Source organism: Microcaecilia unicolor, chromosome 2, assembly GCF_901765095.1.
Source record: "Microcaecilia unicolor chromosome 2, aMicUni1.1, whole genome shotgun sequence".
Taxonomy (NCBI): Eukaryota; Metazoa; Chordata; class Amphibia; order Gymnophiona; family Siphonopidae; genus Microcaecilia; species Microcaecilia unicolor.
This window is the reverse complement of record NC_044032.1, coordinates 173240341-173312429: the sequence shown is the minus strand read 5'-3', so window position 1 is coordinate 173312429 and position 72089 is coordinate 173240341. Positions and strand designations below refer to the sequence as shown.

The 72089-nt window shown below is 43.5% G+C and overlaps 1 protein-coding gene across 1 annotated transcript; it reads left to right on the top strand.

Annotated features, from left to right (window-relative positions):
- The first annotated feature begins 14122 nt into the window (after positions 1 to 14122).
- FEM1C (fem-1 homolog C) lies at positions 14123 to 46425 on the top strand. The gene is made up of 3 exons (XM_030193501.1): positions 14123 to 14278; positions 14576 to 15264; positions 43754 to 46425. Exons 2-3 carry the CDS (start codon positions 14721 to 14723, stop codon positions 45061 to 45063), a joined length of 1854 nt encoding a protein of 617 aa, XP_030049361.1. The 5' UTR covers positions 14123 to 14278; positions 14576 to 14720; the 3' UTR covers positions 45064 to 46425.
- Positions 46426 to 72089: the final 25664 nt, after the last annotated feature.

Sequence of the window (72089 nt, the reverse complement as noted above, 5' to 3'; positions counted from 1 at the left end):
TATGCCTCCTAGACTGTGACATGAGGGACTAAAACTTGGTATATCCAATACAATACAACTGCTTACATTCTGCAATTACCAATAATTATCGGTTCATTGCGGATTTCAGTGAGAAAGCCAGATATTTCTGGGATGTCACAATATAAGAAAACCTAATGATAAAACAATAATAATTATAATTATTGATAATTGCAGGGCATACAGGACAGGGCTAGACTGAGTCATCCTAAATACCAGAATACATAATTTGAAAATTGTATGTGCCTTTATCAGCAGCCAGTGCACTTACTGAGAAGAGGAGTCACATGAACAAATTTACAGGCACCACATAGCAATCTAGCTGTCATATTTTTGCAGTCGCTTTTTGTAGTATTTCAGAGCACACAACATAGAGACTGCTACAGTAATCTAGTTGAGAGAAAACATAAGCCTGATTAATAATGTTAAAGTAATTGAATAAGATATATATTTTTTAATCTGACATAATTGTTGAATTCTAGAAGTTACTTTGGTAACAGTTTAACGTAAGTATCAAAAGACACAGCTGGATCTATAGTTAAACCAAAGACTTTTAAGGAAGAAGCAAATGTATATTTATTTATTTATTTATTTATTGGTGCTTATATCCCACATAATCCGAATGTTAAGTATTCAGTTCTATTTGGCTTACAATAATTAAGACTAGAAATGCATACAATATATTTTTACAAGTATGAAGAAAACATTAACAGTGAGATTTTGAAATGAGCAAGCAAAGACATCATAACATTTGCGCTGTTTAGTACATTGTCTAACAATGCAGAAATTGTTAAAAAGGAATGCCTTGAGAAATTTGCAAAATATTAGATAATTGGTAATCCTTTTTATCTCGCTATGGATGGTGTTCTACCATTTTGAACATATATGTGAGAAATCTTTTTTCAATACGAATTTATATCTGATGTTTTTATAGCTAGGAAAATGCAATATGAAATAGTTTCTTGATCTAATAGATATATTGAAGGTAGGCAAATCTAGATAATTTTGTAGATGAATATACATGTTTTAAAGATTATGGCTTTGATTGGTAGCCAATGTAATTTAGATAGTAGTGAGGATGCCCTATCAAATTTTGAAGCTTTGCATACTAATCTAGCAGCAGTATTTAGGGCATGGGCGTAGCCAGAAAACAGATTTTGGGTGGGCCTAGGCAAGAAGTGGGTGGGCACCAAGTGTTCTTTTCCCCCCCCCCCCCTCACCCCCACCAAAATAAAATCTCAGCCGGCAGGAAAACGCTTCTTTCCACCTTGGCAGTCTGCAGCACGCATGCGCTGAAAACTAATATGCAAGTGCTAGTATCGTGGAGAGTAGCATTTTCATTTCCATCAGGTGGAAGTCTTCAGCTGGTGAAGCTTGGGATCCCCATCAGCTACCGCTAAATGTGTGCTACTGTTGAGTGCGCCCTGGCCCATCCAGGCCCACCTGTGGCTACGCCACTGATTTAGGGTAATTTGAAGTTTTTTTTGATGAGGGATTCCTTATTTCCTAAATAGACTGAGTTGCAGTAAGCCAATTGTGAAATGACTAATGTTTGTACAAGGGAATGAAAATTAGAACACTGGAAGAAAGATCTGATTATTTTCAGCTTCTAAAGTTCTAAAGGTTTTGGTTACTATGGAATTAACTTGATCTTCACATGACAGGAATTGGTTGATGATGAGCCCAAGAATTTTCAAACTATGTTCCAATGGATAGTTCGTCTGATTGATGGTAAAACTGGTCTGATTGTGGAAGTTGTTAGGACTAGAAATTTTGTTTTTTCCATGTTTAATTTTACATAGAAGGATGTTGCCCAATTCTCTACGAGATCTAAGATTGATTGAATGTTGTAGAGGATATCCTGAATTTGAGTGTCAAAGGGAAAATAGATAGTCTTTTATATACACCGACAACATGACTACAAACCTTTAGCCTCTAGGAGGTGATCTGGGGATTCCATCATGATGTTAAAGAGAATGGAAGATATTGGAAATCCCTGTGGAACTCCACAATCTGGGGACCAGGCTGGAGAGGTGGATCCTCCCATTTTGACTTTCTATGTTCTGGATTTGAGGAAACCCATGAACTACTTATGAACATCTCCGCAGTTGCCTATTGCATCAAGAACTGTAGATAAGATATATATGTTCTGTCTCTAAGAGCTAGGCCACTATCCAGTAAATGATTAGGCGAAGAGCCTAGTCACAGTTTAGTTTTTTTCTACATTCAGCTCAAAAAGTGATCAGAGCTCAGTTCTCTACCATACTGATACAATCACCAACAGTAGCCATCATAAAACTTTTTGATAAAACAGAACTAAGCAGAGTAATATTGTCTGCATAACTGTAGAAACTAACTTCTAAGGGGGTCAAGATTTCTTCCAAAGGAATTTATCAGAATGTTAAAAAGAATCAGAAACAGCAGAGAGCCCCGTGGTACCCCAAAATTGACTGACTAATCACATAGAAGGATTTTGATTTTTATGGTCACTTTGGGAGAATCTTCTGAATACTTTTTAGAAACTCCACAGAGAGTTTATAATATTTTGAGAGAGTATATTCTATTTAAAGTGTGTTTTTTTCCAGAGTGAAATGAGAAGCGGCTGTTAAGCTAGGGGCTCAGAGAAAGAGAAGAGTTAAGAATATAAAAAATTGTCCTACTAGGTTAGACCAAAAGTCCCTGTAGCCCAATTTTCTAACCAGGGCCGTGCCTAGGGTCTCTGGCGCCCCCTGCAGACTATCAGTTGGTGCCCCCCCCCCCCCCCCCCCCCCGTGTGGCACAAGATGCAAAGGAAATAGGAGCTGAAAGATGGAGTGCATCTTTGTGGGATTGCTCAACAAATAAATCACAAATAATTTTTTATGATTTTTAGCCGTGAAAATGATCACTCACCACTTGCCACACTGACAGGAATTGTCAGCAATATTCTTAGAAACAAATTGCTATACATTGCAAAATAAGATAGCAGATGTAAATTCTCAAAGTAGACATATTCCAAACGCTAAAATGAAAATAAAATGATTTTTTTTCTACCTTTGTTGTCTGGTGACTTTCTTTTTCCGATCATGCTGGCCCAGTATCTGATTCTACTGCTATCTGTCCTCTTAACTCCATTTCCAGGGCTTCCTTTCCATTTATTTCTTTACTTTCCTCCTTTCTTCTTCATTTCTTGCTCTATATCCATTTCCAGCTATTTCTCCTCTCTCCCTGGGTCCTGCCCTTCCATGTCCCTCTCTGCCCTTCCCTCCTCCATCCATAGCCAGCAATTCTCCTCTCTCCCCTCCCCTCCATTTCCAGCAATTTCTTCTCTCCCTGGGCCCTGCCTCCCATCCCATCCATGTCCCTCTCTGCCCTTCCATACTGAAATTAGCAAAAAAGGACCTGCATTCATGGGTGTACAAAAGGCTTGCAAACATAACCCAGCCTTTCATGGACAGCAACAACTTGCTTTCCTAGTTTTATTTGCTAAAAAATGTGATTCAAGCAATAAAGATTATTATTATTGTTATTATTTAGAATTGCAGCTCACAGTTACCAAAACCTGGAAGATTGTTGAATGCACTTTATTTGTGTGTGCAGGGTTTGTGTGTGTGTGTGTGTTCATTTTTATTGGTTATTGTCCTTCCCCATAAAGTTTTAAACAATTCTCTGGACTGTCAACAACAAAGCAATAATACATAGCTCTAGAGAACTATTCCTTTTTTTCATGATTAAAGAAATCTTAATAATGCAACCTCAGTGCATTTTTCTTTCTTCTTATTTTAACTGCTTCAGACATACAGGTCTCATTTTAAACTTTCTGTGCAAAACTACAATAGATAAAACACAGCATACCTTTAAAACAAATCTTTAAGTCTAATGTTGTTGTTTTTTTATTCAATAATCTAGCAGTTTGTGCAAAGTGGACAGACCCAAGTCTTCTTCCTCTTCCCTAACTAAAGGTATTTTTACAAGCCAATTGCTTAAGCGAACTGGACTTTTACCTCCGGTTGCAGCAGCGTCAGTGAAAGCGCTGCCGACGTCTCCCTTCCCTTCGCGCTCGTTGGTTCCCTCAGTGTCCCGCCTTCTTCTGACATCAGAAGAAGGCGGGACACTGAGGGAACCAACGAGCGCGAAGGGAAGGGAGACGTCGGCAGCGCTTTCACTGACGCTGCTGCGACCATAGCCTCGAAGGTAAAAGGTTTAAAGGCCTCGGTGGCGCGGAGCGAGGGTAAGCACCGTGGCAGCGCCCTAAAGAGGTCGGTGCCCCCTGCGGTGCTTACCCCGCTTACCGTATCGGCACGGCCCTGATTCTAACAGTGGTTAATCCAGGTCACAAATACCTGGTAATAGAGGCATAGCTGGGGGGAGGGGAGGGGGAAGGAAATTCAAGGGGAGCAGTTGCTTCCCAAACAGATTTTGAATGAAACAGCGCCTATGTGGACTGGGCCTGCAGCCTCACACCAACGCCTATTTTACAAAAGGTCTGCTCCCCCTGACATTAAAACCTGGCTACACTTCTGCCTAGCAGAATCCCAAAGAGTAGCAAGAGTCCATGCCACTGACTCCAGGGATAAGTAGCGGCTTTCCCCATTTCTGTCTTAATAGCAGATTATGGACACTTCCTCAAGGAACTTGTCCAAACCTTTTTTAAGCACAGCAACGCTTTTACCACATATTCCAGCAACGAGTTTCAGGTTATTTTAAATGTACTACATAGTAACCTCATGCCATGTCCCCTATTATTTGTACTTTTTGAAAGAGTAAGCAATAGCTGTACATTTACCCGTTCCACTCCATTCAAGATTTTATAGAACTCTATCCTATCCTCCCCCCCCCCACCTCAGCTGTCTCTTTCCAAGCTAAAGAGCCGTAACCTCTTTAGTTTTAACTTACACGAGAGTTGTTCCGTCTTCCTAATCATTTTGGTTGCCCTTTTCTGTACCTTTTCTAACTCTGCTATATCTTTTTTCAGATGTGGCAACCAGAATTGCATACAGTACTGAAGGTGCAACTGCATAATGGAGTGATACAAGCATTATGAAATTATTTGTTTTATTCTCTATTCCTTTCCTAATAATTCATAATTTTCCGTTTGCTTTTTTAGTTGATACTGCACAGTGAGCAGAAGATTTCAACGTGTTACCCATGATACTACTACTACTTATCATTTCTATAGCGCTACTAGACGTACGCAGCCCTGCATATTTGAACATGATGACACCTAGATCCTTTTCCTGGGTTATGACTCCTAAGGTGCTGGGGCCAATTCTGTTTAATATATTTATGAGCGATATTGCTGACGAGTTCAAAGGAAAGGTTTGCCTTTTTGCGGATGACACGAAGATAGTCAATACAATGGATACCCTGGAGGGAGTAGAAACAATGAGAAGGGATTTCCAAATATTATAAGAATGTTCAAGGGTCTGGCAGTTAAAATTTAATGTCAACACATAGAGTACCTTCAGTGTAGGTACCACCAGGGCACACCTGATGCTGCTTTAGAGACATTCAAAATTTGGTGTTACGAGATTTAGGGATAATGAAATCTTCTTTGCAATACTTGCCTAATAATTAATCTAGAGACCAATGTGTAGTAGTTAAGGAGCTACAAACTGATACTACAATTGTAATTTCATGAGCAGACAAGGGAGGGGGAGTGGTAATCCAGAATAAAGAAGACTATTTAAAGGAAGTGTATAGACAATTAGCAGATGTAGCCTTTTATGAAAGGCTAACAAATGATCCTACACAAGTATTTGAGGAAGAAATTAAAGAAGTATTAGTAGATGCAATTCGAAAAGGGATCACTTCAGTAAGAGAATTTCAATATTTATATTTTCAGTATCCTGTAATCCCCTGTATATACTTTGTACCCAAGATACATAAGTCATTGGTAAGGCCCCCTGGGAGACCGATAGTATCAGGTAAAAATTCACCCTTTTATCTAAATATTTGGATTACCATCTCCAGCCTCTGTTGCTCCAAATTCCCTCTTATTTGAGGGATTCATCACATTTGATTCAGATATTGAATGATATAGAAGTGACGGAAGGACAACCCATAATATTAGCAACAATGGATGTGGTGGCATTATATACTAATGGGCCACAACAACAAGATCTCATGCTGGTAGATCAACATTGGCAAGGTCTAGATATTTCAATGGATAAAATCAATCTGTTAAAAATTTTGGCTAAATATGTGATTTGCCAAAAAGGTTTTTTAATTTGAAGACTCTTACTATCTGCAAACCAAGGGAGTAGCGATGGGAGCTACAGTGGCTCCTATCATACCAGGCCTATGTATGGCAGCTTTTGAAAATCAAATTTTGAATCAGTCAAATCATGGGAAGCACCTCCAATTATGAAAATGGTTTATAGATGATGTTATAGTTGTATGGACAGATGAGATATCCTTAAAACATTTTTTTTAATATTTGAATAGATGTGATCCTAATATCAAGTTTCAAATTCAAATATAATTTTTTTGGATATACATATAACTCAGAAGAGGGGTAAAGAGTTTGAGATATCTGTATTTAGAAAATCTACCGACAGACAGAACCCCCTTATAGTGACATACAACCCAGAGCTGGAAAAATTAAGAAAAATCATAAGAGATCTGCAGCTTCTACTCCAGGAGGATGAATTACTGAAAGAGATATTCCCATCCTCACCAGTGCTGGCCTTCTGACAGCCACCCACCTTAAAACACAAGCTAATTAGAAGTAAGCTCCCAACACAGACTCAAAAAGAAAAGAATGGCACACATCCTTGCAATATATCCAGCTGCAAACTATGTGAAAATATCTCACAGGACCCCACGGTCATTCACAAAGGAAAAATATTCAACATTAAGGAATCTTTCACATGCTCATCTTCCAATGTGGTATATATCATTCAGTGTAAAAAATGCTATGAAGGCTGCTACATTGGAGAAACAAGTCAGATGCTAAAGAAGAGATTTAATTTACATAGACAACATATGAAAAATGCCAGTACCAACAAATATGTCACGCCTGTGGGACAGCAGTTTACAAAACCAGAACACTGTACCAGTGATTTTACGGTAAGGATCCTGAAAGGGAACTTTAAAACAATACAGGAATGTAAGACCTTTGAAGTCAGAATGATCAAATATTTTGACACCCACCAGACAGGACCTAACAAAGATCTGGGTTTTCTAGCCATTTATAAAGCATAAAATTGTATTGCTTTGTAACTTGTATTGCTCTGTCACCTTCCTGTCTCCCTGACTCTCACCTATCCACCCCCATCCTGTTAGACTGTCACTGAAATGCTTTGATGTTTCACTCCTGTCTCCATTCATATAGACTGTCACTGAAATGCTTTGATGTTTCACTTATATATACTGTCATCTACCAACATTTGCTTATTTCCGATCTGACAAAGAAGGGCAACCTTCGAAAGCTAATCAAGAAATGTATTAAGTTATGTCCAATAAAAAAGGTATCATCTTATTTTCTTTTCCATGTTTTATTTCTATTGATTACCTTTAAAACTGGACTAACACAACTACTACACGTCTCTGCTCTATTATTATTATTAGCATTTGTATAGCGCTACCAGATGCACGCAGCGCTGAACACTTGACACAGAGAGACAGTCCCTGCTCAATAGAGCTTACAATCTAAAATAATACAGTCAAAACAACTTTTTTCCTTTTTGACTGGCCTTTTCAGAAGTGATCTTCTACAAAATGGCCACCGACATAGGAGCCAACTTTTCAAAATTATTGGGGGTGCTAAGCCCAATGGAAATGACCCCTCCCTGGACACATACAAGGAATTTTCTCAATATTGGGGGTGCTCAAGCACCCACAGCACCCACAGAGTCGGCTCCAATGGCCACCGAGACTTCAAGCAGCTATCTCGTGAGACTACTGCTTGAAGTCTCGATGGCCACTTGGAAAAAGCACAGCACTAGCGAGAGAGCAGCAGCAGCGAGGCAGGAAAGAGTGGGGTTCTTTCCTGCCCTGAAGAGTTTCTTCCTGTGCAGCTCCTCCTACATCATGGGTAAGGGGGTGGCTGGGGGGAGGGGCTGTTTAAAAAAGGGGAATGCAATGTGTGGGGGAGAGAGGGACTGTAAAAAAAAAGGGGGGGACGCTTCAAAAAAGGGGGTATGCAGTGAGGGAAGGAGGGGGCTGTAAAAAGGGGAATGCTATGTGTGGGGGAGGGAGGGGCTGTAGAAAAGGAGGAATGCTGGGGTGGCTGTTAAAAAAAGGGATGCTGTGGGAGAGGGCTGAAAAATATTGATAATATTGGTTAAATTATGCCAAATAAACGTGCAGAATTTGCAATTTTTGTGCACAGAACTTTGCAGAATTTGAAAACGTTGTGCACAGAATTTTTTAATTTTTTTTACACAGAATTTTGATTTTTTTTTGGCACTGAATTCCAGCAAGAGTCCCTTTCCTAATAATACTTAACATTCTATTTGCTTTCTTAGCCACCACTCTATATGGAGCAGAGGGTTTCAGCGTATCATCAATGACACCTAGATCCTTTTCTGGAGCTGTGATTCTTAATGTGGAACCTTACATTATGTAGCTATAGTTTGGACTCCTCTTTCTACATGCATCATCATAGGGATTCCAAGGTACATTTTCAGGCTTATTTTCACCCAGCTCTGAGCTACTTCTACCTGTTCGACTATTCTCTCATCTCTGCAATAAAGCTGCCTCTCCTCAGATTTCTACCTCCAACCACTGATACAGCTCTCAGAATTACAGAGTCTCTGTGCCCTGGGGCAACACTTCTGAACATCTGACTGTGAGTAAATTATCTGTATCTATTCAATAAAGGAAACGTCAGAAAAGAAAGAGACTTCAGGTGTGTTCTGGTGTGCCAAGGTTATACTTAAAGATATTGAGACTTTACAGTTAACAAGTCTTAACTTATTTTCTTTTCCATATTTTATTTTGTTGTATTTCTGTTGATTACCTTTAAAAGTGAACTAACACGGCTACCACACCTCTCTACTCAGGCTTATTGTCGAAAGAGAAGGGCGCCCATCTTTCGACACAAATCGGGAGATGGGCATCCTTCTCTCAGGGTCACCCAAATTGGCATAGTCAAAAGCCGATTTTGGGCATCCCCAACTGCTTCCCATCATGGGGACGACCAAAGTTCCCGGGGGTGTGTCGGAGGCGTAGTGAAGGCGGGACTGGGGCGTGCCTAACAGATGGGCGTCCTCGAGAGATAATGGAAAAAAGAAGGGCGTCCCTGACGAGCACTTGGGCGACTTTATTTGGCCCATTTTTTCTTACGACCAAGCCTCAAAAACGTGCCCGAACTGACAAGATGACCACCGGAGGGAATCGGGGATGACCTCCCCTGACTCCCCCAGTGGTCACTAACCTCCTCCCACCCTGCAAAAAAACAACTTTATAAACTTCTTTTGACAGCCTGAAATGTGTGTGTCAGCGGAGGCATAGCGAAGGCGTGGACGTCCTTCTTTCAAACATTTTGGACGTCCTGAACTGCCCCCCCCCCCCACAGGGATGGCCAAATTTCAAGGGAGTGGAGGAGTGGCCTAGTGGTTAGAGCATTGGTCTTGCAATCCAGAGGTGGCTGGTTCAAATCCCACTGCTGCTACTTGTGATCCAAATTCCAAATAAATAAAGGGGGTGTTGGAGGCATAGCAAAGGCATGGACGTCCTTCTCACAGACACATCCACATTTTGGATGGTGAGCACTTGGATGTTTTCACCTGGACTTGTGTTTTTCTAAGGTTGTAGACAGCAATTTATTTAAGGTTGTAGATGGCTATTATACATGCTTGTCTGCATGTATGAAGCCGTCTTTGGCATGCGCAGAGCAGCCATGCATAATGCTTGGCTGCTCTGCACTGGCTTCCCCTCCTTAGGAAGGAAATCGTGTGCAAATGAGCTAACAGCGAGCAGCTCATTTGCATGCGATTTCCTTTCTGCATACCCGTTCCTTTCCGAATCGGTAAGGGAAGGGCTTTTTCCATTCAGTTAGTGCATCTGGCTGAAGGTAAGGGAGCTGTGTACCTGGGAGCAATTTATGAAGTATACTGCAGTGCCCCCTAGGGTGCCCGGTTGGTGTCCTGGCATGTCAGGGGGACCAGTGCACTATGAATGCTGGCTCCTCCCACAACCAAATGGCGTTTGAGATGGGCGTCCTCGCTTTCCATTATTGCTGAAAATCAGAAACGACCAAGTCCTTGGGACAACCATCTCTGCTGGGGACGACCATCTCTAAGGTCGACCTAAATTTGCTGATTTGGGCGTCCCCGACCGTATTATCGAAATGAAAGATGGACGCCCATCATGTTTCAATAATATGGGTTTCCCCGCCCCTTGCTGGAGCCGTCCTGTGAGGACGTCCTCAGGAAAACTTGGGCGTCCCTTTCGATTATGCCCCTCCATATGTCCTGCAGAATTTTTAGTCTATTCAATTCAAGGTCCTCTTTAACACGATACCCCTCCACCAATTTGGTCTACCCTATTACTGCGCTGAATGAGACTTTTTCTCCCTACACGAGGGACATCTCTTAATACCTGGTTTGATCTGTGACTAACTACTAAGCAAAAGAAACAAAAGAACTAAAAGAATCAAACTGCACATTGGGTACCTGACTGCATTGAACCATGGATAAAAAAAAAGACTGGTGATTGTACGTTTATTTGCAATATTAGGAAGGAGGCTTGCAGGGATGTAGCATTCTTTAAAAGGCAGCTATGGTAGACATTCCCAACGTGTTTGCATTGTGCGGTGATGTCACCACCAATGTGGCTGAGGATCCTAGCTGTCCATGGAGAACTCAAAGTTCTGTTTAGCATAGTTGCATAGAAGACTAGCTAGGAAGTTCATACCTCTGTTCTACTGTGCTGCATCTCTACTACTACTACTTATCATTTCTATAGCGCTACTAGACGAACGCAGCGCTGTACACTTTAACATGAAGAGACAGTCCCTGCTCAACAGAGCTTACAATCTAATTAGGACAGACAAACAGGACAAATAAGAGATAAGGGAATTACTAAGGTGGGGATACAGGGCAAAGGGTTGAGGGAGAGAAAAAAGCAGTACTGCAGGACAGCCACACATCCACTGTTCCAGGACTAGGTGTCTGTCCCTAGCAATTGAAAACACAATACTGAAGCACCCCCCCCACCCACCCACCCACTAGAAGTAATACAGTTGGAGGACTTCTGCTCAGCTTAGAAGGTACAGTGCATACATCCTGCTTTCTGAACTGCCCTGGTGAATTGTTGCTAAGAGGCACATCAGTAGGGTTACCATATGTCCGGATTTACCTGGACATGTCCTCTTTTTGAGGACATGTCTGGGCAACCGGGCGGGTTTTGCCAATCTGCCCGTTTGTCCAGAAATCCAGACAAATGGGCAGATTGCTAGCCTCCCCTCCCCTTACTTTCTACTGCCCTGGTGGTCTAGTGACCTCTTCCGCCTTTGGGGCAGGAAAGAGCCCCCTCTTTCCTGCCCGGAGCGCTGCCCTGCATTCTTCCTTCCTGTTGCTGATCTCGGTGCCGATTCAAAATGGCCGCCGAGAGTTGAAATGACCTCGTGAGACTTCAACTCTCGGCGGCCATTTTGAATCGGCGCCACGATCAGCAACAGGAAGGATGCATGCAGGGCAGCGCTCCGGGCAGGAAAGAGGGGGCTCTTTCCTGCCCCGAAGAGGTCACTAGACCACCAGGGCAGTAGTAAGGTAAGAGGGGGGGGGGGGGTGACATGGAGGAGGGGAAAATGTGACAGGGGGCGGAGTGAGGGCATGAAGGGGAGGTGGGGTATGTGTCCTTTTTGGGGGACAAAATATGGTAACCCTACACATCAGCAACAGAGAAACCATTAGTCCCATGTCCAAGGCATCTCTTTCTTCCACACCACAGGCAAGTGGAATGGGGTGAGCCACAGGGGGCAATGACCCTACCAAGTTTTTGCTCCACACAGCATCAGCAACCAGGGAAATAGGGGAGCAATGCTCAATTTATTTGGCTCTCCCAAGCAAAACGATTTCCACTGCCCCTGTTCCACATTCTCTTAGGTATTCATGAATTTTCCTTCACACACATACGTGGAGCAGATGACCTGGTACTGTTGCAGCTGATGACATCCAGACACTGAAAATATAGTAAAAGCTCTGGTGCCAATGCAGCTGACTGAATAGGCTGAACTGAGAATGCAGTTATTATTGGTCTAGTGAAGGAATGGCCCTGACCATCTCTATAATATTCCTCTTCCTCTGTACCTTCTGTGTGTACTCTAGTTTAGGAAGAAAGTATGGAAATGGCAGAGATGCGAAACTGGAGAAAGAGAAAGTCTGGACTACTACTTGCTACTGGGCACAGGGTCAAAAGACACCAGGAGAAGAGCTAAGAGAAAGGAGGAAGGCTAAGACTGAATGCTTGGCAATTATGGCTATCAAGCAATTCATCCTCTTTAATTTTCTGTACTTTCTAATCCTTTCTTTTTACCACTTAGAAAAAATGTGTAGCATGTAACCCTCATATATTCACAAAGTGGGAGACCTTAAATCCAGCTGATCTTTACTGTAATATTTTGCCAAAAACATGTACAGTGTCATCACACTAAGGGCCCTGTTTACTAAGCAGCGTTGTAGGTGCATTAAAATGTTTAACGTGCGGTAACTATGTACACACGTTAAACATGTACGTGCCTATAATATCCCTATAGGCGCCTATATGGTTAGCACGTGCGCTAAGTGTAGGCGCGCTAAAACACTAATGCCTATTTGTAAACAGGGCCCTAAAGTTTATTGAATCTTGTGTGAGCCAGAGAACATCGGAATTCCTTACCCATTCATCAAATAAGATCAGCAGTGAAATTCCAGGAAACCAGAATAGAAACAGAAATTTATTTCCTCCTGTACGGTGAGAAAAAAAACCCAACTCAGTAGTGAAAAAAATCCTTCAGGTCCCTTTGGAAGCTGAGGAGAATCAGATAATATTTCTCGCCTGACATCTTTAGACTACTAGTTCAATCCTTGGGTTTAACTCAGTTCGATTACTGTAATTCCATCAATGCTGGATGTAAGAAGTGTGTCCTAAAAAGGCTACAAACGACCCAAAATACTGCAGCTAGGCTTGTCCTCAAGGTATCTTGTTTTGATAGAGCCACTCCATTATTATGCAAGCTGCACTGGTTGCCCATTAAAGCTAGGATTATTTTTAAATTATGTGTTTTTGTCTTTCAAATATTATATGGCAAGACACCGGATTTATATGCAGCCCTTAATAACTATTCCCCTATTCAATATAACCTCTGGTTCTATGGGCTATCTTAGACTTAATTTTCCAGATTGCAAGAGATTGCGTTATAAGTCAGTTCCTTCTGCCAACTTTAGATACCAGGGTGCTGTGGTGGAATTCAATGCCAATGATTATTTGGTATTTCGTAAAAGACTGAAAACTCTCCTCTTTGAGAGGTTTCTATCTTGGGGCCCTGTTAACTAAGGTGTGCTAGTGTTTTTAGCGAATGCTAAAAATTAGCATGCGGTAACGCTAGAGACACCCATATATTCCTATGGGTGTCTTTAGCATTACCGCGTGCTAATTTTTAGCATGCACTAAAAATGCTAGCATGCCTATAGCGTTAACCACATTATAGAACTCGAGTATGTTCGGGTAATGTGGGATATTTATGTGACAAAAGACTTCCTACAAAATAATAAAGTAAAAGGAATAATCCCAGGGCACAACAGAGGAAAGGATACTATTATCAGCTCATAAATGTTACATGAAAAGAGAAAACACTGAATATCGCCAGTATTTTTATAGATCGTTTTATTGTTGTTTTCTTCTTTTAAAACACATTTGAGCATTTCTTTTGAAACAGTTTCACAAACTGTTGTGCTAATAAAGTTTCTTGTATTGTGACGGGGGAAAAAAAAGAACAGACCTAGTTTCTCCTCAACCTACCTTGCTGAGCTGGTATCTCCCAACAGCTAGGAAACCTCCGTGCTTTATGCAACCTCCTTGTTCTGAGCCTTAACAAGATAGCGTCACAATGGCGGGCGGAGTCGGGCCGGTTGAGCCTCTGCTGTGAGTGGTTGCGCTACGGAAACAGGTTAGGTTGAGATAGTCTTCTCTTCTTTTCCTCTCTGCCCTATCGCGCGTTGCTGTCATTCGGCTTGAGGGAGGGGGAGCGCGGGGGCTGCTGCAAACCGGTGGTTGCGCAGTGGGAGGCGGCAGTGGGGTTGGGCCCCGTTTCTACTGTCACCTTAGCCGCCGTCAGTTGCGGTAATAGGAGGTGAGAGTTCAGATCCAGGTCTCGAGACGTTCAGGTGTTTTGAGCTTGCGGTTTGTGCTGGAGATAGCTGGTAGAGCTAGGGACAAGACGCAGTGCACGACGTGGCCGGGAGCGGGCAGTACTGTTCTGGGGGCAGGATTTGGCGTGGGAAGGAGGGTTTATTTTTATTTTTAGGTAGGGGGAGGAGTAGAGGATCTTGGCTAGCGGCGGCGCCTCTCGCCCTCTCTGAGGGATACAGTGGGTGGATCCCGTCTTGGCTGCTTCCTAGCACTTAACTCTTCCTGTCTTCTTCCGCAGGTGTCTGACGAGGACCAGGAGAGAGCTCGCATGCTCTTCTCCCCCTACCTTGGGTGTGCCCGCCGGTGACGCGGAGGCGGCAGATCCCTTTCCTCCACCCCTTCCCGGTCCCCCAGCCTCAGTCCGAGCCGCCGTCCGGGCAGCCATGGATCTGAAGACGGCTGTGTTCAACGCGGCCCGTGACGGTAAGCTGCGGCTGCTCACCAAGCTGCTGGGCAACAAGGGCCACGGCGAGGTGGCCTTGCTGGTGGCGGAGAAGACGAACGGCGCCACGCCGTTGCTGATGGCGGCTCGCTACGGCCACCTGGACACGGTGGAGTACCTGCTGGAACAGTGCTGCGCCGGCGTGGAGTCGGGCGGCTCGGTTAGTTTCGACGGCGAGACGATCGAGGGCGCGCCGCCCCTCTGGGCCGCCTCGGCCGCCGGCCACCTGCGCGTGGTGCGCTCGCTGCTCCGCCACGGCGCCGCCGTCAACAACACGACCCTGACCAACTCGACGCCGCTCCGCGCTGCCTGCTTCGACGGCCACCTGGAGATTGTGCGCTACCTCGTGGAGCACCGCGCCGACCTGGAGGTGGCCAACCGGCACGGCCACACCTGCCTGATGATCTCCTGCTACAAGGGCCACCGCGAGATAGCGCAGTTCTTGCTGGAGAAGGGCGCCGATGTGAATCGCAAGAGCGTGAAAGGTGAGGTGGTTTCCAACAAAACTAACTAAAAAGCCCGCTCCCCCACCCCGGTGGACTGAAAGAGCATCATCATTCTGCCCTGCTTTTGTCTGTTTGAATCCTGAAGGACATTTTGCAGTCATAATTGTAGCGCCGCCCATATGGTGAGACAAACCTCATCACTGAATACATTGTTTTTATTTTTAGACGAGTTCATTTTAGAGCAGTGGTCTTTACTAATTAACTTGGGTCACTTTGGATCCAAATGATCTGAAGGAGAGCCACCAAATATCTCCAGTTTCTGTGCCTCAGTCCTTTCCCCTCTTTGACCATCATCTGATAACTTTCACACTTAAACATCATCCTCCAGGCCCGTCCAGTCTTCACCAATACATTTAGGAATCTTCAGGCTATTGATTCTTGCGCTCTCCACCAGTGTTTCAACTCTTTTCCACACCACTGTTATTCAAGTCTTGTCAATGAGGCTCTCTCTTCCTATAATATTATTCTCTACTCCACTCTGGATATTTTGTAAGGCATACCAAACCCCAATCTTTGTGGACCTCTAGAATCTGCTGCCTACATTCTTGTGCCTGATCTACTGAATGCCTTTGACTGAAATCCGATGCTCATTGCTGACTTCATACACCTCAAATTATTTCTGACCACTGGCGTACCAAGGGGGTGGCGGTCCGCCCCAGGTGCATGCCACTGGCCGAGTCCTCTTGTTCCCTCCCTGCTGCTCTCTCTGCGCGGAACAGGTTGCTTCCTGTTCCGGGGCAGAGGGAGCAGCAGGGAGGGAACGAGCAGACTCGGCCAACAGGCGCGCGGCACCCACCCCCCCCCACCCCCAGCGGCGTGCACCCCGGGGAGGGGGAGGGTGTAATTTTGCCGGTGGGGGGGGGGGGCGCTGCATTGGCGTTTCTCCCTGGGTGTCAGGCAGCCTAGGAACGCCATTGTTTCTGACCTCCTTTGTCTGCTCTTTCAGTTGCCAAACAGGACTGCTACATCCATTTGACATTCATGTGTCTCAAACCTTCAATGTCTCCTTCCCATGCTGAACTCTGTCCTCATAGTGCCTTCACCTCCAACCCCCCACCCTTTACTGTCTCTCCAGACTCTGGCTGAGTACTTTCATGACAGGGTTCACAAGATTAACCTTGAGTTCAGCCAGGTCACCTCCACGTCTCCTTCCCCCAGTCCATTCTGTCAACCCTCCTTCAGCCCCTGCCTCATAAGTACATAAGTATTGCCATACTGGGACAGACTGAAGGTCCATCAAGCCCAGCATCCTGTTTCCAATGATGGCCAATCCAGGTCACAAGTACCTGGCAAGCTCCCAAAAAAGTACAATACATTTTATTCTGCTTATCCTAGAAGCAGTGGATTTTCCCCAATTCCATTTTAATAATGGTCTATGGACTTTTCCTTTAGGATGCCATCCAAAACTTTTTTTTTTAATCCTGCTAAGCTATCTGCTTTTACTACATTCTCTGGCAACAAATTCCAGAGTTTTTTTTCCTCCTTTTCTGAAATCACTGAAGAGGAAACTGCATGTTTTATTTCTTCCTCCAAACTGGCTACCTGTTTCTCTGATCTATTCCCACCCATCTACTCAGCACTATCTCTCCTACTGTTATCCCTAGTCATATCCTCAATCTTTCACTTTCCGCTGCAACTGTTCCCGATGCCTTCAAACATGCCATAGTTACACCACTCCTCAGAAAACCTTCATTGGAGACTACCTGTCCTTCCTAGTATCGCCCCCATCTTCCTCCTTACTTTCCTATCCAAAGTACTTGTACATGCTTTCACTGCTGTTGTCTTGACTTTTTCATCTCAAGCTATTCTTGATTCACTTCAATCTGGCTTTCACCCTCTTCATTCAACTGAAACAGCCCTTGCTAAAATCTCCAGTGACCTATTCCAGGCCAGCTCCAAAGGTCTCTATTTTGTCCTCGTCCTTCTCAATCTATCTGCCACTTTTGACACTGTTGATCACAGCCTACTCCTTGATACTGTCCTCACTTGGATTTCAGACCTCTGATATTTTCCAGGTTTTCTTCTTCGCTCCCATCACACTTCATGTATGCTCTTTTGGATCCTCCTCCACTATCAGTTGGTATACCTCAATGCTCTGTCTTGTTTCCTCTCTTGGTGCTCTGATCTCATCCCATGGTTTTCAGTACCACCTTTATATTATTCTATTCCCTTTATTTATAGCCCGCTAATATCCTTTAGGAATCTAAGCAGGTTACAGAATCTTCATATATAAAATTCAGTTTCAAACATTAAATAACTGCGCAAATAATTCTGTTTTTAAGCCTTCCTAAACAGTGTGTAATCCATTATTGCGCAATGGTGTAAAGAAAATTGATAAATAGCCAACAGAGACTCAAAATAATGTTCAAATTGAATCCTATTTACTGCCGGGAACGCTAAATCTAATATTTGCATTTAGATCGTGATAAATTTGGATAAGAAGTAAAAGAAATATGATCTAATTGACATCTGTTAAAAAAAATGAACTAAGCAAATCGATGTAAAATCTATTCTAGCACTTGCAACCAATGCAGCTTACTAAATAATGGTGTCACATGATCATTCTTTTTGTTTTTTCCTGATTCATCCCTGCATACAGGGAGTTATAATAATCCAACTGCAGCAGAATCACTGCCTGTACCAACATTCTATATTGAGTTTGGGGGGGGGGGGGGGGGGGAGGCATATTGCTCTTAATTGTCTAAGTTTAAAAAATATTCTTTTACTTAAATTGTTTACTTGTTTTTTTTTTATGTTAATTGTGTGTCTAAGATGAATACCAACACTCCAGACGATTTCTCAAAATTCAATTTCTCTCCTATACTAAGAACCAAATTTTGTGGAATTTTAACCAAAGTATTATCAAAGTATAGGGGCCCTTTTACAAAGGCCGCACTGAAAAATGGCCTGCAGTAGTGTAGACATGTGTTTGGCGCATGCAGAATCATTTTTCAGCACACCTGTAAAAAAATAAATGCCTTTTTAAAACCTTTTGCCAAAAATGGACATGTGGCAAAATGAAAATTTCCGAGCGGCCATTACCAGCCATTGACCTAGCAGTAAAGTCTCAACGCGTTAACTGGGCAATAATGACCTACACATGTCAAATGCCACTTGTAGCACCCAGTACGTGCATCCGAAAATAAAAATTATTTTTCGGACGTGCATATCAGATGCGTACCAAAAATGAAATTACCACAAGAGCCAATGCAGTAGCAGGGTGGTAACTCCATTTTGGTATGCTTAGTAAAAGGGCCCCATAATAACTTAGTTTTAGATGTATTGCTAAGACTGCTGAGTAAGCTTGGGAAGCACTTATGTAAGGTGGTTGTATGACTATTTTTAGGGGTTCACTTTGCTTTTTACCCCTGACGCAGCCTGAGGGCGAAATGTGGCCACGTCGGGTAACTTGTAATAAACCACTTCTTCTGTTATCCTCCTGTTCCATTTTTTTGTCTTTTTTGATCTGCTTTTTTTTCTTTTGGTTTGCTATTTCTGTGGCAGATCTTTGCCTTTTTTTGTTTCTGTCTAATTAACCTTAGTGGAAAATCTCCTTTCTTGGGTGTAGGGGGAAAACTTTTTTTTAAACCAAAAAGAACAACATTAAAAAAAAAACAAAAACCTGTTGATCCATACATAAAGGCTAGCTTTTTTTTAATCTTAGGCATTTGAATAATGCGGGAAAACTTCAGAAACTAAGTACATCTATAGTTCATCTTGGTCTGGTTAACCCTGATCATGTAGCCAAACTAGTTCCTAATCAGTTTAGGTAATCATCAAACATATAAATGACAAGTGACCGACTCACCCGCAAATGCGCAGTAGAGATTTCCCTCTGTCTCGCCCTCGCGTCAAGACGTGATGACGTCAGAGGGCGGAACAGAGAGGGAAATGGACGCTGCCACTGGAGCCTGGAGACAAAACAACATTGCCGGCGCACCAACCTCCACCCCCCATCCCCAACGTCGCTGCCGCTCCCGCCCCCTCCATATCGGGTCCCCTGCATTGACATGAGAGCGCCTCTCACCTCCGTGTGGAAGCGCTGCAGGCAGCAGCAGAGAGATCTGCCTGCAGCGCTTTCACACGGAGGTGAGAGGCGCTCTCATGTCAGTGCAGGGGGCCCAGCACGGAGGGGGGAGGGAGCGGCGGCGAGGAGGGTAGCTGGACATGGGGGGAGGGCAGGGGGCAGAGAGGAAAGTTGCTGGACATGGAGGGAGAGCAGGGGGCAGAGAGGAAAGTTGCTGGACATGGGGAGAGAGCAGGGCAGAGAGGAGGGTTGCTGGACATGGGGGGAGGGCAGGGGAGAGAGCAGGGTGGGGGGGGGGGAGGCCAAGGGAAAGAAGAGGGTTGCTGGATATGGGGGGAGGGCAGGGGAGAGAGGAGGGTCAGTGGACGGGGTGAGGCCAGGGGAGACAGGAGGGCTGCTGGACATGGGGGGGAGGGCATGGGAGAGCAGGGTTGGTGGACGGGGTGGGGAGGCCAAGGGAAAGAGGAGGGTTGCTGGATATGGGGGGGAGGGCAGGGTAGAGGATGGTTGGTGGACGAGGGGAGGCCAGGGAATACATAGGGGGGAGGGCAGGGGAGAGAGCAGGGTTGCTGGACATGGATGGATGGAGGTGAGAATTACATTTTGCAAAACACAAATCTTGCCCGTTTTAACGGGTTTAACGGCTAGTTAGAAATAAAACATGGAAAAGAAAATAAGATACCTTTTTTTATTGGACATAACTTAATACATTTCTTGATTAGCTTTCAAAGGTTGCCCTTCTTCGTCAGATCGGAAATAAGCAAAGGTTGGTAGATGACAGTATATAAGTGAAACATCAAAGCATTCCAGTGACAGTCTAACAGGATGGGGGTGGATAGATGAGAGACAGGAAGAAGGACAGGGGGATATGCATGGAGACAGGAGGGTGACAAAGCAGTAGAATTTTATGGTTTATAATGTGCTAGAAAATCCAGATCTTTGTAAAGTCCTGTCTGGTGGGTGTCAAAATATTTAATCATTCTGACTTCAAAGGTCTTGCGTTCCTGTATTGTTTTTAAAGTTCCCTTTTAAGATTCTTATCATGAAGTCACTGGTACAGTGTTCTGGTTTTGTAAAGTCTGCCCCACAGGCGTGACATCTTTATCGGTTCTGGCATTTTTCATATGGTGTCTGTGTAAATTAAATCTCTTCTTTAGCATCTGACTGGTTTCTCCAATGTAGCAGCCTTTGTTGCATTTTTTTTACATTGAATGGTATGTACCACATTGGAAGATGAGCACATGAAAGATTCCTTAATATTGAAATATTTTTGCTTTGTGAATGACCGTGGATGGGGTCCTGCGAAATGTTTTGGCATAGTTTGCAGCTGGATATATTGCAAGGATGTGTGCCATTCTTTTCTTTTTGAGTCTGTGTTGGAAGCTTACTTCTAATTAGCTTGTGTTTTAAGTTGGGTGGCTGACGGAAGGCCAGCACTGGTGAGGATGGGAATATCTCTTTCAGTAATTCATCCTCCTGGAGTAGAGGCTGCAGATCTTTTATGATTTTTCTTAATTTTTCCAGCTCTGGGTCGTATGTCACTATAAGGGGGGGGTTCTGTCTGTGGCTTTTTTTCTTTGTACTGTAGCAGATTTTCCCTGGGTGTTTTTGAGGGAGGGGGCAATATTCTTCGAGATTATTTTGGGGTTGTAGCCTTTCTGTTTGAAGGATGCAGTAAGGATTTCAAGGTGTCTCTCTGTCCCCTGGGTCAGAGCAGATACGGTGGTATCTTGTGGCTTGGCTGTAAATAATGGATCTTTTTGTATGTGAAGGGTGGAAGCTGGAGTTGTGGAGGTAGCTGCATTTGTCTGTCGGGTTCTTGTATATGGATGTTTGTATATATCCATCACTGATTGAGACTGGTGTCCAAAAAATTGACTTTTCTGGGGAGTAGTCAATTTTGAATCTGATTGTAGGATGGTATGTATTGAAGGAATTGTAAAATTGTTTTTCTTCCCCCCTCAGTCCAAATCATAAAAATGTCATCGATGTACCGGTAGTATTTTAGGGGTTTGGTCTGGTATGTATTCAGAAATGTCTCTTCCAGCTCAGCCATAAAAAGGTTGGCATATTGGGGTGCTGTCCTGGTGCCCATCGCAGTGCCCATTGTTTGTAGATAGATATCATTGTTAAAGCGGAAGTAGTTATGAGTTAAAATAACTTTTGTAATAGTTTCTGGTGAGTATTGATGGTCCAGTGTGGATGTTTTTAGGAGCCTCCCACATGCAGCTATGCCATCGGCATGGGGAATGTTGCTGTATAGTGATTCTACATCCATCGTGACCAGAATGGTGCTTGGTGGTAATTGCTTGATATTTTTCAATTTATTCAGAAAGTCTGTGGTGTCTTGTAGAAGCTGTTTGTTTTGTGCACGAGAGGTTTCAGAATTCCCTCTACGAGTCCAGATATTTCCTCCGTGAGTGTGCCAATACCCGATATGATTGGTCTACCAGGGTTTCCAGGTTTGTGGATTTTGGGTAGCATGTAGAATGTGCCCACAGAAGGCAGGTTTGGTATAAGTTTCTTCAGGTGTGGCTGTACTTGTTAAGGAAATGTTCTGATCAGGTCTTTCAGCTGCTTTGTATAATCCTGTGTGGGATCCTCCTCAGTTAGTTTCCTGTAGTATGTATTGTCTGAGAGCTGTCTGTACCCTTCTTCAATGTATTTTTCTGTGTCCATAATCACCACTGAGCTTCCTTTGTCTGCGGGTTTGATGATAATGTGTGGGTTAGTTTGTAGAGTTCTTATGGCTGCTCTTTCTGGTGGAGTAAGATTGTACAGAATTTTCTTTTGTTTGCTGGAAAGTTGTGATTTTACCCTATGTCTGAAGTAGAGAGCTGCACGGGAACGGGGTCCACGGGAATCCTGCGGAACCCGTGGGAATGGGAGCAGTTCTGCGGGGTTCCCGCTGGGACGGAAGCCGTTCTGTGGGGTTCCCGCGGGGACGGAAGCGGTTCCTGTGGGGTTCCCGTGGGGATGGAAGCAGTTCTGTGGGGTTCCCGTGGAAGTGTAAGCTACACCTGCACCAGCCTCTCATCTACCGAGTACCAAGTTTTTTTGAGTGCTGTCTCCTCCTCCTCCTCTTCCTCCTTGCTTTAACAGCACAAATGTGGAAAATTTTCCATTAAGGAGGTGGTAGAGAGACAAATGATGGAATTCAAAAAGGCATGGGATGAACACAGAGGATCTCTAATTAGAAAATGGAAGTTATAAAAAAACCTAACCTTAAATGGCTGCATGTGTGTGGATGTGTGAAGTAATGCTTAGATGGCAACTCTAGCTGTGATTAACTAGGGCCAATACCTGGTTTAGGATGGGCTGGAAAGGGCTTAGACAGCAACTTCAGTGGTTGAAACACAAGGACAGTTCTGGACAGATTTTTACGATCTGTGTCCCACAATTGAGAAGACGCGTAGATTGGAGTGGGCTTCAACGACAACTCCAGCAGTTGGAACATAAGGATAGGGCCAGATAGACTTCTATGGTCTGTGTTCCAGAAACACAAAAGAGAGACCATAATCAAGTACATAATATCACACTCATTAATTTAATCATGAATTGATAATGAGTGTGACTATTGGGCAGGCTGGATGGACCATTCAGGTCTTTATTTGCTGTCACTTACTATGTTACAATTAATCCTCTTTGCTCCCGGGCTGATGAGCAGACCTCAGCTCTGACACAGGCATGAGCATCATCAGATGTCACCTGACCTATTGGTGCGTGCATGTGGTGACCTCTCAGTACACAGTGCCAGTAAATCAGAGACAAATCTTACATGTGCACACCAGAGTGTTCCAAGCTTCAGCTTCCATTCCTTCTTTGCCTACAGTGCTTTGGCTCAAATCCAGAGAGAGTGAGGGAGCTGACTGGAATTTTCTTTTATGTACCATTAAATTCTTGCGGGGACAGGTGAGGATGGGTTAAATTCTTGCGGGGATGGGTGGGGACAGGTTGGGATGGGTTACATTTTTGCGGGGATGGATGGGTAAGATTCCAGCAGGGACGGGCGGGGATGGGTAAGATTTATGTCCCCGTGCAACTCTCTAGTCTGAAGCTTTCTATGTAGTTGTCCAGCTTGTTGTTTTGTCCATCCTGTGTGGTCAAGTAAGTGTTCTTTTGTTTAAAACTGTATTCCAGTTAGTTGGGATTTCCTTTGTTGTGAAAATGTGCCTTCAGGCGCAGTTTTGTAAAGAATTCTTCCAGGTCTGAGTATAATTGAATTTCGTCCAGCTTGCTGGATGGGCAAAATGAATGTCAAAAATCAGTTTAGGAATTCATTTTGCTTTATAAAGTTGTCTGTTTTTTTTTCTCTACAGCTTTAAACAAAAATCTCTAAAGTTTTTTTCAGACTTTATCAATATTCTCCCATCTCTCAATTTCTGCTTGTGGTTTATTTTATGTGGAAATAAGGCTCAATGTACGAGTTTTGTAGGTAACTTCTTTTTATTGGACTAACTTAAAATATCTGCTGCAGCTTGTTAAACTCTTATTTCCCCATATCCAAGTGAATTAAAATTAATGTTCTTGACCACAGATGTTTTGCTCTGTTAATTATAACATTTTCTTTATTGCTTATCTGAGCAATATCTTGATGTATTCGACTGCTTGAGAATGGAATATCTGCTTCTCTGTTTCATTTGACTCCTTTAGATGTTTTTTCTCTTTTATGAATAGTTATATCATATCATATAACTTTTGCTCCTTCCACTAATTCATCCTTTGTGATTTATTTTTCTTTTAATACCACCTGTGATCTTAGACACGTTAAAGGGGTGGGATGGGTGTTGTCTCCCTATGGTTTGAACCCTTTTACTTGACATTTTGTTTCCTTAAACCTTTCCAGAAGCTTCTATTTTCAGCATTTGATCTCTCGTACCACCTCTTCTTGCTTGCTTTAGTCTTTTCAGAAGGTTCTGTTCTCGGCCTTTGATCCTATGGACATGAATAACTATTCTTAATTCCTTTCCTTTCCCTTATTCTGTGTTATCTTCCATAGGGTGTCTTTTTTATTAAGCTACAGTAGCGTTTTTAGCTCACAGTAGAAATCAGCTGGTGTTAAACGCCGAGACACCCATAAGAATATAACTGGCATCTGTGTTTACTGCCAGCTGACTTTTACAGTGAGGTAAAAACACTGCCGCAGCTTATTAAAAGACCCCCTCATAATGCCTACTAAGGCTTCCCTGAAGTCCTCCGCTCCCAATATATGAAATTACACTTTTCTGGGAAGTAGGGCCAGTGCCTGGGCAGACTTTATGGTCTGAGTCCTGAAAATGGTAAGAACGAATTGTTATCAAGAATGAGTATATCATATGCTATGAGTGCAGGTGCTATGTATCTCAATGGAATAGGGGAAAACATCGTACAGCGGAACTTAGTGAGTAAAATATTGAGCCAATAACAGTATAGCAATGATTTGATGATGATTGTGACTGCTGGGCAGACTGGATGGACCATGCAGGGTTTTTTTTAACCTAGTTACTCTCATCATTGTTACTACTTGTTTTGAGAAATGTGTTCTAGAATGATCTAAAAACTTCGTGTGACATTTTATTTTTCCTATTCATTCGGCTGTTTGGTATGTGAGCTATGAGTAGATATTAGAATCATAGTAATGCAGGTTTCAAGTTTAGTCTATTCTTGATATACTGCATCATTAGTACATACCATATGAATCGGCAAAAGTTTAGAGGCGGAAATGAAGTACAATAATTGGACAGAAGATAAGGATAAAAAAAGATCATCTTGCTCTTTGCTATATTTTACTAAAGAGTCTGCCCGGCAAGATGTAACTGCAGCTCCATGCAGGTTATTCCTCCTCACTCCCCACACTGATACCTTTTTAGGTAGCACAGTGTAATCTTTTTATAGCTCCTTGTTTGCACAAGTTAAGTGCCTTTATTATTCTGTTGCCTAAGGGGGTTCTTTTGTTTTTGTTATGGCTTAATAGCAAGAGAATTGAAAGAAAACACAAGGATAACCTGCACAGAAGTTCATCCTACATCAGCTGTAAAATCATTATACCAGGCTGACACAGAACTTAGAAATTGCATCCTGGCAACCAGAGTTTTATGCCCTTGATTTTTCTTTGTCTCCCCCACCCTTCTGACTTTTGTGGTGCTTCTGCAATTTGGCTTTCTAATCTTGACCTATGTAGTGTAGGAGCTTTGGGCTGATTCTTCACCATGAATGCGGATTCCATGGAAGGGACCCCTTGCTGGAGGGGCTCACTGGTCCTCTAAAGCATTTTCCCTTATACAAGGCTCTTGTTTGCATGATAGCGGAGTGGGAAGTTCCAGATGGCCCTCTTCAAGGCACTAGACTGCTGGATCACGTATATAGCTCCTTCACCCCTTTGAGGTCCAGAATGGGCTTGCACTTTTGCATGGAGACTCTACACTCTGTCATCGCATCGGTTCGGCTAGGGGAGTTTTAACTTCCATGGACCTCATGGAAACCTATCTGTATATCCACATCATGGATTTCCACAGGAGGTATTTGTGCTTCTGTGTGCAGGGGCAGCATTTTCAGTTCTGAGCTTTGCCTTTTGGCCTGGCACCATGCACCTTTTCTAAGGTTATGGTGGTGGCTGCACACCTGAGGCGCCAAGGAGTGCGGGTTCACCCATACCTGGCTGACTTGGAGGCGGAGTTTGTTCAAGCCACGGCTCAGGTGATTTCTCTTCTGGAGTCCTTGGGCTGGGTCATAAATTGACCCAAGAGTAACTTGGTGCCCTCTTAGGTACTGAACATGGTCTGGGGGATGGTGCTTCTTCTAGAGGAGCGAGTGCAGAGTCTGCGGTTGTGCAAGCTTCAGATGCCCACAGTTTGCTACTTGCAGCTTCTGGACTCCATGGCAGCGACTCTGGAGGCTTTCTCTTGGGCAAGGGCCCACATTCATTCTCTGCTGATGGCTCCCGACCAGTCAGGACTTTCACTGTCTTCTTCCTCTCACGCCAAAGTCGAGGCTCAGTCTGGACTGGTAAGATAGCGGCCCGTCTGTTGAAAGGGGTTTCTGTGGATTCCCCTCGGTAGGTTTTGGTCACTACAGATGCGAGTCTCCTCGGTTGGGGAGCTCACTATCTGGGTCATGTAGCTTAGGGTCTTTGGTTGAGCCAAGAGGTGACAGCTTGGACTGTTAGCTGCTTAGAAACCTGGGCAGTGCACCTGCCCTCCAGCGATGGCTGAAGTTCCGGCAAGGTCAAGTCAGTCAGTGATGTCAGTGCCACAGTAGTGGTATACATCAACAAGCAGGGAAGTACCCAGAGTCAGGAGGCAACTCTGGAGGCGGCAAGTCTGTCGATGGGTGGAGACCCATCTGTTGTTCCTTTCAGCAATTTACATTGTGGGCAAGGACAGTGTGCAAGCGGACTCTTATCAGCTGCTGTCTCCTTGATCCAGTGGAGTGGGAGATGGGCATCAAGCCTTTCAGCTCATTCTGGATTGCTGGGGGCCCCCACTACGTGACAGTGCGAGCCGACAAAGGCAGATCGCTTCTTCAGTCAGTGGAGGGATCTGCCTCTTGGGGAATCAATGCCATGGTTCAACTGTGGCTAGAGCCCCTATGTCTTCTGTGGCCCCTCATAGGGCATCTTTTGCGCAGGATTGTGTGCTTTCCTTATCTAGTCTTGCTGATGGCTCCTGATTGGCCCTGCAGACCTCCGGTATCGTCTTGCAGAGGACCCGCTTCCTTTAGTATGGACCGGTAGAAATGGAGGGCCCGGATCCCCAACTGGCTTACGGTTTGGTTATTGAAAGGAGGAGAAAGCGCTTGGAGCAACGGGGATAATCTCCTGCAGTGATTTCTACGCTGCTTTGTTCCCAAAAAGTCTTCTATGTCCCTAGCCTAGGTCAGGGTCTGGTGTGTTCTTGAATCATGGTGTGGGGAACACGTGGTCTCCTTTGTTCAGGTTCCTGATACTTTGGGCTTCTTACTGCGGGGCCTGGACCAAGGGTTGGCTTTGAGCTCCCAGAGGTGTTCAGGTTGCGGCATTCTCCATTTTCAGAGGGAAAGTGGCGTTTCTGGCTTTGCATAAAGAGAGCACATTTTCTGAAGGGGGTGGCATATGTTTGCCCTCCGCTTTGGTTGCCTTTTCCGTCATTTGGACCTCAGTGTGGTGCTCAGGGGACTGTCTAGGGCTCCATATAAGCCCTTATGTTTGGCCTCCATTAAGGACCACAACATTAGTATGTGTTTGGTAGCCATTAGTTTAGCTCAGAAGGTGTCTGAGCTACAGGTTCTTTTGTGTCGTGATCCTTATTTGTCCTTTTATTGAGGATTCTGTGCCTTGTGAATCATTTCCTCTTTTCTGCCAAAGGTGCATTCTCATTCCCATGTAAATTGGGAGATTTGCTTGCCCTCCTTTGTGATGTTTCATGACCCTTGGAAGGATCAGGTGGCCTTGAAGGCAATAATTGTGCAGTGGAGTAAGATGGCTATTGAGTCTGCCTACATCAGCGAGAATGTCCTGAAATCGTCTACTAGGACTCAGCCACTTCTTGGGTAGAGACCTGGTCGGTATCCCCTGAGGAGATATGTAGGGCGGCGATGTAATCATCACTTTGTTCATTTGCCAAGCATTACGGGTTGGATGTGCATGGGGCGGGGTCTTCCCCTGCCCAGTAGATCTGCTTCAGTACATCCCATTTATGGAGAATGGTTGAGCTGATGCTGAGAGAGGAGAAATTGTGCCTTAATTTTCTTTAGTTAGCGAAACTCCTTGACCTGTGGTTCTGGATGTGCTCTGTGCTCTCACAGTAGCTCGACAGAAAATGTTTTTTTGATTCATTCCAAGATTTGGATTTTCCCTGGTATATGTGGGGTAGTGAGTGTGTTTTGCTAGCTTGCTGCTCCTTGTGTTTGCAGTGGTTGGGGCATGGGTGCGTTAGAAGGGCCTTCTGCTTTGGCAGATGGATACTGGAATCTTCAAGGGGGCACCACAACTTATATTGGTGAATTCGCAGTAGAATTCAGTCTTTTCTCTACCTCTGCCTGCTGTTGGGAAGGCATGATAACTCATTTGTGCAGAATGATTTCGCTGTCTAAAGAAAAGAAACTTTGGTAAGGCTTAATTTTTCCTTTATGCAGTTTATCAAGCAGAAAAGCCTCAAGGTGAGCAGGATCAAAATAAACATGCCTGATCAAAATCAGAAGTATAACGTTTGCAGGGGTACTATAAAGAGAAAAGCCTCAGTTGCAAGAACCACTCAGGTTCATAGGCATGCAACGTTAAAACTTAACTTTTTGCCCACAAAACTTTAGCCTGGTTTTGTTTTTGTTTTAAACAGTTTCAGAATTCTAATTTTATCCATTTGGAGCCAAAAGGTGCTAGAAGTGTCGCCCTGGTAATACCATCTTGTGAAATTTGCATAAATGCTGTTAAACTTGAAACTGATAATTCAAGCCCACTTAGAGGAGCAGCCTCTTGAACATGCACAGAATTGGAAGAACAAACATAGTAGCTTTTGTAATTGCATTTATCCAAGGCATAAACTATTGGAAGACCTCAACACAATATTTGCATTGAAGAATTACTGGTGATATACAAGTCTGAGGAAAATTTAACAACCTTACATTTTTATTTATTTTCCCTAAAAGTTCTGGAAAATTCCGTTTGTCTTTGAAGTGCCAGTATGTCCTCCTATTCAATAGCACCTGTAACTTGCAAGGTCTGAGTTTCACTATTTCCCCAACATCTTCAAGTAAGTTTGAACTTGTGGTCTTAATTTATCAATAGTGGTCTGAGTCAGGGTTCCCCCCCCCCACCCCCACCCCCGCAATCCCCTGCAGAAGGCAGTTAGCCATATATCAAACAATGAAATCTTACCTGAAGGCTTTTCAGCCTCCCCCACAGCCAGACCGCTTTTCCTTTGGCAAAGATATTGCTTTAGAGAGTGGTGTAGAGAAGAACATTTTCTAAAAGTAGAAGGTCCCTTTGTAACTCACCCACGCCCCACCCACCACTGCAACGGCAATGAGCAGCAAGCTAGCAAAACGCCCACATTCATTACCCCGCATATACGAGGGAAAAGCCAAATCTGGAAATTTTTTTTAAAAATGTTCTACTGAGAGAGCACACCCAGAACCATGGGCTAGCACTGGCCTCTGACGCTACAGAGTGGTGTTCAGGTCAGCTGTAGAGCTTGGGCCTCTGCCATATTTTTTGGGACAGACCTGCATTTTGTAGGAGGTGTATCCTAATACTTAGTACAGTGGAATGAGATCCTTGGGAAAAGAGGTTCAATTCCCATTACAGCTCCTTGCGACCCCCTAGGCAAGTCACTTAACCCTCCATTGCCCCAGGTACAAAACTTTAGATTGTGAACCCACTAGGAACAGGGACTCTGTGTATACCTAGTAGCACTATAGAAATGAGTAGTAGTAGTAGTAGAGACAGCTGTATGTAAGTTGGAAACTCTCTAGAGTCCATTACTGCAGCTCCATGGCCGTTCCACAGATTGACCTTCCTTATATGGAGGGAGAGGTGGTGGCAGAGCTATGGGACTTAAAGAAGCACCAGTCACAGAGGAAGACAGCACAATTGCAGTCTGGTCTCTTCCACTCACTTGACTGAGTTGTTGCATGATTTATAGGGGCTACTGCTGCCATTACAGTGCCTGAGAAGGCTCTTGGCTTACTTTTACTTTTCCCCATAGCAGTAATAAGGACACCAATCAGACCTTTGAGTGACTAAACATGGTGCAATTTACCCCCCCCCCCCCCCCTTTCAGTCATGTGCCACAGGTAGAGTAGATTTAAGCAGCACCAGGGCACACAAGTCACCAGCCATAGAAACCCAAACTGGGCTCCACTCTAAACAGTTCAACTGTGGCAAGGTAATAGCATAGTTCTCCTCGATTTCCAGTTTTTGTCTATCACATCTTCCTTTAGGGTGTCCATCTAACTGGAAATCTTTGTCATCTACAAAAATGCAAGCTTCCCTTATAACCTTGATCTAGGAGGCTTCAAGTTAGAGGTGCTATTCTTTGTGTAGAGTAGTTGTCGCTATGTTAGCAGGAGGGAGACTTACTTTTGTTATGTGCGGCCACCTCTTGGTATGGAGGATGTGTAGCAGGATTCAAAGACTGCCGGTTAAGCTAAGAAAGCAAGTCAGCCGCAACCCTCGCCATCCTAAGGAGAAGGAGCTTTATTGTGTCGGACAGATGACAGGTGAACCAAAAGTGATTAGGCCACTATCTAAGCTATAGAAAGCCCCTTTTCCTTGTTTCTGCATCTCCTATCCTAGTTTATGATCCTAGCCAGCTCATTTGCCTCCAGGTAGTGAGATACCACTCACTCCTACTGTCACAAAAATCTCCTTTGTATCCTAAACCATTGTCCTTTTCCTGCTCCTATATCAACTTTCGTCAACAGAATCCTCTGTTAGAAGTCTAAACCCCTGCCATTTGTGGTGGTATCCTGCATATTGTCCACAGACTGCCTTCGGCAACTCCAGGGTCCCCTGGAGGTGGTCCATCTCCTGGGGAATACCGCTTTGCTCTTCCCCACAGGTACATTAATCCCACTCAGAGAACACAAAATGCAGGCTCCTGTGCACCAGTGCTGTTTATTGATTCAAAGTTGGCTACAGTTTTCCCTTATCATGGCCCTCCACCTGGCCGGTCTGGGAATCCTCAAGTCCAGGGATTGGAGGCCCGAATGCTACTGGCCCTGCAGAGTTCCCCCTTCCCTTCTAGCACAGGGCAGGTGATAGTTTTAAGGGTCCCACAAATGCCTTTCCCTTAAGCACAGGGACATGCCCCAGTTCAAAAGTCCAAAAGTCTTTTCACCTTAAGACCAGGTCAAGGTTCCAGAATGCCTTTTCCTTAAGCCCAGGGAAAGGCCACCTTTCAAAGCCAAAATGCCTTCCCTCCCCAAACACAGGTCCAGGCAAATAGCTCCAAGTCCCAAGAGGCTTTACCCTTGAACACAGGGAAATGCCACAGTCCACAATGTTCAAACAAATGCTCTCTTCCTTGGAGCCCAGGGCAAGGCTACAGTTCCAAAATTCTGTCACTTAGCTGCTCACCTTCAGCTGCCTCTGGAAAAACCATTTCAGCTGGGGCTGGAACAGCTGCTTGATTTGCCTCCCCCATCTCACCAGCTTAGAAGCCAGGTTGGCTAGGAGTCCTTTTAATTCCCTTCCCTGCAACTGGGCCAGAGCAGTCACCTCCATAGGCTCCAGATCATCAGCCTCAAGAGGTTTGAAGCGCCCCGTCGCTTCCCAGTCCATTAGTTCTTCTCCCTTTATATTCCTCACCTGTTCCTCCCTACCCGGCTTATTTGCCATTCCCTAATCCCTCCCCCCTTCCTCAGCATCCTGGGATCTGTAGTTCCACCTCTGTTCCCTTTCCTTTTCCCTGTCAGATTGCACAGGATACTGGGACTTGTAGCCCTCCCTCCTTCCTATGTTTCTCAGATATCTATACCTCCCTGAGGGCGTGGCCTCATGGCTTCCCTCCCTTAGGGACTTGGGGTTAACCCTCGGGCGGGGAAATCCATCCGCCCTACTCCTTTCCCCGGCTCCTTATTCCCTCACCCTCCTGGGTTCCTCACAATATCTAGAATGCCTCACTCTTTCAATTCAGTCTTCCACAGAGAACCATGTGAGATCATGCCTTTGCTCCTAAAAAGTAAATGAACTGTGTAGTGTAGGGCTTTCCAAACCTGGTCACTCTGTGGGCAGGTTTTCAGAACAGCCACAATGGAAAAATATGCATACATGTTCACATATACTGTACGTATTCTAAATACCGAACTAGCGTTGAAGAAGTTTGCAAGGCTGTGACGTAGTCGTCAGTCCACACATTCACATCACACTACTGCCTTGAGCAGGATACCCGACGCGACAGTCGGTTCGGGCAGACAGTGTTGCAGAATCTCTTTGCAGTATAGAATCTAACTCCACCCTCTTAGGCCCGTTTTATTCTGTTTCAGGCTTCACTCTCATTCAGATTGTATATAGTTTCAGGTTAATCTGCATTATATCCTCGCCATTGTGAGGCCCAGTTGACCAATGTTTATTTTTGTAGAGCCTGGATGCTAGGGATTCCCCACTTGTGAGAATAGATAGGCCTGCTTGTCCTCAGAAAAAGCAAAGACACTTACCTCTAGCAGGTATTCTCTGAGGAGAGCAGGCCTTGTATTCTCACAATCTTAGTGGTTAGAGTGGTGGACTTTGGTCCTGGGGAACTGGGTTCGATTCCCACTGCAGGCACAGGCAGCTTCTTGTGACTCTGGGCAAGTCACTTAACCCTCCATTGCCCCAGGTACAAATAAGTACCTGTATATAATATGTAAGCCGCATTGAGCCTGCCATGAGTGGGAAAGCGCAGGGTAAAAAAAAAAAAAAAAAAATCCCGCCGTTGGAGTTGTTTCCTTTATTATTTTTCCTTTTTTGCTGTTATGACCGTGTTCGTGTGGCGGGCGAGAAGTCATGCATGCTTGTGTGGTGGAGCGTGACTCACACTCCACAAAGCTCTTATGCTTGTCATAAGATCCGGACCAGGCAACGTGGCCTGCATTACCCACTTGTGAACATATAAGGCCTGCTGTCCTTGGAGAATATCTGCTACAGGTAAGTATCTTCGCTGTATCCCATGACCTCATATACTATCTATAGCAGTATACTAAAGTGTGTTTGTGGCTTATGTTGGCGATTATTAACATGTGTTATCTCTAGAGTACTGTGAAGATTATTAATATATGAATAGTGAAGAGCAAGATGACCATGGCCGGAAATGCTCATTAAAAGCCAGAAATCACTGCCAGTATGCAAGCTTTCAAACTACATGCCCTAATCTTTTTCACTACCAAGTTTCTTTTGCTCCCACTTCAGAAAGTAGCCTGAAGATAAGACAAAAGACAACTATGAAGAGAAGAGTGAGAGACTAACCATTATGTAGAGAACAGGGCCGAAAAGGGTGACAAGGGTATGAAGGAAGAAAGTACAAATGCAGAAAGAATGATGAGTAAAGTAGACAAAATTAAATGGCAAATATTAACCAGCTCCCAATTTAACATCTTGGTTTACTTTAAAGATTTTTTTTTTTAAGAAATACCATCTTAAAAATATTGCAATCACATGTACCAGTTTTTGTGTACAGTATCAAACATATTTTTAGTTTTTGACTCTAGAGGGGCATCACCCGGAGGAGGCTCGAGAATTCTGCAACCAGGAAAGGATATCCCCAAACACTTAAATTAGAATAGAGAAATTCCCAGCTGTGAGATGGATGCAACAGAAATGCAAGCAAATATTTATTTGGCTAAATTATTCAGTTAAATAAACAACTTTCAAAGTTCCAGTAATGCTATATTGGCTTTGTACTAGCAGGAGGAAAAATAAAAATATTAAAAGATATTGAAGGGACCAGAGAGAGAACTCAGCCACACACAGCACCGCATACAGTAAGAGCAGAAGTTTTATCTGGGGCCAAGCAGTAACCGGTATCATTGAGCAACTTGAAACAGTCCAATTCAAAGTCTCCAGATTCCCATCCAACACTGGTAATTAAATGACCAGTTCTCATAGTAGTGTAAGAAAGTGTTTGTATCAGCGTTGAGAGACAGGGATTCAGCAATCAGATTTTGTGTCTGAACTACAAGCTTTGTACTATACCTTATATGGTGTTAACAATACTGTGATTTCTGTAAGTACAACCCCGGATAATACATACATGGCTTGTTTGTGCTTACACATAATACCGATTAGTAACATAGCATAACACTTGTTATTCTTGCTAACTGCCTCTCACTAATGAGTGATGATCTCTAGCACTACCCATTTGGCAGTTTTGAAGTCGGTCAAGGGGTAAGTTGAGGAGGTCAATAACTGACCCCTTCATGTCTTCACACACTTTTGAGGAAAACAACTTCTGCTCAAAACCAGTTGGTACCAGAATGATAGGACTATACTATGTGCCAGGTATTTTACATATCCCCCACTGAAGAACATTTGAAAAATGCAACTGTGAAATCATTCATGAAAACCTATGGAAAAGTAGTGGAAACATTCTGCCACAGACATTCAGGAATTTGAGAGTACATAGAATAGTAGACTGCCATGTCCAAATTAAAGCAAAACCACACCTCAGAAACTAAAAAGCTTCCACAATTAAGGATCATTCTGCAAATTCATTCTGCATGATTAGCAGCATAGTAAAAATATACCAGAATATAACATGAAGACAGGATAAGGCCCAGGTAGGAAGAGAGGTTTATCACCTAGTTGGGAATACTGGGACAAGCAAGGCTGGGTGAGTCAGCTGCTGCACTGAGCTGAAGAGAATACAGTACCAAAGAGTGCCTGACCTGCCTCATCAGAGCTGAAGCCAAACTGTAGCCAAGAGGCTGGTTGTATTATGTGATGTCCTTGCTGCTACAGAGGATGAACCATATGGCTGCCTAAGGAGATCAGACTATTTTATTTATATATATATATATAAGTACATAAGTACATAAGTAGTGCCATACTGGGAAAGACCAAAGGTCCATCTAGCCCAGCATCCTGTCACCGACAGTGGCCAATCCAGGTCAAGGGCACCTGGCACGCTCCCCAAACGTAAAAACATTCCAGACAAGTTATACCTAAAAATGAGGAATTTTTCCAGTCCATTTAATAGCGGTCTATGGACTTGTCCTTTAGGAATCTATCTAACCCCTTTTTAAACTCCGTCAAGCTAACCGCCCGTACCACGTTCTCCGGCAACGAATTCCAGAGTCTAATTACACGTTGGGTGAAGAAAAATTTTCTCCGATTCGTTTTAAATTTACCACACTGTAGCTTCAACTCATGCCCTCTAGTCCTAGTATTTTTGGATAGCGTGAACAGTCGCTTCACATCCACCCGATCCATTCCACTCATTATTTTATACACTTCTATCATATCTCCCCTCAGCCGTCTCTTCTCCAAGCTGAAAAGCCCTAGCCTTCTCAGCCTCTCTTCATAGGAAAGTCGTCCCATCCCCACTATCATTTTCGTCGCCCTTCGCTGTACCTTTTCCAATTCTACTATATCTTTTTTGAGATTCGGAGACCAGTACTGAACACAATACTCCAGGTGCGGTCGCACCATGGAGCGATACAACGGCATTATAACATCCGCACACCTGGACTCCATACCCTTCTTAATAACACCCAACATTCTATTCGCTTTCCTAGCCGCAGCAGCACACTGAGCAGAAGGTTTCAGCGTATCATCGACGACGACACCCAGATCCCTTTCTTGATCCGTAACTCCTAACGCGGAACCTTGCAAGACGTAGCTATAATTCGGGTTCCTCTTACCCACATGCATCACTTTGCACTTGTCAACATTGAACTTCATCTGCCACTTGCACGCCCATTCTCCCAGTCTCGCAAGGTCCTCCTGTAATCGTTCACATTCCTCCTGCGACTTGACGACCCTGAATAATTTTGTGTCATCGGCAACCCCAACGTTCTGAAGCCTCCACGGAAGTTGAGGCGCCCGAGATATCCGGTGTGCCCTGGAGTGTCTGCACCGCTCTCGCATCAAAACTTCATGACGTCAAGGGCGGAGCTATGACACTTGAGGGCCGAAACGGAAACGCCACAGCGAACAAGGCAAGTATCTCGGAGGGAGGGGGCCCCTTGCTAGCGCCCGTTTCATTGCGCTCAGAAACGGGCATTTTTTCCTAGTATATATATATATATATCCCACATTTTCCCACCTATTTGTAGGCTCAATAGAACGTACACATCATTTTACAGCACATGCCTCAACTCTGGTTGTTTCTGGAAACTTGACAGTGGTTCAGGGTCATGAGCTGGAACAAGCAGTCAATGTTTCCATGAAAACCTTTCAGAATTGGTTATTGTAACCACTTTTTACCAACTTTAGTATTTAGGAAATACTTGGATTTGTTAGCCCAGGTCTTTCTGAAGAGATGGAAGAGAGGCCAGAGGTGAAGAACCAGATGGAACTGAGCTGAGGATCTAGTGGGTATTGTTTGGTATTTATAGGCTGCCTAGTGCTGGAAGTGATCTTGTCTTTTCCGGATAGTGTTGGAGCAGTGAGTGGGGCAGGGATGGGGGAAGTAAGCTGCTGGAAGGATTCAAGAGGAATCTGCCTGTTTTATAAATACTAGGATTGCCACAAAAGAAATAAGTTCTTGCCTGTAATTGGGCAATATTTTTTTCAAATATTTGATAGTTTGTCATCAGATTAATAGATTTCTTCATCTTCACTTTATCTAATTAGTTCTACAAATGAAGATGTTCTGAATGATGCTTTGACCTACTTGCTATTCTTCTATAATCTAGAGCAGGGGTAGGCAACTCCGGTCCTTGAGAGCCGCAGGTCAGGTTTTCAGGATATCCACAATGAATATGCAGGAGATAGATTTGCAATCACTGCCTCCATGGTATGCAAATCTATCTCCTGCATATTCATTGTGGATATCCTGAAAACCTGACTTGCCTCTGGCTCTCGAGGACCGGAGTTGCCTACCCCTGATCTAGAGCATTGTGAATTAGAAGTTGAAACTGCTGTTGGTTTTAAATAGATGGTGTGTTCATTGACTTTATATCTATTTGCAAGCATCATTAATCATGGACAAAAAAAATCATTTTATGGACAGGTATTAGAAATAATGGAATTATTGGTTGTCTGGAGAGTAGGACCAGAATGGAGAGTGGAAGGTAGCAGATTGGGCTCAAGGATGGACATACAAGAACATCATATTCAGCAGAGATTATAAGTACAAAGTAAAATGAAGGAAAGTGAAAACAGACCCCCCCCCCCCTTCTAAATTTGAAAGATTGTCTCTGGGCTGTCTCAATGCCAGTGCTGCATGTTTTGAGATAGTCTGTGGTTGGAATTCCATATGGGACCTTTAATACCTGGGACCTACTACCTCTTAAATGCTGTAGAGGCAGTGATCATTGCCCTTGGTGGGGGAGGGGGGAGGAAAAGATGTGGTCAATGATGCTTGGAGGTTGGATATTGAGACCATGCTACATCAGACTAGTAACAGTGGGAGCGTTGTGAATGAAGACTCATGGTACCAGAATTCTAGCCCTTGTTTTAACTAAGCTTTTTTTTTTTTTTTTTTTTTTTTTTTTATTTCTTTATTTATCACTTTTAACATTTTAATTCAAGTACAATTCTTGAAATCAGCAAAGATGACTATTAATCATTCATAACATAAAATAATTTTTTCATCAAAGAAAAGGAAAATCTTGATCTATTTCTCATCTTTAGTCCACAATATGGAGGCATTATATACTATATATCAGGAAAATTATATTTAATAACATCTAAGAAAAAGGTGGCTGAGCAAAAAGTCCGAGTATATACTTTATGGCGTAGAAGTTATTACAGGTCCCGGTAATGAAATGGGTGAGCCAGGTAACTTAGAGTCCAAAAAAAAATTAAGTTGTTTAGAGTCATAAAATATATATTTAACAGAATTTAACTTTATAACACATTTGCAGGGAAAATTTAACCAAAACATTGCTCCCAATTGCAATGCCTTGGGGCGAAGTTTGAGAAATTCCTGTCTTTTCTTCTGCGTTACCTTTGAGACGTCTGGATACATTCTTATATTATAACCAAGGAAATTCTGTTCTCTATGCAAAAAATATTGTTTTAGTATCCAGTCTCTATCTGGTTGTAGAATAAATGTAACTTTGAGTGTTGCTGACGTAAGTCCCACCGTATCATCTTCTATCATTTGTGTTAGATTTACATCCCCAGTTTCTGCTGGGGGAATTACTCTTTCAGAATCTCTCTTCAAAAAAGACGTTACATAAAATATCTTTGATATAGGAGGATATGACTGTTCGGATACTTTCAATACTTCTGTAAGGTATTTTTTAAAAGTAATGAGAGGTGAGATAGACAGCTGTTTTGGAAAATTTAACAGTCTAAGAGTATTAGAACGTTGATAATTTTCAAGCATCTCAACCTTATTTTGTAAAAGTATATTTTCTTTAACTAAGCTTTTTAAAAAGGAGGAACTACCAGGCTGAGAGGTTTCGTTGGCATGTTTACATACAGTGGTAATAGAGGCAAAATTGTTGCCCACCTTTCCTGATAAACTTCATTTTCTTGAACACTTTAATTCAGCAAACATCACCGCATTCTCTTAAACAAAGATACCAACTGTTGGATAGTTTTGATTTGTCTTATATTCCAGTCTGCATTAAAGTACTCTGTATCCCCTTCCTACCAGCAGATGGAGGGTAGAGAACCTGATGTCTTCCAGTGACAATCACCAGTATTCTATACTAAAAAGCCAGAACACAGTAATTCAAATTTTTGTCAAAGCTAAGCAAACTTGCCAGATGTCCTGTAGTTTGTACTTTCTTAATATGGAAGCCATTTTAACATTTGGATGCATTTTCAAGCCTGTAGCAAAAGTCCAAAGTACAGTATCTCTCTGGGTCTCTGCCAAATACTTGTGACCTGTTCTGGCCACTGTTGTAAGCAGGATACTGGGTTAGATGGACCATTGGTCTGACCCAGAATGGCTATTATATGTACAAGAGTGCTCTGAGGGGGGGGGGGGGGGGGGAGGCTCCAAGGGTTTTTCTGGATAAGCAATAACCACTCCCTCCTGAAGCAGTGGAGAAGTATTGGTGGTTCCCCAAAGTGGACACCCTGGTCAAAAATGTGACCAAGACCACCACCATCCCTGTGGAGGGCAGTTCAGCCCTCAGGGAGATGAAACAGCAGTTCAAGCAGGCCTTCACCTCTACAACAGGCATTCAGGCTGCTAGATTTGCAATATTATTCTTTACCACCTTAGAAACTATCCCCAAGTTGCACAACTTGTATACATTGTGTAGAACAGCATCAAACAAGTGTGCCGCATTTAGCACTTAGCCCTAAGTCTTCAGTAGCTTCATCACAGAAATGTCATACTCTACATAGGTGACCGCAGATAAAGACCTGCATGGTCCATCCAGTCTTGCCCAACAAGATAACTCATCAGATAAAATATGTGAACTACATATGTAGACTTGATATGTTCCTCTGATTAAGACCATGCTGCCCGGGGAAGTGGCAGAGACCGTGACAGAATTCAAAAATAGCTTGGTTAAACACAGGATCCCTAAATAGAGGATAGAAGCAAAACAAAATTCCTCATTGGTGTTTTGTTTGGATTTGGCAGGAGTGGTGCTTAGATGGCAGTTCCAGTAGTCAGGAAGTAAGGCCCGTATTTGACAGACTTCTATCATCTGTGTTCTGTAAATGCCAAAGACGAATCGGGATCAATTATGCGTATTTTATCATATTTTGCATGTGGATTCTATGTGTCTTAATGGGGAAGGGGAAATTGGCAATAAAATGTTAGCAATATTGTTTAATCATGTAATTGATAGGGATGTAGCATAGTCACATTCATTAATAAAACGTTTTTAGACTATTGGCATGGTGTTGTGGTATTCCAAAACTGCAGTGTAACAAAGAGAAGGAACAAAGCACACAAAGTCCAAGCAAAAAAAAAAAAAAAACAGCACAAAGAGCCTTTAAAAACAAAAGGGACACAGTGCTTATATAAAAATTTTTTAATAATCCAAATTTGATTGAAGGGAGACCCGACACGGGCCATGTTTCCGCACCTGCTTCAGGGGTCTACATAGAACACAGTATAATAAACATTCAAAATTAGATTAAAAATGCTGACATAATCAACTTAAATATATACATATAAATACAAAAGTGTTTAAATAACAAAAAAGGAACCACAAGGGAAACAGAAGTTATACTATATCTTTAAAAATTATACTATTTTAAAAAAAAACGTGTGTGTGTATATGTATATATATATATATATATATATATTTTATTTTTTTTTTTTGTTACATTTGTACCCTGCGCTTTCCCACTCATGGCAGGCTCAATGCGGCTTACATGGAGCAATGGAGGGTTAAGTGACTTGCCCAGAGTCACAAGGAGCTGCCTGTGCCTGAAGTGGGAATCGAACTCAGTTCCCCAGAACCAAAGTCCACCACTAGGCCACTCCTCCACTCATTCACATTTATATATATATATATATATATATATATATATATATATATATATATATATATATACAGTGGGGGAAATAAGTATTTGATCCCTTGCTGATTTTGTAAGTTTGCCCACTGACAAAGACATGAGCAGCCCATAATTGAAGGGTAGGTTATTGGTAACAGTGAGAGATAGCACATCACAAATTAAATCCGGAAAATCACATTGTGGAAAGTATATGAATTTATTTGCATTCTGCAGAGGGAAATAAGTATTTGATCCCCCACCAACCAGTAAGAGATCTGGCCCCTACAGACCAGGTAGATGCTCCAAATCAACTCGTTACCTGCATGACAGACAGCTGTCGGCAATGGTCACCTGTATGAAAGACACCTGTCCACAGACTCAGTGAATCAGTCAGACTCTAACCTCTACAAAATGGCCAAGAGCAAGGAGCTGTCTAAGGATGTCAGGGACAAGATCATACACCTGCACAAGGCTGGAATGGGCTACAAAACCATCAGTAAGACGCTGGGCGAGAAGGAGACAACTGTTGGTGCCATAGTAAGAAAATGGAAGAAGTACAAAATGACTGTCAATCGACAAAGATCTGGGGCTCCACGCAAAATCTCACCTCGTGGGGTATCCTTGATCATGAGGAAGGTTAGAAATCAGCCTACAACTACAAGGGGGGAACTTGTCAATGATCTCAAGGCAGCTGGGACCACTGTCACCACGAAAACCATTGGTAACACATTACGACATAACGGATTGCAATCCTGCAGTGCCCGCAAGGTCCCCCTGCTCCGGAAGGCACATGTGACGGCCCGTCTGAAGTTTGCCAGTGAACACCTGGATGATGCCGAGAGTGATTGGGAGAAGGTGCTGTGGTCAGATGAGACAAAAATTGAGCTCTTTGGCATGAACTCAACTCGCCGTGTTTGGAGGAAGAGAAATGCTGCCTATGACCCAAAGAACACCGTCCCCACTGTCAAGCATGGAGGTGGAAATGTTATGTTTTGGGGGTGTTTCTCTGCTAAGGGCACAGGACTACTTCACCGCATCAATGGGAGAATGGATGGGGCCATGTACCGTACAATTCTGAGTGACAACCTCCTTCCCTCCGCCAGGGCCTTAAAAATGGGTCGTGGCTGGGTCTTCCAGCACGACAATGACCCAAAACATACAGCCAAGGCAACAAAGGAGTGGCTCAGGAAGAAGCACATTAGGGTCATGGAGTGGCCTAGCCAGTCACCAGACCTTAATCCCATTGAAAACTTATGGAGGGAGCTGAAGCTGCGAGTTGCCAAGCGACAGCCCAGAACTCTTAATGATTTAGAGATGATCTGCAAAGAGGAGTGGACCAAAATTCCTCCTGACATGTGTGCAAACCTCATCATCAACTACAGAAGACGTCTGACCGCTGTGCTTGCCAACAAGGGTTTAGCCACCAAGTATTAGGTCTTGTTTGCCAGAGGGATCAAATACTTATTTCCCTCTGCAGAATGCAAATAAATTCATATACTTTCCACAATGTGATTTTCCGGATTTAATTTGTGATGTGCTATCTCTCACTGTTACCAATAACCTACCCTTCAATTATGGGCTGCTCATGTCTTTGTCAGTGGGCAAACTTACAAAATCAGCAAGGGATCAAATACTTATTTCCCCCACTGTATATATATATATATATATATATATATTTTTTTTTTTTTTTTAAATAAATAAATTAAAGAAGGAAACTCACCACACCAATGACAAGGAGGCTTATACAGACAAATTCAGTGCATCTGTTGACTTGCAAAGATGTCTATAAATATGTGTCTTTTTAAAAAAGTTTGGTTACAAATAATGCTTACAAAATTGAACTACAAAAACATAAAATTCATGTAAAAGAGCTTTAAAACGATTATGGGTGAACTTGTGAAGTATAAAATATAAGCTAAATTGAACGGTATAAATAGCACTTATGAATATTAATTATAAAACAAGTGTTATATAAAAAGATGTTCATTGCTAGTTTAACAATTATATATGAAACGAGATAAGATACACAAAATATAAAAAGTGGTAAAAAGGATGACAACTTCGGCAGTGAATCATATTGAAGATCATAAAAATATGTAAATGCATTACGGACTACTTCATTAGTAGATCCAATTTAAAACAATGTGCAAACTGAACTTGATTATTAAATGCGTACAGAAAAAACAACGATCTTGTTAGAGCTGGTTTATATATATATATATATATATATATATTTATAAACAGAAAAACGAAGGGGCAAGTAGCTTGTGAACAAATGAACAAATATCAGGACATGGACGCCAATGACTAAATGTTAAAAGATTATATATGTATATTTATAAAAATACTGACAAGTCACATATATAATCTTTTAACATTTAGTCATTGGCGTCCATGTTCTGATATTTGTTCAATTTGCACATTGTTTACTGCATCATATAACTGCTTATATGTAGTTGGCATGGGAGCAAATTGCCAACTACCCTATTTGTACATGCCACTCTCCATATCAATGATATCGCAAAGTGGAGGATGCGGCTCTAGCTGCTTTGTTGGGCAGACTGCACTTTAGGCTTTTATCCACCATCTATGTTGACTGTTATGCTACTATGATCCTGTAACCTGCTGGATTGAAGATAATATATTAATTCTCCTTTTGAGGTCGGACTGACCTGGCCTTCCCAACCCTTCTCCATCTTAACTTCAGTGACAATGGAAGAGATATTTTATATAGTCCTCTTGAATCTACCCTAAGAGTGAACAGAGCTGTCATTAGGTCCATTTAATATCTAGCCCCATTGCCTTGTTCACTGTCTCTGCTGTGGAATTAAACAAGCCCAGTTTCTTACAATGCATTTTTGTGTTCACTGTGGTTGGAGTTGAGTTAGAGGTGACTCTCTTTTTTTTTTTTTTTTTTTTTTTAGAGAAAATTAAAAAAAAACCACTTTTTTAACTGGCAGAAATGCTATATTACCTGTCATTTTGTTCAAAACACTCTGGTAAAATTCTTGGACACAGCCCTCAAGGTTGTCTGAATGGCAGTGCTGAATTGAAATGGCACATTAACTTTTTGTGTACACTTCTCTGGCTTTGATCTTTGTATATATCCCTGTCTTGGGTGGCTGCCACTAGTACAACGTACACTGACGGGTAATAAAATGCTTTAAAAATAAATTATTTTAAAACCCTGATACAGTCTGGAAGGGATTCTTGCACTTTAGTAGTTGAAACATGGTCTGTCTTTGGCAGCAAGCATGGACTCTAAAGGTAGCTGTCAAAGACTAGACCTTTAGCTTTTGGAGTATGTCTTTGAATTAAACTCTCACTTCGTCTTATTTGCTTTTGGTTAGAAATGTGTAATTGACTATGGATCATTTTGTAAGGTTTCTCTGCAAGCTATCTCATTTAATGTATCTATCTTCTCTTTGAAGGGAACACTGCATTGCATGACTGTGCTGAATCTGGAAGCCTGGACATCATGAAGATGCTGCTCAACTATGGTGCCAAAATGGAAAGAGATGGCTATGGCATGACACCACTTCTTTCAGCCAGTGTGACTGGCCACACAAACATCGTGGACTTCCTGACCCAGCACCCACAGACTAGCAAGACAGAGCGCATTAATGCTTTGGAACTCCTGGGAGCAACTTTTGTAGACAAAAAGCGAGACCTCCTTGGAGCTTTGACATATTGGAAAAGAGCTATGGATATGCGGTATACTGATAGGACTAATGTCATCAACAAGCCTGTGCCTCAGGCATTAATAATGGCTTATGATTATGCCAAGGAAGTAAACAGTACAGAAGAGCTGGACAACCTCATTGCAGATCCTGATGAGATGAGAATGCAAGCCCTGTTGATCAGAGAGCGTATCCTTGGCCCTTCCCATCCCGATACATCATACTATATCAGATATAGGGGTGCTGTTTATGCTGACTCTGGGAACTTCAAGAGATGCATTAACCTGTGGAAATATGCTTTAGATATGCAACAGAACAACTTGGACCCTCTAAGTCCAATGACTGCCAGCAGTTTGCTCTCCTTTGCTGAGCTGTTTTCCTTCATGCTACAAGATAGAGCAAAGGGTCTTCTTGGCACTACAGTTACATTTGATGACCTCATGGGAATATTGTGCAAAAGCGTCTTTGAAATAGATCGGGCTGTCAAGCAAACCACATGCTCACCTGACCAAATACAGCTGAACAAAGCACTCTCCATCATTTTGCATCTAATTTGTTTGCTGGAGAAAGTGCCATGTAGTCCAGAGCAAGACCATCTGAAAAAGCAGACCATCTATAAGTTTCTTAAGCTGTATCCCAGAGGAAAGAACAACTTCAGTCCTCTTCATCTTGCTGTGGACAAAAATACCACATGTGTTGGTCGCTACCCTGTTTGCAAATTCCCATCTCTGCAAGTGACTGCTATCTTGGTGGAATGTGGGGCAGATGTCAATACCCGAGACTCTGACAATAATAGTCCCTTGCATATTGCTGCACTTAACAACCATCCAGACATTATGAATCTCCTTATCAAGTCGGGCTCCCATTTTGACTCCAAAAATTCTCACAAACAAACTCCTATTGATTTGCTGGATGAGAAAGAGATGGCAAAAAATTTGATCCAGCCTATCAATCATACAACTCTGCAGTGTCTGGCTGCTCGTGTCATTGTGGAACATAACCTCCATTACAAAAAACAAATCCCTGAGAAGATGGAGAGCTTTGTCTTGCTTCACAGATGATGGTGGACTCTTGAAGTATAAGTTGGTGACAGTGGCTGTTCATTACTCAAGCACTATTTTTGGTGACACACCAGCGATCATTCAGCTTGAAAATACACCATGCTTCAACATGGCTCCAGCATTCTTCACGTTCAGGGCTTGCAGCATTGGTTGCACAGTATTTTAATGAGTATGCCATATCATATCTTGTTTTGTGGATTACTTAGAAGTGTAATGCCATATACAGACTCCTAAAAATGTCTGCCAAAGGCCTGTGTACGCTGGGTGTGTGGGCTGCTTTTGTTGGGGGGGGGGGGGGGGGGGGGCGATTGTATGGGATTTGTGTTCATTCTTCCTTCTTTCAACATTCAGCAGTTTTTAAATCTCCCCAATCTGGATTCTGCACCAGATAACTTTGTTTTCCTGTTAGCTTCTGCATCCCAACTTCAATTATAATGTGGACCATTGCTAGTTCTGTGGACACCTAAACGTTTGCAGTTACCATAAGTGCTTTATCTTCTCTATGCACTGGCTTAACCATGACTGTTGTGTGTCAGCATATTTCTATGCAGCAGTTGGGCAACTTAGACTGGAACTGTTTTTTTTTTAGATGTTGGAGCTTTCATTTACTGAGAACAAGTCACAGCATGACAATTCCAGAGACACATTTTGTCTAATAGCTATTCTGTTTAAAGCTGTATTGCTTTTGTTTACTTCTCTGGTATTGTGCGCTAAATCTGGGGTTTCTGTCCTACAAATTCTACCCAGTATTTTGCTCAGTCCAAGTGCAGCATAAAGAGGAAAGCCTTATAGACTAGCAAACCTAGCGGTACTTTGTGCTGTGTATGGGTTAAATATGGAGTTCAAACCCTGATGTGGGTGTACAATTTAGGTGGGAAACTTTTACGATGCAGAGTGAAAGTAGGTACCATTCTAACTTCATAGGAGCACCTTAAAGGATGGCTGTGCTACGATTAAACTTGAGCTAAAGTACGACACCCCATTTTCTAGAAAGCGTTTGTGTCCTGGCACCAAATGTTCAGTCATCCATGCCCTTCTATTTGGAGATGATTTGTATTTTTTTTTTTTTCAAGTATTGCTTTAACAAAAAAAAAAAAAAAAAACTTGTGCTCACAAATCTGCTGATTTTTTAAAGACAACCATTAAAAAAAAATATCATATACTATGTTCAAATAACTTTGCTATTATGACAGAAAGGGCTCTTTAAGCTCCATATGGAAAAAAAAAAAAGTGAAGATTACAAAAAAGATTCAGGTTACTATAATTCAGCACTTTATTGTTGATTGAGAATACAGTTTCTTATGGCATATTAGCCTAACAAATGTCTTAAAATGTTCTCAATAAAAAGTTACACTTGGCTTATGACTGATTCCCGTTGTGTTTCAGATCAGGTTGACATTGAGCTTCATGTCCTAGCTCATTCCAGAGACTGCTAGTACTTGTAGGTCCACTGTCAGCTGAGGTACTGCGATGTACATTAATGGAATTAAAATTAATTTTTTTTGTCAAGTAAAACTTTGGTATTGGGGATGTGTTTGTAATTTGACTTTTCAAAGCAGTGGTATATTTGGGAAGAAAGTATGGTGCAAATTTAAACTGGAGCTGCAGAGTTTTGTTGGAGTCTGGTCAGCTCATCAAAGTAATGGAGTTTCCATAGTGTCCCATAGATCAATCCAGAGACTTGTCGGTTGTCTGTCTGCCAGCAGGTGGAGATAGAACTGAGGTTCACTATACGTGGTCACGTGTAGCCACCTAAACCTCAGTATTCTATCTAGCAGGTGGATGGTGATATCCAGTAGCTTTGTATTGATGGGCTCCTGGCCCATCCCCCGGGTCGAGTTGAGCTGTCTTGGGGTTGAGGTCTCCCTGTTAGGTGAGAAGGGTACACTTGGTGGTGCCAGATCCTTCCCTGTACTCCCCCCACCGCCCACTCCCCCCATCTGATGGTAGCACTACAGTTTTCTGCTGTTCTGCCTCCAGCCAACAAAGTTGGGGGGGGGGGGGGGTGAGGAGAGAAACAGAGTTCAAAGCTGGAACTACTAGGATTTTGCTGTGCAGAAGTTCCATAACCTTGCAGTGGTTAGAGCAGTAAAGCTCCTCTTGCAGCATTGGGGAAATGACTGCGAGGTGTTCAGGGGGGCATCAGGGTGTCTTGGCGCCACGTGTCATGGTGGCGCCATCCGAGACAGTGAAGCGCTGCTTCTGGTGTGCTCCCCCACGTGCGGCGGTTCTAGCGCTAGCACAGGCAAAGTGCGCACAGGATGGAAACCTTTCCCGCTTTACATTTTACTGACTTGGCCTGCCCCAGGAGGCGATCAAGGACATGGGCATGGAGGATGCTCTTTTCTTGCCTGAATTTGTAGTGCGAATGCACAAGGCATTCTTGTTAAGCGGCTGGAAGGATCTCGGGCTCCTGTTATGGCTCTAGAGCATCAGGGTACCCTGGCCCTATCACTGCCATTGTTGTCTAAATGGCCATTTAGAGAACTCCCATGGCTTCTGGAGGAGGCCGTAAAATGTAAACAAAAAGGTGGGAATATGAGCCAGGCTATCCAATAACTGGACCTAAAACCAAGTTTAAAATAAATATTTATTAATTTCCAAGCAAATAATAATAAAACAATTCCACATTGAAAACGCTACAAACACTGTAGCCTTAGCATTGTTTGTTTGTAGCGTGCAGCGATATACGGATTACTTGCCAAACGGTCTTTTTTAAGACCATTTTTGAATCCTTGTCTGCACACCTTTCATATGCGAGCTCACAATTCATCATCACGTGACTTGATGACCTTATTTTTACTGCCGTCATCAGCCACAAGACTCCTGATGTAGGCCATCTGGCCGAAACACAACGTTGTGTCGAGTCGTTTTCAATGTGGAATTGTTTTATTATTATTTGCTTGGAAATTAATAAATATTTGTTTATTTTAAACTTGGTTTTAGGTCCAGTTATTGGATAGCCTGGCTCATATTCCCACCTTTTTGTTTACATTTTACGTTTCGTGGGATCTATTGAGTTCTCCACGCACGTGGATTCTCTTTAGACTTTATTCTGGAGGAGGCCTCCATGGTCTCTGATGGGGACGAGGACCAGTTCTTGCGGATCCCATCGGACCCTATCCGGACTCCCTGGAAGAGGGGGAGTTGTTGCCAGATGGGGTTGATGACCCCACAGTGGCACGGCTGTTTCACAGGGAGAGCTCTTTGCTCTCATTGTTCGGGCTCTAAAAGTGTTGACTATTTTCCCTCCAGACTCTTTGGAGGGGACTGTTCCTGCCCAGTCTATCGTGTTAGGGACTAAGCGACCACACGCAGGATGTTTCACATTCATGAGGCTATGAAGGGTCCTCATTGTGGCTGGATTCTGGATTGCGGGTGGCTGTGTCTCACCTTCATGGTTCCCGGCAGGGGAATTGGAGTCGTTTTGTTTGCCCTGCATGGACTCCTTAATTATCAAGGTTACTAAAACGATCACCTTGTTGGTGGAGGGCAGCACGGCCCTGAAGGATCCCCAGGATCGGAAGTTGGAGTCTTCCCCTAAAATGTCCTTTGAGGTGGTGGTCCTGTGCATGCAGCTGGCTGTATGCGGGTCTTATGCAGCCCAGGCATGCCTTTCTTGAGTTCAGAAGGCAGCCTCGCTGGAGGATCTCTTCAACTCTACCTTCTCTGGAGGCTTGTCTCGCTGATCTGTTGTATGACCTCCTTCAGGCTTCTGATTAAGTTTCGTTAGCAGTTATAGCCCGCTGTTGACTTTGACTGCAGCACTGGGTGGCCAATACGGCATCACAAGTCCAGCTTGGTGTGCTTGCTGTTGGTAAGCTGCTGTTTGGAGGTGACCTGGAGAAGATCATGAAAGATTTGGGGGATACTAAAGGGCAACATATTTACCTGAGGATAAGCCTGACTTTCGCTCAGGACCCTCTTGGGTCCGGTTCCGGGAGGCGAGACATTATTGCCTTGGCTGTTCTGGCACCTTTTCAAAGCCTCGCTTTCAGGCTAAGCAACAGACCTTTCGAGGGGAACGTCAGTTAGGCGGTCTGCCTGTCCAGCAGCTGCCGCATGTCGCCTGTGATGGGGCCCTGGCCCATCTCTCTCTGGCAATAGGGGGGCGGCTGTCCCACTTCCTCATGGATTGTGCCAGGGTAACTTTTAGATGAATTGGTCTTGGAGGTTCTGCGAGATGGATACAAGCTAGAATTCTTCAGGCTGCTGGCAGAGTTGTTCCTAGAGTCCCCTTGCAAAGTCATGGACAAAGTGGCGGCAGTCAGACTCTCGCAACCTTGCTGGACCTTGGAGCAGTGGCGCCTGTTCCAGTAGCAGAGCGCGATTGTGGTCATTACTTTATCTACTTCGTAGTGCCAAAGAAGGGTGGGATGTTTCGTCCTGTACTCAATCTAAAGGGCATGAACAGGGTGCTGCAAGTCCAGCATTTTCGGATGGAGACCCTGTAGGTTATTGTGGCAGTGCAACTAGGGGAGTTCCTGACTTTGCTTGCCCTCAGGGAGGCCTATTTGCATATTCCTATTTGGCCTTCTCGCCAACACTTTCTTCACTTTGCAGTGCTAGGTCAGCATTTTCAGTTTTGAGCCATTCCATTTAGCCTGGCTATGGTGCCCAGGAGCTTCTCCAAAGTGGTGCTGGTAGTTGCAGCATTCCTCCAGAAGGAGGGAGTGCAGGTGCACCCATACCTGAAAAATTGGTTGATTCGAGCACCTTCTTATGAGGAGAGAGTGAGGGCGACGGAGCAGGTAGTTGGACTCCTGTGGTTGTTGGGGTGGGGTGGATTGTCAATCTGGAGAAGTCACTTGATGCCTTCAGTCTTTAGAATACCTGGAAGTGCTCTTCGATGCCTGAGTGGGAACCGTCTCTGCTGGAGGCTCGACAGCTGAAATTGCAGACCCAGGTGGAGAGGCTCCTGCGCATACCGACTTACAGAGCGTGGGATTATGTGCAGGTATTGGGGTCCATGGTGGCCACTTTGGACATGGTGCCGTGGGCCAGGAGTCATAGTGGCCTCTTCAGCGATCGCTTTTCAGCTGGTGGTCACTGTTGTCAGAGGATTGCTTGGTGCACCTTCTTTGGTTGCCTCAGGCTCGGCTGGCCATGTGTTGGTGGCAGTGCCCGGAACCTCTTCACATGGGAATGCCCCTGCCCCCCCCCCCCAAATGGGTGGTGGTGACGACAGATGTCAGCCTGTTGGGCTGGTCCCTGGTGGAAGCCGCTTGGTCAGTCAACCGCTTGGATTTGAGAGCTATCCATATGGTGCTTTTAAAGTTTTGATCCTTGGTTCAGGAACATTCAGTAGGTACCAAGAGTGCCCTGCTGGCCAGCGAAGCGGTACTGCTGTTCCTTTGGGTGGAACAGTGCTTGCCCCTAATCTCAGCAGTGCACATTCAGGGATCCTTGAACGTAATGGTGGACTTCCTCAGTCACTAGGCCTTGGAGCTGGTGGAGTGGGAGCTTTTGAGACAGGCTTTTGCTCAGATAATTGAGCACTGGGGGACCCCGGTGATCGATCTTATGGCTCAGGGATCCAACTCAAAATTGCCCTGCTTCTTCAGCAGGGGCAGGTATCCCAGATCGCAGGGCATCAATGTGCTTCTACAGGCCTGGCCTTCGTTCTTTGTGTGTTTCCACCATGGCTGATGGTGGGACTGCTGGTGGCCCTGGGCTGGCCCTGGCACCCATGGTATGCGGACATGATCCGCTTGCTGGTCAGTTGCTCCCTGTGACTTCCGGCTCACTGCAGGTTGCTGTGGCAGGGTCTGATAGGTATGGAGGATCCTTCTCCTATTGGTCTTACGGCTTGGGTCTTGAAAGGGCACGCTTAAGGAAGAAGGGTTATCCAGACAAGGTTATTGCCACTTCGGCGGCCTATGCTCGGGTGTGGCGGACCTTTGAGTCCTAATGTAAGGCTGTGGGCTTGTCAGTGTCGACCATCCTCACTTTTCTACATGATGGATAAGCATTTGTCTTTGAGCTTGTTGAAATTCCAGATAGCAGCTTTGGCCTTAGAGGGCACCTTCAGGGGTCCTTGCTGGCCTCCCATCTGGATATTGTACGCTTTTTGCGGGGAGTGAACCATCTCTGTCCTCCACATCTACCGGTACTCCCAATGTGGAATCTTAATCTGGTCTTGTGCACTTTTCAGCATCCTCCTTTTGAGTCTTTGGATCATATGTCCTTGAAAGATATTACGCTGAAGGCTGTGTGTTTGGTGGCCAACACGTTGGTGAGGTGGGTTTCAAAGCTGAAAGTCTTGTCCTGTAGTGATTCCTTTCTCTGATTCACTGACACTGGAGTGTCTATTCGAACTGTTCCCTCTTTCTTGCCTAAGGTAGTCTCGCATTTTCATATAAATCAGCAACTTTTCCTCCCGGCATTTTGTAGGGAGAATTATCCGGCGGACTTCGTGTTCTGCGGTGTTTGGATGTGCAGCATGCTTTTCTCCGCTAGTTGAAGGTTACTAACGACTTTTGCCATTCGGATCATCTGTTCTCTTTGCTGGTCCCAAGAAAGGGAATCAGGCCTCCAAGGCCATGGTAGCTCGGTGGTTTTGGGAGGCCATTTCGTTGGTGTCCATCACTTCTGTGAAAGACCCACCAGTGAAGGTACAGGCACACTCTACCAGAGCACAGGTGACAGCAGCAGCCAAGTCCCGCTTGGTCTTTGGAGGAGATTTGTCTATCAGTGACTTCGTCAGTTCATACCTTTTCTAAGCATTATTGTCTATAGATGTGGCGGCAGGGGGTGATGCTGCGTTTGGAACTGCCATCTTGGGGTGGTAGTATACTGCCCTACTTGACTGCTTGTTTACATCCCGCAAGTCTCTGGATTGATCTGTGGGATGCTATGGAATGTAAAATTTGGTTTTTATCAGATCATTTTCTTTACATTAGTCCCAACAGATCAATTCAGAGGCCTGCCCTGTATATTAGTTCTGAGCGTGGTTGCTATTCACATTGTTACTATTTCTGCGTTTTGCCTTTAGGTTGCTGTTGCATTGCCAGATCTACATGGACAGGTTCCTTTTATTCTCCAGGAGCTGCATGTATTCTCCTGCGGGAGCGGTTGAGGAGTATGTATGAGTTGTATGGCGGCAGAGTTTTTTTCATGTCATAATGGATGTCGCTTCATACTGCTTTGGAAGCAACAATACTGAGATTTAGGTGGCTATGCATGACCACATATAGTGAAACTCAGAAGTTCTCTCTCTCCACCTGCTGGCAGAGGGACATAACATACAAGTCTCTGGATTGATCTGTTGGGACTAATGGAAAGAAAATTACCAGGTAAGACCTAATTTTACCTTTGGGTATCTAGGTGCAGCCAAGACTCGCCACTGTGTTTTGGCTTGGGCAATCTGCAGACAACTGGAAACCTACAGATGTTAATATATTATGTCCATATAAAGGCAGATCAAATAGTGTTCAAAGTTCATAGGAATATGGTGTATTTTAATTGAAATTTCCATGAATGAGGTCCTTATGTGTATATGTATGTAGAAATGGTAGGTGTACTCTTACATTTAAACCAAATTTTGATGATGAGGGAGTGTCAACAGAAACCTAAATAGAATGCTATTAAACAAAAACAGATTTGCTTCTTGGTTAAGAACACATTTAAGTGCAGGATCAACTAAAAAATTTGGTACAAACTGTGTAGAGTGCTCCTACCAGTCACTGCTAACAAAATTTGCCTAGTTATGGCATTAGACTGCTACCTTCTCTTTAAACATGTTTATCAGGCTACCTTGGGATTAAGATTGGGTAGTATTGCATCAATAAGTACATAGACACTGGGGAGGGCAGGTGAGTGACTTAACACTGAGAATACAGTTTTGTGCATTAAGAAGTGTAAAGCCTCTATAAACTTAACTTTTTTTGTTTCCCTCCAGGTTGTATAGTCCTCATAAGTGGATGATGTCAGATGGAACTGGGGCTGAAGAAAATGCAAACAGCTGCCAGTCTTCTAGAATAGTGAACCTATGTATGTGTAGGTTTTTTTTGTGGGGTGTTGGGCAGGGCCACCTTAATTCAGTTTCTATGATCCGATTAGATTTTCATCTCCATTGGAGTTTTTGATGGGGTGTGGGTGTTTTTGTATTGGGATGCTTATTTCATCCCCTTAGTGTGACACTAAGATTTTTTTTTTCTTAGCTTCTTTAATTTGTGGCACAACTGTGATACTCGAGTGATATCTTACATATATATATTTTTTAATCAAGATATTTGTTTTGCATCAGATTTCTTCTACTGAATTACCAATGGCTTCAAAAAATGTGAACAGTTCACCGAGACAAAGTCAAGATAACAAATTGTGCTTGGTTTGCATTGAATATGAATTAACTGCACTGTCTGAGATCCACGAAGACCCTTGGGCATCAAAAGCTGAAGGGAAAGTTATGGTTGAGCCAAGGGCATGGGCAGTGGCATTTTACCACCAAGGACCCATTAGCTGCAGTAAACACTAGGGATAGTCAAAACCATAGAACTATTGATACCACTCAGTTAAGCGTTAGTAGAGGCCTTTGGGACTAACCATTGTTAAAGTCCAATGATAGATGTGAAGGAATGCACCGTATTGGTTACTAGCATGACAAATGAAGATGTAATATTGACATTGCTTCAAAAATGGAAAAAAAATGAAAAAGTAGGGAGTAGACCAAACCTTCCAAAACATTATTAAAATGATTAAAAATATTCAATGCGGTCCTGTTGGTGTCAACAGCGCCTGCTTCAGGAGTCAAACAAATTATCTCAACCACTGATGCTAATAGTAAACAGGCTAAGAAAGTCAAAGGTACAGCATACAGTGGAGGAGTAGCATAATGCAGTGGTTCCCAAACCTGGTCCTGGAGTGTAGGTAGTGCATGCTAATCTCTTTCCAGAATATTCATTGTGGATATCCTGAAAGCCTGACTGGCTGGGGTGCCTCCAAGACCAAGTTTGGAAATCACTGGCCTAGTGGTTAGTGCAAATAGTTCATCTCGGGTATGCACTGAATTGGTGTCTGATCCATGTGAATTTAAAAAAAAAAACCTGCTCTTTGGAGACTGAGGCCTGTGGGGGTCTCTCAGAGCCTCGGGGGTGCCACATTCGGAAGGCCGAGTCCCTTCCCCCCCCCCCCCCCCCCCCCCCCATCCTCCCTGGTGCTGGCTAATTTGTCTCTACTAGCCTGTTTTGCTTTTTAAAGCAATATAAGTTTTACCTCAAGCCCCTCAATGAGGGAGCTTTAGAGGAGGGAGAGGCAGCTGCTGAGTTAAAAAAGAAAAGAAACGAGCCTCCTGGTCTGCTGTCTTGGCAGAGCCGTTTGTGGGCAGTAAGAACGAGCAGGGCAGCTCCAGAGCGATCAGCTGTTAACTGATCAGCTGGTTTTTGTTTTTTCGCGATGAGGGGAACTCCGCCGCTGTTCGGTCTGTCAGCGGCAGGGTTAAGGAGTGGCTGTTTGTGCCGGTATTGCACAGATCTAACAAGGAGGACCAGGGTGCTGGTACTGTCATGCCGTGGGGGGTGGGGGGGGGGGTTCGAGTCCGTTATTTTGCTGCCAGTCACGTCTTCGGTGCCGAGTTTGGCGGGAAACGCCGCCATTTTGGAAGTAATAATGTAAGAGGAAGTGCAGGCGAGAGATGTCAGAACTCTGATGCAGAGAGCCTGGTGCTTGGTCTATGAGGCGGGAGCTTGCAGCTGGGGGGGCTTTTGCCTCCCTAAGCCTTTTATTTTGGCCGCCTATGAGGTATATGGCCAGTTGAGCAAAAGTGGTCAGGACCTAGCATATCATGCAGCTCTGTGCATAGCACACTCTGCAACAGCTTGTGAATCTGCTTCGCTCTTTGCTCTTTCTTGGCTAAACGGCAAGGGGAACTTTTCAGCAAAAAGAAGGCAAAGCTAATGTCTCTAGTTTCCTAACTAAAATATTTCTGATACCCTTTCGATCTCTGCTATATCTAATAGGGATTGCTCTGTAGTATGCTTAGTATGGCCTCCTCAGTTTAAAAAAAATGGTTTCTCTCTGTTTCAGCCATGTTTCCATCTGAATTTTTCATTTTAAGGCTGTTATTTTTGTATTTTGCTATGTCATGCAGCTCTGCAGATGGCCAGTTTGATTGTAGACTGAAAAGGATTCCCTTGGGGGGAGCAACATATAATTAGTCTGTTCCAAGCTCATCTTTCCTACCCCCCCCCCTCCCTTTTCCTCCTTTCAGTGGGGTGCAAATGTCTGGAATAAGAAGCTCTTAAGGCAGTTTTCCAGCTTCAGTTTACAATTTTTCATATAACTTTAGTCCAATGTTGGGCCATGTCCAGACAGCAGCATTGAGTAGGGATGTGTGGACAGCTGTCTCCTGCCTGTTTTAGTACCAACACTAGTCTTAACTAACCAAGTCTATTCAGCCAACAGTAGGGCTTGTAGTCTTATTTGGCTGGTCAAACTCATCCAATCAAGGCTGAATGAGAATATAAGAGCATAAGTGTGGCCATTCTAGGACAGACTGAAGGTCCATCACGCTCAGCGTCCCACTTACAACAGTAGCCACATCTGCTTCCAGGCTGTCCACTGAATCTCTGTTTTTTTTTTGTTTAGGCAGTTAGTGCTAATATTCTGCAGCGCTATCCAGTTAAATCACTTTGGATACTGTTTTCTAAGGGGGTTATTCTCTCACGTCACCTAAAGGTTAGGTGCTGCAGAGAGGCAATTACATGTGTTATAGCTATTATAGATTTCTAGCAGAAGTCTGCACTTATGTGTCTTTCTGCTTTTAGACACTTAACATTTAGTGCTCCCGTTCTCAGCAATGCAGGTGTGCGGGAACGGCCTCTTCTCTCTGTAGGTGCTCGATTGGCACCGTTTCAACGGAGGTGCGCCCAGATTTCTTCGGTTTAGTGGGTATTGGAGATTATTCAAGAAGGGTAAGCATTAGAGTTCGCTCACCCTTTGTCAGATGCTTTCTTAGAATCTCCTTGCTGTTCTCGCATCAAAGCCGGAGCCGTCAGAGATACTCTTCGCAGTCTTTTGGACCTTTGAGCAATTTCTCTTGTTCCTCGGGGGACCAGTGTCAAGGTCGTTGCTCCATTTTCTTTTTGGTTCCCAAGAAAGAGGGTTCTTTCCGTCCGATTTTAAATCTCAAGGCGGTCAATCAAGCCCTCTAGGTGCCCTCTTTTTGAATGGAGATTTTGTGGACCGTTTTTTTGTTACAGTGCTTTCAGGGGAGTTTCTGACTGCTCTTGATCTTGCAGAAGCCTATTTCCACATTACTATTCGTCCTGTATAACTATGTTTCCTTCGCTTACCAAGGCCATGGTAGTTGTAGCAGCGCAGCGGCTCTCGCAACGGAGTGCATCCTTTTTTTCAGACGATTGGTTGATCCGGGCAAAGTCTTTCCACGAGACTCTTCAGATGTCAGCTCGGGTGGTAGAATTCTTGCAGTCCCCTACCTTGGGTAGTCAGTGTGCTGAGGCCCTGTCTTCTACCTTCTCAGTTGATGGAGTATCTGGGAGTTACATTGGGCACAAGGCAGGGTCGCATGTTTTTTCTGTCGACTCGAGTCCTCAGGTTGCAGACTCAAATTTGTCGTTTTGCGCAGAATTCCAGTCCGTTGGCAAGAGATTTTCTACAGGTTTTGGGAACCATGGCGGTAGCGATCGAGGCAGTGTCCTGGGCTAGGACTCACATGGGGCCTCTTCAGAGGTCGCTACTGTCGAGATAGTCATCTCAGAAGGTTTCGCTTCATCAAACTTTGCCTCTTTCACTCCAAGTGAAGACCAGTCTACATTGGTGACTTCGGGAGTCCAATTTGACCAAAGGGTATGCCATTAGATCATCCCTGCTGGTCTGTAGTGAAGACTGATGCCAGTATCCACGGCTGGGGAGCTCACTGTTGGTGGCAGTTTGCTCAGGGTCTCTGGTCTCATCAGAAGACATTATTTTCAATCAGTCCTGTTAGAGACCAGAGCGATTTGACTGGCGTTCCGGTGTTTTCTTCATCTCCTGAGAGGCCAGGCAGTGCGAGTAATGTCAGACAATGCCACGGCAGTAGCATATATCAATCAGCAAGGAGGGATGAGGAGTCTGCCGTTGGAGCGAGAGGCATGGCTCCTGATTCAATGGGCAGAAGTCCATGTGGTGGCTCTGTCAGTGGCGCACATAGCAGGGGTCCTAAATGTTCAAGCAGATTTTCTAAGTCAGCACATGCTCGATCCCGGCGAGTGGTCGCTAAGCGAAGTGGTGTTTCAGCTGCTGGTTGATTGTTGGGGTCGCCCAAAATGGATCTGTTTGCCTCCGCACGCAATGCAAAATGTCCTCTGTTCTTCAGTCGTCGCAAGGATCCCAAAGCACAGGGCATGGATGCTCTTCTTCATTCGTGGTAGTGTACGTTTCCTCCTTGGCCTCTGATAAGGCGTCTTCTTCAGAAGGTCGAGTCGCACAAGGGACGTGTGATTTTGGTAGCACCGGATTGGCCTCGAAGGCCGTGGTATGCTGACCTTCGACGTCTTCTGGTGGATCTTCCCTTCAGGCTTCCAGTCACGCAAGATCTTCTGTCGCAGGGTTCGGTCATTCATCCGGATCAGGATAGATTGTCTTACGGCCTGGCACTTGAAAGGTCTAAGTTGATTAAGAAAGGTTATTCCGCTCATGTCGTCGCTACTATGCTTCGTTCATGTCGTTGTTCTACCTCTTTGAATTATGTGCGCACTTGGAGGATATTTGAGGACTGGTGTAAGGAGTTAACGTTTTTTTCTCCTTTTAGTGCTTTGGTTCCGCAAATTTTGGATTTTTTTGCAGCGAGGTTTTGACAAAGGACTTGCTTTGGCTTCTCTTAAGGTGCAGATTGCGGCTTTGTCTTGTTTTCGTGGTCGTATCCAAGGGAAGTCTCTAGCTAGTCATCTGAGCTAGTCCCCTCATTTTTTGAGGGGAGTTAATCTCCGTCCACCCTCGCAATCTTCTTTTCCTGGTTGGGATCTGATTTTGGTGCTTAAGGCGCTTGTTAAGCCTCCCTTCGAACCTTTGTCTTCCTGGACTCTGAAGGATTTGACTCTGAAGGCAAATCACTAGTGGCTTTGGCTAGGCGTGTTTCGGAGTTGCAGGCGTTGTCCTGTAGACCACCATTTTTAGAGTTTTGTTCCGATCATGTGGTACTCTGTCCTGTTCCTTCCTTTCTCCCTAAGGTAGTAACTCTGTTTCATGTTTCTCAGCCGGTAGTCTTGCCTGTGTTAGGTTCCTTTTCTGGCTCAGAGGAGCAGCGACATTTGAAGTGTTTGGATGTCAAACGGGTGTTGAAACACTATGTTAAGTCTACGGGGGACATCCAGCGATTTGATCGTTTATTTGTTCTGATTGGAGGTGCGCGCAAGGGATTCATGGCCTCTAAGCCCACTATTTCTCGATTGCTTAAAGAAATTATAGCTTCAGCTTATCTTCTTTTTGGGAAACCTGTTCCAGAGCATGTTAAGGCTCATTCTACAAGAGGTCAGGCAGCCTCTTGGGCAGAACGTTGTCTGGTACCTCCAGAAGACATTTGTAGAGTGGCAACCTGGTCGTCTTTGCATTCCTTTCTAAGCACTACCGTTTAGACGTCCTTAGTCGGCGTCCGGTGGTTTTTGGAGCACGTGTTCTGTCGGCGGGGCTGCTAGAGTCCCTCCCATAATTTCATTGCTTTGTTACTTCCCATCAGTCACATTCTGGGCCGGTCTGGAGGGACGCTAAGGAAGGGTAAATTAGGCCTTACTTGCTAATTTGCTTTCCTTTAGTCCCTCCAGACCGGCCGAGAACCCTCCCTTCGAATATCTGTGAATTTTTTTCTAAAGTTATGAGTTATTTCTTGGAGCTGTGTTGCTAGTTTACTAAAAGAATTAAAAAATTAAGAATTTAATGAATTCTTATACATAAATAACATAGATATTTTCTGTTTTACTGACATGTACTGTTGGAAGGCACTCGCCCTTTGTTGGCAATGTGCTGGTGGCTGCTCAGGTTTTTGGATGCACAGTTTAGGTGTTTCTTCTATGGCTTTACTTCTGGTTTGGTACTTTATTACTGGATCTTTCTCTAGCTGGTAAGGGCTCTTATTGGCTCTCTAGAGTCACAGTTTTTTTTCTCAGTCTCCACCTGCTGGAAGGCATACACAACCTATCAGTCACATTCTGGGCTGGTCCGGAGGGACTAAAGGAAAGCAAATTAGCAGGTAAGGCCTAATTTACCCTTTGCGAATTGCAATACCAATGGGAACTGAGTTACTGATAGTTTAGAACTGCTGTTTTAAATTAATGAGGAAGTGAGATGATAGATAATGGTGACTGTGTGATTACTTAAGTCACAAGGGTTTTCTGAGCACCTTTTCATAATTTTTTTAAAAAATTTATTTTATGCACCTAGGGGGTCCTTTTACAAAGCTGCGGTAAAAAGTGGTCTGCGGTTGTGTGGGCGTGCCATTTAGCTGTGCACTGTGCCATTTTTATAATGTGGCTGGGAAAAGGCTCTCAATAGGCAAGGAAATGGGCCTACATTAATATTAAAACTAGTGTGTACCTATTTATGGCCTGAGACCTTACCGCCACCCATTGACCTAGTGGTAAGGGCTCACGCTCTACCCATGTAGTAACCATGCCAATATGGGCCTGCTGCCGGTTACTGCTAGGAATGCCTCCTGTGGTAGGAATATACAATTATTTTCTACCATGGGATTTGGAGCGCCAAACTCAGAATTCCTGCCGGGTGCACGCATTACCCTGGCCGTAGTGCCGATTGGGTGCAAGTTAGCCCTCCCACACATTTGTAAAAGGGCCCCCTAGGTAGTAGAATTTTGTTTGTAACATGTTAACCTAGGATCTGTTCTAATTTTAGTTTTACAAAACTTGAAATCCCATTTGATATTTTGCAATTCCATTTTTGCTGGTATTTCAAGTGTTCAGATCAAAAGACTGCAGACATTACAAAACTACTGCCCATTTCCTCTGTTCAGCTAAACATTCTGATTATCTCTTTATACTTAGGTCTGCATTGGTTGCCCTTTCCCTACAGAGTCTATTTCAAAATTCTTAAGAGAAAAAAATTTTGGTTCAGAGCTTACCATACAGATTTTCCCTCTGTTCTTTTTTTCATTCACTATCTCGTATACATTATCCATGCAGGTCCCTTGACTTTCGTATTCAGCTTTTACCTCTCCCTAAAAATGACTTATATCTAGAATCCACTAGACATTCTGCGGTTTTATTTTCTTGGCCCAAAACTCTGGAATGACCTGCCACCTCCTATCAGGTCAGAATCTTCATCTAAAACATCTTCCATTACTCAAAAAAGATAAAATATAGCACAGAAAAAGATTCTGAGTGTGATAGGAAAGCAGCAACCATAATGAGAACAAAAACATAAACCATAAAAAAACCACCACAGGTAAATCAGCCAAGATTTTTTATGGTTTGTTTTTGTTCTCATTATGGTTGCTGCTTTCCTATCACACTCGGAATCTTTTTCTGTGCTATATTTTACCTTTTTATTATATTGTGACCTGCAGGTTCAAAGAGGCTGGTGTATCATATCATATATATATTTAAAAAGAAAAAAAACAAGACAACTTGCAATGTTTGATATGTTGGCAGATAAATACCCTTAGCCAATTTGGTATTGTATTGGGGCGGGTCTTCCTGAAATTTTTTTTTTGGGGGGAGGGGGGGATGAGTGGCTCTCCTAATAAACTGCACTTATAAGGCGTGAATGTGGATAAGTTTCTTCATGCATGTGTATAGTTTGCAGAAATGGCATATGGTTGACCTATGATGCAGAATGGCAAATGTGTGCTAATGACCCATAGTCACTAAAAAGAGGCTGACTAAAGTTAGGCTTGGGCACGAAAACCAGCCCTGCCTCTGTTTTGGCTGAAAATGCTGGTGCAGTTATGGCTGAAACTGTTTTTGTTCTATGTCCTGTGGCCTTCCTCCTCCCTCACACTCCCAGAACAATCTGTTGGCTGCTGCTACTGCCATATCACCCCCAGGGGCCTACCTTTCTGCTCTGGGAGTCTAGTGGCTAGACAGGGCAGGAGCAATCCTCAGTCACTCCTGCCTATCCCATGTCAGTAGTCAAAATGGCTTTGACTTCCAGCAGCAATCTCAATAACCCTTTTGAGATTTGACCTGGCACAGGAAGGAGTGATCTGATCTCAAAATGGCAGATGACTCATTTAGATTACAATAAGCAAGAAGGTTTTTAATGATCTGGCATTCAAAATGGTTTTGGTAATCTAGTCTTCCTATGAACAGGAAGAATTTATCAATTTGAGAAATAACTGAGAATCATAGAAACAAAGAAAAATGTATGCAGGTAAAGACCCTATGGCCTATCCTGCCTGCCCATCTATTCTTCCTATCACTCCCTTAGAAATCTTATGTATTTGTTTTCATTTCCATCGTGAGGCCATTCCACAGATTCACCACCCTTTCCATGAAGAAGTATTTCCTCCAGGTTACTTCTTAGTCTATCCCTTCTCACCTTCATCCTATGTCCCCTTGTTCTGGAACTTCTGTTCACTTTGTTTTGGAGCTCTTACTCTTGTGTTTTGGCTGGTCTCTTGGCCTTGTTTTCTTCCACCCTGTGTTTAGTTTTGCATTCCTCCTCCTATGCACCCAAGCATCCTTCTAGCTTTCAGTGTTGCCTTTTCTACTTGTTTCTTTCCTTAAGATCATCATGTACGATCACACCCAAGTCCCTTAAACTGTACTGTTCCCTCTGGTTTTTGCAGCCCAAATGCATGGCCCTACATTTTTTAGCATTAAATCTAAGTTGCCAGATTCCAGATCATGCCTCTAGCTTCACCAAGTCCTTATGATATCCATGCCTTCAAAGGCTGTTTACTCTTTCAGATTTTGTTATAATCTACACAGAGGCAAACCTTACTAGACAGCCCTTCAGCAATATTGCTTACAAAAATGTTTAAAAAACTTGCCCAAGAATTTACCTTGCGCCACACCACTGGTGACATCCTTTTCCTCAGATGAGCTCCATTTGCCATTACCCTCTGTCACTTTCCACTCTCCTAGTTCCTGGCCCAGTCACTCGCTTTAAGGCCTATTCCAAGGGCACTCAGTTGATTAGTTGTCTATGCAGAACCATGTCAAAGGCTTTGCTAAAATCTAAATACACTACATCTAATGCTCTCCCTCAATCCAACTCTCTGGTCACTCAGTCAAAGACATTAATCAGATTGTCTGACATAACTTGCCTCTAATGCAGGGGTTTTCACCCCAGTCCTTGGGACACACCCAGCCAGTCAGATTTTCAGGATCTCCACAATGAATATGCAAGGGAATGATTTGTATACAATGGAAGTAGTGCATGCAAATGTCTCATTCATTGTGGGTATCCTACTGGCTAGGTGTGTTCAAAGGACCAGGTTGAGAACCCCTGCTCTAGTGAAACCATATTGCCGTGGATCAAATGATGAATTATCCAGAAAAACATTGACATGAAATTGTATTTCTAATGGGGATCAAGATTCCCTTAACAGAGGTAGCGAGAAGGGAAGGGTCATTATGCCTTGATTTCCACAGTACCTCTGATGTTTACAGATTCAAAACATGTTTGTTTAGGACTCTCCAATTCTGTTCATACTGGGGGTCAGACTATCCTGTGAGACTTGGTCCCAAGAATCATGAGCAATAAGTTGAATATCAGCAATTAAGTGTGATCAAATGTGCCACCAAAATAAGGTTGGAGCTACCACTGCCCCTACCAGATAAGGGAAAATGTGAGAACCCAGAATTCCTGAAGACATCTGGAAAATGCAGGATGGGAACTGAAACTAATTCACTGCATTCCCCTTAAGGTTGGACTCCTGAAGGTGTGCTAAAAAGTGAATATGTGGTGCTATTAAATGCTGTGCTAAGATACAGTTGTATTTAAAATATCTTTCTGGGTGACCAGATAACAGACAAGCTCATTCAGCGTTGCTGCCAAAGCAGTTTTCAGTGCTATGGCCAGAACCGAAAACCTGATTGTCAAGGGTGGAAGGTAGTATTAGCGTACCAGAATGTAATCACCTGCTCGGCCACAAACTTTTCCACAAGCCTGACAAGGAAAGGAAGATGAAGTATTGAAAATTCTGGGGTAGGGGAGGAGTCAAGATGGCTGCATTTGGTTAGTTGGTGACTGTTTGCATTTTTTGTTGTTGCTGTTTATCAGTTACTATACCATCCAAATGATGAGATAAAGTGCGGGTATATCCCTCCTTGACCCACACTAAACCTATGAAACAGCAACAGATTGATCACTTTGTGCTCAAGCCTCCCGCTAAGGAAAATGACAGTGCTGGCTCTTTGCCTACACCTGATGAGAGTCTTCACAGTTGAGCCTGGATACAGTGCTTTCACCACCAGCTCTCCACCCACCACCTTGTCCGGCTTCGCTTTCATGTTCACTTGCCGGAACGAAGACTGGGCAACTGGTAGCTGCGCCAGTTCTTAGAGAGCAGTGGATGAACTTTGTGCTGGAGCCCAACATGCAATGATGTTTTTGACAGAAGCCAGGACTTCAGCGATAACTCCCCAGGTTAATATACCTTTAGAAAGACTGGATCTGCCTGATACCCATGGCAACGTCTGGTCAGCAACTTCACCATTGCAGTCTGAGGAGTCAAAGGATATTTGTGGCCCCACACAGGTGGTGAATTTAGAGCCCATTTGGGCCATGCTGACCAAACTGGATAGAGCTGTTGCAAAATCTTCAGATGATCTCATAGCTCTAGTATCTAAAGTTGATAATGGGGTGAAGAATCAGGAGCAAAATTAGGTACTTTATGCAACTAAAATAGAGCATTGAAAAATAATTTTAAAAATCTCAAGGAAGTTAATGTGAAATTCAAGATCAACTTTGATTCATCGTAAAATAGAACTGGAACATTTTAATAGGCATTTGAATATGCGGTTTCTAAATTTTCCAAAACCACCTGGTTTGGCTCTTACAGATATATTTAAGAAATATTTGACTGAGTTTCTTCATTTTTCTTCTGAATCTAATTCCTCTCGTGAATTGGATTTTTTTTGTTTTGTTTACTGAAGGAGTTTCTAAGATCCCTGGAGTGTTTAGGCTTAGTGAACTTAACTAATATGTTGGAAAGTGTGACTGTGAACATGGGTGGACTGATGGTGACCTGAGCCCCTGGACAATAAGGGTCATTGCTCCCCCCCCTTCCAGCCAACAGGTGGAATTTTGCCATATATGTGTGTGTGCACCAAGTATATTATAAAGTAATACAAAACCCTATAAATGTCGTTTGGGACCTATAGAGTAAATCTACCATACTATAATAGCAGTAACTTTGTGTATGTAATGTTTTGATCCACCAAGAGTAGAATTGGAAAAGGTACAGCGAAGGGCGACGAAAATGATAGTGGGGATGGGACGACTTTCCTATGAAGAGAGGCTGAGAAGGCTAGGGCTTTTCAGCTTGGAGAAGAGACGGCTGAGGGGAGATATGATAGAAGTGTATAAAATAATGAGTGGAATGGATCGGGTGGATGTGAAGCGACTGTTCACGCTATCCAAAAATACTAGGACTAGAGGGCATGAGTTGAAGCTACAGTGTGGTAAATTTAAAACGAATCGGAGACAATTTTTCTTCACCCAACGTGTAATTAGACTCTGGAATTCATTGCCGGAGAACGTGGTACGGGCGGTTAGCTTGACGGAGTTTAAAAAGGGGTTAGATAGATTCCTAAAGGACAAGTCCATAGACCGCTATTAAATGGACTGGAAAAATTCCTCATTTTTAGGTATAACTTGTCTGGAATGTTTTTACGTTTGGGGAGCGTGCCAGGTGCCCTTGACCTGGATTGGCCACTGTCGGTGACAGGATGCTGGGCTAGATGGACCTTTGGTCTTTCCCAGTATGGCACTACTTATGTACTTATGTACTTATGAGTTGTAGGATTGTGTAGAATAGAAATTTTTTAAATAAATAATTTCCATGCATCGCACAACAAAGACCTACCTAGGAAATGATAGCACTAGAAACACTGCAGTGGGCAGTAAAACATCGATAAACCTTTTGGAAAACTACATTGGTGGTACAAGGAGTGGAGCAGCCTGGAATTTGTCAGTGTTTGGTGGAGGAGGATTCTTAAGTGTAGGTTGGCTCCCCCAGGGTTCAGTCAACAGATCTTTTACCCTCATTGATTTTGTAGGGATCGGACCCCTCATAACAGTTCTCTGCCCCCCTTGACCCAAGTGAGCTTTCAGTGAAATACACCACCAACTCTGTGGGTGGGGCTCTTTCAGAAGGATAAATTGCCATCTTTGCGATCTCTCATTGATGAAGTGGTCTCTGCCCTTCATATCTCGAACACTGTATAGGAGGAAGAATCAGGTAGGGGTCCCATCTTAAAGGGATTGTGGAAGCTCTCCAGAGCCTTTCCTTTTCATAGAGCCTATTGTAGATGGTCCTAGCAGAGTAGGATGCCTGGCTGTGGTCATTTGGGACATAAAATTGATGGGAAGGCCCTGTTCTCTTCCTCAGAAGGACAGGTGCCTTCATCTTCTTAAGGTGGTTCCTTTGGTAACAGCATTGATGAAGACAACTGCAGTATCTATGGAGGGTTGTTTGATGCTGAAAGACACCCACCACAAAGGTGGAGTTGCTTCCCAAGCAGCCATTTCGCTCCTTTGCAGTGGGGGTGCAGGCAATGTTTGTCTGCAGAGGGTATATGCAAGAACTGTTTATTATGTGCTGGGCTCAACAGATGCTAGTCTCATTGGAGACAGTTCAATTTGAGTCTTCCTTCATGCCTTAAGTCCATGATTATTTGATCTACATCTGCTCTTGGGTGGTAGCTTTGGGGATGATAACCCTCATGGCTCTGGCACTGGTCAACAGATTTGGCTTTCAAGTCTTGCTTAAGTATCCTTCCTATTTGGGGTGGTTGCTTGTAAGATATACCAAATTCGTGAAGTACTAGGTGAGGCTGGGCCTTGGTAACTTCTGAAGGACAAGGGCAAGATTGGAGGTTAGAGGAGCTGGGAACAGGGCAACTGCATAGTTGTATTGTGGCAGGAAGGAAACCTGAGTCCTGATTTCTGAATTAGAGCAGGTATGAGGAAGGGGAGCAGCTACCTGAACCCTCCCACTGCATTTGACCAATTCTCCATTCTCCCCTTCCTAAATATTTGCTCATATTTCCATGCAGTGTTTATTTGCTTTCTCTATATCATTCACTTGCACAGTCTTCCTTTGTCACCAGGGGTAGACTGACCATACAGGCAACCGCGCAATGCCCAAGGGCCCAGGGCAGTTGGGGGGGGGGGGGGTCCCAGTGCTTCACTTCCACATGGATGATGTACAAAGTTCTCTCTTCTCCAGAACTAGGATGCTCCTGTCTCCTCCCCACCTCCTTCGCAGGTGGGGACACAGGCAGCTAAATCGGCCATCTGCTGCTCATACCGGAACTTCCCTCTGCTGTGGTCCGCCGTCTTCTGACATTACTTCCTTCTTCAGCAAGCGTGGGCTGCATCAGAAAAGTTCCAGAGTTGGTGGCAGGCGGCCAATTTAACTGCAGGACTAAAGGAAAAGGGCAGAGGGAGAGGGAGGCAGCATGATGTGGGGGGGAGGGCAGCAGGACCAGAGAAGGGGCCCTATGGTCCTCATTGCCTGGGGACCCAGACCATTCTGTCTGCTACTTATAACATACTTCCATTCACTGAGCAGCCCCTACCATTCAGTAACCTCCTCAGACAGGCACTGGACCTTTGCTGGTTTTATAAATTATCTTCTTGGTTTCCCCCCCCCCCCCCCCCCCCAATTTCATCCATTGTAGCCATACTGCCACTTAACCATCATCGGTCAGGGTAGCAGGGGTGTAGCCAGACACCCAATTTTGGGTGGGCCTAGGCCCAAGATGGGTGGGCAGAAGAACCCCACCCCATCCCATAGGTGATTTGGTCTCTCCTCTTGCCTGCATGCCATATGGTCTCTCAAATATCCCCCCTTTCCTGCACACCTTTTAAATTTCAGATTTTCACCGGCAGTGAGGAGCAACTAATACACACTACTCGTGTAGACCCCACATCCTTCCCACTGATGCAGCTTCCTGTTTCAGCATAGGTGGGAATACGTCAGAGGGAAGGCTGTGGGGCTGGTGTAAGCAGTATATATCAGTCGCTGCTTCCTGTAAGCAAAGATTTGCTATTTATAAGGTATGCAGGAGGGACAGTTGTTGGGAGTTTTCAGCTTGGGAATCTCTGCCGGCCACATCATAGGTGTGCTGCTACTGGTGGGCCTGGGCCCACCCTTGGCTACGCCACTGCAGAGTAGTCCTCTTGCCAGTATTAATTGCTCCAGCCAGTCATTTGCATGCACCCCTACAACCATTCACATGGCCAGTGAAAACAGACTGTGAGCCCAGTAGGGACAGAAAAGGTACCTGCATTGAATATGTAAACCGCTTTGATTGTACCAAAGAAAGGTGGTATATCAAATCCGTGACCCTTTACCCTTCTGTGCAACACTTAGGGTATATAGTTTTCAACTTCTGTTAACCATGTATTTTACTGGAAAACATAAAAAAAGGGGTATATTCCCCACATAAATGTTTAAAAACACTAGCTTGTTAAAATTGCTACTCCATAGTGCAAAATTAAGCAACTCTGAAGGGAAAAGCTATCATTATTTCACCTGCTTTCTTATGAACTGTTAATGTTATATTGCATCTCCACTATAGCATTTGCATTTTATTAAAAAAAAAACTAGTGTCCACCCCCCTATTTTTGCATCTTAGAGAGGGGGAGGATGGGTGAAAGCTTACACACACAATATGTGTGTACTTGTTCTGGAGTTTTTCGGTGTTGGAACTGTTGCTTTGCCTCCAGTATAACTGCATGAGGTTTAATGCTTACTCCTTCCAAAGACTCACCTGTTGCAATTGTAGATACAATTTGTTTTGCAAGTTTTAAAATCTGGGTAGTAAATGCTGTTGTATGAAAACAGTGGTGTGACTAATGCATGCCTGTGTGTGTGTTTGTTTCTGTGTCTCCAGTGTTGAAAGTGTTGGTCTGCTTCCATGGAGATAGCATCAGGTATGGACGTTGCTTAAAAATACCATCTTGGAAGCCCAGACTAGATGCATTCCACATATTTACAAAGGTGGAAAGAAGAGAAAAAGACAGGCAGCATGGTTAAAAGGTGAAGTGAAAGAGGCTATTAGAGCCAAAAGAATGTCCTTCAAACAATGTAAAAAGGACCCAAATGAAAAAAATAAGCAGCATAAGCACTGGCAAGTTAGATGCAAAGCATTGATAAAGAAGGCTAGAAGAGAATATGAAGAGAAAATTGTCGCAAAGGAAAAAAATTCACAGTAACAACTTTTTCAGGTACATCAGAAACAGAAAGCTTGTGAGGGGGAATTCATGGCGCTGTTAGATCAGGAAGGAGCAAAGGGGGCACGCAGGGAGAACAAGGCCATAGCAGAAAGACTGATTGAATTCTTTGTTTTGGTCTTTACGGAAAAAGATGTAAGATCTACCTGTACCAGAAATGGTTTTCAAGGGTGATGATGCAGAGGACTTGAAAGAAATCTTGGTGAACCTGGAAGACATACTGAGCCAACTCAACCAGATGGCATGCATCCAAGGGTACTGAAAGAGCTCAAACATGAAATTGCTGATCTGCTATTAATAATCCGTAAGCTGTCATTAAAGTCATCCATAGTACCTGAACATTAGAGAGTGGCTAATGTGAGGCTGATTTTTAAAAAGGGTTCCAGGAGAGATCTGGGAAATTACAGACTGGTAAGCCTGACAGTGCTGATTAAAATAGGGGAAACTTAGAAAGATAAAAATTACAGAACTTATAAATAAATATGGTTTAATGGGGCAAAATCTACATGGTTTTAACCAAGGAAAGTCTTGCTTCACCAATTTGCTTCATTTGTTTGACGGTGTGGATAAACATGTAGATAAATGTGAGCCGGTTGGTGTAGTGTATCTAGATTTTCAGAAAGTATTTGACACAGTTCCTCATTAGATATGCCTGAGGAAATTAAAAAGTCATGGGATGGGAGACAATGTTCTGATATGGATTAGGAATTGGTTATTGGACAGAAAACAGAGGGTAAGGTTAAATGGCCATTTCTGTCAATGGAGGAGGGTGAATCGTGAAGTGCTTCAGGGATCTGTACTGGGATTGGGCAGGGTGATAAAGTTCATAGATAAAAAAAAAAAAAAATTAAGGCTTCATAGAGCAGCTGGTTCAAGAATTTACAGGAGGGGAGCTATTTTAAATCTAGTCCTTATAGAACAGGATTTGGTGTGAGAGGTATGATATTGGAGCTCTTTCACAATAATGAATCATTTGACTTTGCGTCCTCCCACCAGTTCTTGATGAAATCTAATTTGATAGTACTTAATTTCCCAAAGGGCAGCTATGATAAAATGAGTAAAAATGGTTGGAGAAAAACTGAAAGGAGCAGCTGCAAAGTTTACATCAGGCAGGGTTGTTTAAAATACCATCTTAGAACCCTGGAGCAGATGTATTCTATTCAGTCGAAGAGGTGAAAGGATGGTCAAACGACATCCAACGGTCAAAAAGGTGAAAGTCTATTAGAGCTAAAAGAAAGGACAGGGAAAGGGGATGCGATGTCTGTGGTTACAATCAAAGTGGTTTACATATTATATACAGGTATTTATTTTGTACCTGAGCCAATGGAGAGTTAAGTGACGTGCACGGAGTCACAAAGAGCTGTCGTTAGATGCAAATCATTGATGAAACAGGTAAAGAGAAAATCCGTAAAGAAGCTTGCTATAGAGGCAAAAGCTCAAAATAACAATTTTCAGGTACATTTGAAGCAAGAAGACTGAGGAACCACATGATGATTAAGGTTTAAAAGAGGCACTAAGTGAAGACAAGACCAAACCAGAGAGCCTAAATGAATTTTTATGGTTTGATCTTTACCAGGCATCATGTAAGGGAACGTATCTATTCTCAGAAAATGTTGCTGGAGCTACAAGCTAGTAATATGTTAGATCTGCTTGATTGATGTTTGATCAGTATATATATATCTCTAAAGAGACAAAAAAAAAAAAAGACCTTGGTAGTTGCTGCTATAGTCAAGTGCAGCAGTCGGAATCAATACAATAATAGGCCTTTAGAGAACTGCCTTTCCTTCACTTCCATTGATTTGTTTGAAAAATGCACTGTAGTACTTCAATGCTTAAAGTGCTCACTTTTTCTCAATTATCTAGAAAACTTATCTTTAAATTGGCACCTGACAGATGTCTTCATTTTACGTCATGGGTTTTTCAGGGTAGATGGTTCAGAATTGATAGGAAAGGGTAAAAATGAAGGGTTCTGTTGTTGGAAATTTAAAAATAAGTTTCTAGATAAATGTTTTCGCATGCTGTGGGACCACAGCAGGATGGCAAGCAGATCTGTTTAGGATAAAAATGTCAAACGTTCAAGTGACAGGTGCCTCAAAAACCCTTGAATCCACAAGGGATAAAGCACACTTTAAATAATCAAGTGACTACAGTTGTTTTGCTTACTTGTTGCCTGGTTACTTAGTGCTTAACCATTTCATTAGAACCAGTCACAAACCTGATTTAGATCTCAGGGATAAGAGGGTTTTAGGAAGTGATTCTGGGATTTGTCACCATAATTGTGTATGTGGTCTTGTTAACTGTGGAAATATTCACAAGTGCAATTTGACTTATGATCTTCACAAGTTCCTATTGATGCTGGTAGGTTGCTATTTCATGCCTTGTGTGATGCTACTTGTGACAATGTACATCTATAAACCAGTTATGTTTGGGTGTTATATAGCCATACTGGTTCAGACCAACGGTCCATCTAGCCCAGTAACCTGCTTCCAGCAGTGGCCAATCCAGGTCACAAGTACCTGGCAGAAATCCAATTAGTAGCATCATTCCATGCTACCAATCCCGGGACAAGCAGTGGCTTCCCCCATCTCAATAACAGACTAAGGACTTTTTCTCCAGGAACTTGTCCAAACCTTTTTTTAAAACCCAGATCCACTAACTGCCATTACAACATCCTCTGGCAACGAGTTCCAGAGCTTAACTATTCTTTGAGTGAAAAAATATTTGTTTTAAAAGTATTTCCATGCCATTGCATTGAGTGACCCCTGGTCTTTGTACTTTTTGAATGCGTGAAAAATCGATTCACCTCCACCCATTCTACACCCCTCAGGTTGAGTAAAAATAAAGGTCCATAAAGTCAATCCTTTCCCACCAATGGGTGACTCTCTTCTTAAAAACAGTTAATAAACCATCATTTCTACATAATAATCCACACATGAAATCTATGGAACTTGAAGCTGATGCTAAAGTATAATGAGAAATAAAATCATGCCTTGCCACAGATCTTGTTATCAGGTGTGCCCCTAGATTTGTATATTTTTCTAGAGAGTCTAATTTAATCATACCATTTTCTCTTTTCTCATTTCCTTCCATAACAGTTGCAGGTTTTTTTTTCAGGTTATGTAGTGCTGTAGCTGTGATTATTTTGACAAAATATTTTATAATTTCACCACTGCTGCAGTGAAGATGCCTCTCTAATAATGCACAAAGTCATTGTGACAGAGTTTCAGGGCACATTGTGTCTTAGAGAGGTTTGAGGTCTTATACATTATGTACCTATGGAGAAAACATAAAATGACCAATATATTAGCATAATAAATCATGACAGAAAAATAATGAATTAGTCCTTTTATTCTGACCAGCTGAGAGACTTCAGATTTGGTTATGTAAGCATACCACACCCATATGCAAACCAACATCTTTTCCCATCCTCATCTCCTTATGTCTTTACTTGATCCTTCAATGCTTTCCCTAATGCTGCCATCAATATTAGTCCCAAACATATCCGTAACTGGTTAACATACTACCTTCCACCCCATCCTTGATAGGCCATTTCATGCCTTGCTTTCTTTTTCTTTCCAAACCCAATGGTAAATGGGGGAAAATGTACAAAATGGTTTGAAAATGTCAGTCTGGGGGCAAAGTAACTCTCTGAAGATGTAACCAAATGG

Excerpts from the sequence above, each read along its gene's own strand:
- FEM1C (XM_030193501.1), top strand. The coding sequence starts at position 14,721 with ATGGATCTGAAGACGGCTGTGTTCAACGCGGCCCGTGACGGTAAGCTG. Across the intron at positions 15,265-43,753 it reads GAATCGCAAGAGCGTGAAAG|GGAACACTGCATTGCATGAC; the intron begins GTGAGGTGGTTT and ends TTCTCTTTGAAG.